Source organism: Rhinopithecus roxellana, chromosome 2 (genome assembly GCF_007565055.1).
Source record: "Rhinopithecus roxellana isolate Shanxi Qingling chromosome 2, ASM756505v1, whole genome shotgun sequence".
In the NCBI taxonomy this organism is placed as follows: Eukaryota; Metazoa; Chordata; class Mammalia; order Primates; family Cercopithecidae; genus Rhinopithecus; species Rhinopithecus roxellana.
Window position 1 is genome coordinate 127,088,830 of NC_044550.1, and position 72,089 is coordinate 127,160,918.

The following is a 72,089-nucleotide window of genomic DNA, read 5'->3' on the forward strand; positions in this document are numbered from 1 at the left end:
GCACTTGGTTTATAGCCACATGAAATCGAATTCTGCCAACAGCCTCAGTGAGTTTGGAAGTAGATTATTCCTTATCTCCAAATATGAGATGCACATCTTGATTGCAGCTGTCTAATGCCCTGAGCAGAGGTCTTAGCTACTCTATGACTAGATTCCTGACCCTCAGAATCTGTTAAGTAATAAATGTTTGCCGTTTAATGCTACTAAGCTTATGATTATTTGTTAAGAAGTAATTAAAAAAATCTTCTACAGTGGGTAAAATTGTCATTACTAACGTTACCTAGCTAGTGATACATCCCAAAACAAGGTTATCTCATCTTTTCATGAGTCACAACTCTGACATTGATCATTAGTCACTTTGAGATACTGATCATAAAGTGAATACTTCCAATATTTGCACTGAATAAGTTGTATATACTCTAAAATTTGGGAATCTAATTCAAAAGATTATTTTTCTTTAACAAATATCTACATATTGCTTCCTACTAATTGTTAGAGATAGCAAGAAATACTGGATCCAAAGATATATAAGTATAAAAAGTACATATGTATACTTAAGTATAAAAACTTACATATGTATACTTATATATATATACTTACATATCTTACTCATACATACAAAGATATATGAGTAAGAAAATATCTGTAAATTATGTATAGATGCCTCCTTACCACTGTCTGCTTCATCACCAAGAAGCTAAAAATAAGACTTTTATAACTGAAACAAAATATATTTGTGCAGATGTGATGTAAGCAGAACATATTTATCAAGTACTCCTCAATATGTCTATTTTCTAATAGTGAAATACACCAGTTATTTTCACTTTCAAATTCTGTTTTGTCATTCTACTCATGATTGGATTGTTATTCTTCTCAATTTTTGATATAAACATTCCAAAGCACATGGAGAAATAATTAAGAAATTAACTCCAGTGGTTATTTTCCTGCAAAGTGGGCTTGGAAGAACTGAAAGGAAATCTGTTAAGTCTTCTCCCGTTACTTGGGAATTCAGGGATCCTATGAGACCAAGTCCTTAACTCGAATGTTAAATGTACCCTCAACTGTCTTATTTCATTTTGGACTACTATAACAGAATACCACAGACTGGGTAATTAATAATGAACAGAAATTTATTTTATCATAGTTGTAAAGGTCAGGAATTCCAAGATCAAGGCACTAGCAACTGGCAAGGGCGTTTTGACTGTGTCATCACGTGACAGAAGACAGAAGAGCCAAAAGAGGAACTCTGTCCTCATATGGCAGAAAAGTGGAAGATCAAAGCATAAGAGAGTAAACCCATTCCCTCAAGCCCTTAATGGCATTAATCTACTCATGAGGGAGGAATCCTCATGAATCACACACCTCCCATTAGGCCCTACCTCTCAACAGTGTTGCATAAGGATTAGATTTCCAGCATATAAATTCTGGGTGAGACATTTAAACCATAGCACCAACCATCCAAAACCATGTGAGCCAGTTCTCTATCTGACTACTAAAATAAAAATTAAAATCCCAAACTCCTTTTCGTAAACAAACTATAATAAAACAAAAATTTAGATTATAATTGGAAATGCATTGCATATTTCCAATAGTCAAGGATAGATTTCCAATCATCTATTCACTGATCTGTTTTTGTTTTACAGTCTATCAATTCACATTCATTAACCCAGGGGACAGTGACTACTCCCTAGGAATGCAGCAACTAAAGAGATCAGAGTTTGAATCCCTGCTCATTAGGTAACATAGGGACCTTTTTTTCTCAATGGGGAAATATCAAAGATGCCTTTTGGTCAATCAGTTTCAATGCTTCTATTTAAGTACAGGTGAGGTCGTGAACAACGATAATGACAACAAAACATTCTCTTTTTTTGAGATAAGACCCCCTACCTACCAAGTCATGAAATGCCTTCCTGAATCACCTCCCCAATCCCCTTGTGATGGAATAGCAACTATATTTTGCTGGGAACACAACTATTCATATACCAGAGTAAGTGCTGGAAACTGGTTTGCTACTACTTTCTAATGATTCTTTCCATGGCTTTGTGTAGTTTCAACCCATAAATATACAAATAAATGCACAGCCCACTACTACAGATTCACTTTTCTGCAGATCTCTTTCTCTGTCTTCTCCTGTACCATGTTCTATATTCTAGCCACCTTGCTGTCCTGATACTCTAATTTCTATGTTCTCATCTCAGGGCAGCTACTGGGCTCTGAGATATCTCACCTTCCCTCCTTTTCTCTCTGTGGCACCCTAAAAACTGCCTTTAGGCAGTGAAGTAAGGCAATCATGAGCTAAGTTCACTTTTTACCCTTTTCTTGGAGAGCACGGATCTACACTGCCTGTTGTCTAATGTCTCAAAACAATTATTGCATAAATTTTGCCCAGTTTTCTGTCTGTATGGCAAAAAAAACGCAATTATAATAGTGGTTGATCTTCCTTGGGCAATAGCAATAGCCCTTTGACCTATTTATCACAAAATTCGGTACACCATGTGTGACTTGACATTATCATAGACAGCAACAATGTCACACAGCTTGTGAGCTCCAAAGAAGTTATATGCTGAAGAGAGACATATTCACTCTGGAGAAAGCAATTTGGAAGCTAATGGACATGGGCATACATCCTGGTTTTACATACTGGCTTACTATCTATTCGTTATGTGACCTTTTGCAAATCATTTAAATGTTCTCTGTCTCAGTTTTCTAAGATGTCAAATGTAAATAGCAATAATACCTCTCCTAAGAGTCTTATGAAGGTTAAATGATTTAATATGTGTGAAGCCCATGAAGAGTGCCTAGTTCATGTTAATTATTATGTTACCCAGAATAGTTATTACTGCTCAGCTTGTATACATCTGAAAAAAAATAAAGCTGAGAAAAATGGAGATATGACTGTGTGTGTGTGTGTTGTTGTTGTTGTTGTTGTTGTTGTTGCTTTGGTTGAAAAATAGAAGAAATAAAGAATTTCTTAAATACATGTGAACTACTGTATTACAGACATGGGCTCTGTGGTCCTAAAAGAAAAGGTGCTAAAAATTGCAATACATGCAATTCCAATCAGAAAAGAAAAAATTTCTTGATAAAAATGGTAATTGAGCCTGGCGCAGTGGCTCATGCCTGTAATCCCATCATTTTGGGAGGCTGAGGGGGTAGAATCACTTGAGACCGGGAATTCGAGACCAGCCCTGGACAACATAGGGTGACCCTATGTCTACAAATAATAATAACAACATTAATAATAATATGAAAACTAGCTAGACATGGTGGCATGCACCTGTAGTCCCAGCTACTTGGGGAGCTGAGATGGCATAACTGGAATGTAAGCTACCATCATACCACTCCAGCTGGAGGGACGGCAAGACCCTGTCTCTTAAAAAAAAAATGGTGATTGAACACAGAGTTGGAAAGTTTTTTGAAATGTTCTCTCTTTTTAAAGCTTTTAATTTCAGGGGTACACATGCAGGTTTGTTATATAGGTAAATTCTGTGTCACTTGGATTTAGTGTACAGATTATTTTATCAGCCAGGTCAGAAGTATAGTACCTGATAGGTAGTTTTCTGACCCTCTTCCTCCTTCTACCCTCAAGTAGGCCCCAGTGTCTGTTGTTTCCTTCATGTCCATATGTGCTTGGTGTTTAGCTCTCACTCATTAATAAGAACATACAGTATTTGGTTTTCTGTTCCTGTGTTATCTTGCTTAAGATGATTGCCTCCAGCTCCATCCATGTTGGCTGGAAAGGACATGATCTCATTCTTTTTAATGACTACATAGTATTCTGTGGTATATATGTACCACATTTTCTTTATCCAGTCTACCATTGATGGGTATTTAGGTTAGTTCTATATCATCATGATTTTGAATAGTACTGTGATGAATATATGCATGTGTGTGTCTTCATGGAAGAACAATTTATATTCCTTTGGTTATATGCTCAATGACAGGATTACTGGGTTGAATTATAACCCTGTGTTAAGTTCTTTCAGAAATGAAATTGCCAAACAGCTTTCCACAATGGCTAAACTAATTTACATTCCCACCAGCAGTGTGTAAGTCCTCCCTTTTCTTTACAACCTTGACAGCTGATGTTATTTTGTAATTTTTTTGTAATAGCCCCTCTGAATGGCGTGAGATTGTATCTCATTGTGGTTTTAATTTGCATTTGTCTAATGATCAGTGATACCGAGTTCTCTTTCATATGCTTGTTGGACATATGTATACCTTCTTTTGAAAAGTGTTTGTGTCCTTTGCCCACTCTTTAATGGGATTGTTTTTTTTCTTGTGAATTTGTTTAAGTTCCTTATGTATGTTAGATACTAGACGTTTGTCAAATGCATAGATTGCAAATATTTTCTCCCATTCTTTAGCTTGTCAGTTTACTCTGTCCATAGTTGCTTTTGCTGTGCAGAAGCTCTTTTAGTTCCATTAGGTACCATTTGCCAATTTTTGTTTTTGTTGCAATGGCTTTGGCATCTTGGTCATGAAGTCTTTGCCCAATCCTATATCTAGAATGGTATTTCATAGGTTATCTTCCAGGGTTTTTATAGCTTGCATTTTTTACATTTGTCTTTAATCCATCTTGAGTTGAATTCTTTATATGGTATGAGAAAGGAGTCCAGTTTCAATTTTCTGCATGTGGCTTGGCTAGCCAGTTATCCCAGCACTATTTACAGAATAGGGAGTTATTTCCCCATTGCTTGCTTTTGTTTCTTTTTGAAGATCAGGTTGTTTTACTTGTGTGGCATTATTTCTGGGGTCTCTATTCTGCTTCGTTGGTCTAAGTTTCTATTTTTGTACCAGTACTATGCCATTTTGTTTACCGTAGCCCTACAGCATAGTTTGAAGTTGGGTAGCATGATGCCTCCAGCTTTGTTCTTTTGCTTAGAATTTATGTGAGTATTCCACCTCTTCTTTGGTTCCATTTAAACTTTGAATTTTTTTTTCTAATTCTGTGAAGAATGTTATTGGTAGTTTGATAGGAATAGCATTTAATCTATAAACTGCATTGGGAACTATGACCATTTTGGCAATATTAGTTTTCCCAATCCATGAGCATGGAATGTTTTTCATTGTTTGATTCATCTTTGATTTCTTCGAACAGTGTTTTGTAATTCTCATAGTAGAGATCTTCCACTCCCAGGTTAGCTACATTTATAGATATTTTATTATATTTTTATCTATTGTGAGATTGTGTTCTTGATTTGGCTCTCAGCTTGGATGTTGTTGGTATGTAGAAATGCTGCTGATTTTTGTACATTGATTTTGTATCCAGAAACTTCACTGAAGTTGTTTATAAGATCAAGGAGCTTTTGGGCAGAGACTATAGGCTTTTCTAGATACAGAATTATATTTTCTGCAAATAAGGATAGTTTTACTACCTTTATCCGTATTTGGATGCCTTTCATTTCTTTCTCTTGCCTGATTGCTCTGGCCAGGACTTCCAGTACTATGTTAAATAGGAGTGGTGAAAGAGGGCATCCTTGTCTTGTTTAGGTTTTCAAGTTTTTACCCATTCAGTGTGATGTTGACAGTGAGTTCATTGTAGATAGGTCTTATTATTTTGAAGGACGTTCTTGCAATGCTAGTTTGTTGAAAGTTTTTAACATGAAGTGATGTTGAATTTTATCAAAAGCCTTTTCTGCATCTATTGAGATGATCATGTGCTTTTGGTTTTAGTTTTATTTATGTAATGAATCATATTTATTGATTTGTGTATGTTGAAACAAACTTGCACCCCAGGGATAAAGCTGACTTGATCGTGGTGGATTAGCTTTTTGATGTACTGCTGGGTTCTACTTGCTAGAAATTTGTTGAGAATTTTTGCATCTATGTTCATCAAAGTTCTTGGCCTACATTTTTCTTTTTTTGTTCTGACTCTGATAGATTTTCATATCAGGATGATGCTAGTCTCATAGAACAAATTAAGGAGGAGTACTTCCTTCTCAATTTTTTTGAGTAGTTCCAGTATGAATGGTATCAGCTCTTCTTTATACATTTGGTAGAATTCAACTGTAGTCCATCTGGCCCTGGACATTTTTTGGTTGGCAGGCTTTTTGCTACTGATTCAATTTCTGAACTTGTTATTGGTCTATTCAGGGGTTCAATTTCTTTCTGGTTCAGTCTTGGGAGGTTGCATGTGTTCAGGTAATTTACCTATTTCTTCTATGTTTTCTAGCTTGTGTGCATGGAAGTTTTTGTTATAGTCTCTGAAGGTTGTTGTTGTTGTTGTTGTTGTTATTGTTGTTATTTCTGTGGTGTCAGTGGTGTCCCCTTTCTCATTCCTGATTGTGTTTATTTGAATCTTCTCTCTTTTTGTCTTCATTAGTCTAGCTAGTGATCTATCAAACTTATGAATCTATTAAAAAATCCAACTCCGGAATTTATTGATCTTTTGTGTGTTCTTTTTGCATCATAATTTACTTCAGTTCTGCCTTTATTTTTGTTGTTTAGTTTCTTCTGCTAACTTTGGTGTTAGTTTGCTCTTGCTTCTCTAGTTCCTCTAGCTGTGATATTAGCCTGTTTACTTGAGATCTTTTAAACTTTTTGATGTGGACATTTAGTGCTATACATTTCAGTCTTTACCTTGCCTTAGATCTGTCCACAGAATCTAGTATCTTGTATCTTTTTTCTCATTATTTCAAATAATTTGTTGATTTCTGCCTTAATTTTTTCTTTACCCAAAAGTCATTCAGAAGCAGGTTGTTTAATTTCAATGTAACTATGTGGTTTTGAGCAATTTCTTAGTATGGATTTCTATTTGTGTTGCGCTGTGGTTTGAGAGTGTAGTTGGTAAGATTTGGGGTTTGTTTACATTTCCTGAAGATTGTTTTATGTCCGATAGTGTAGTTTATTTTAGAGTATGTGCCATGTGCAAATGAGAAGAATGTATATTCTGTTGTTCTGGGGTGAAGTGTTCTGTAGATGTTATTAGGTGCATTTGGTCAAGTGCTAAATTCAGGTCTTAAATATCTTTGTTAGTTTTATGCCTCGATGATCTATCTAATATTGTCAGTGGGGTGTTGAAGTCTCCCACTATTACTGTATGGAAGTCTAACTCTTTTAACTTGCTTGATAATTCTGGGTGCTCCTGTGTGGGTGCATATATATTTAGGATAGTTCAATGTTCTTGTTGAATTGAGCTCTTTACTATTATCCAAAGCCCTTCTTTGTCTTTTTAAATCATTGTTGTTTTAATGTTTATTTTGTATGAAATTAGAAGAACAACCCAGATTTTTCTGTTTTCCATTTACTTGGTAGATTTTTCTTTATCCCCTTACTTTGAGCCTGTGGGTGTCATTGCATGTGAGGTGGGTCACTTGAAGACCAAATACCACTGAGTATTATGAGGATCCCGGATCCACTGAGCACAAGGATAAAGTTTTAATTTGACCTGACATTAGGGCACTTCCCATTCACTCATGAGTCTGTTTTCTCATTCAGTAAAAAGCAATTAAGCATCTGCTATGTATTCTGTTTGAGGTCTTGTCTGATAAAAGATGAGTCATGGAGTCCCCGCCCTTGAGTAGATATCAATGTTGAGTAAAAGAAAAAAATAAGAGCACATAATTTCAAAGCAATGTAATTAGACTTCTAGTCAAAGTAAGAACAAAAGGTTGTAAAATAATAATGAAAAATTGTGTAAGACTACTTGCAGCCTTAAAGTTAAATGATACAGTGTTGATGGTTTATTATAAAAACTTCACCTCGGCCGGGCGCGGTGGCTCAAGCCTGTAATCCCAGCACTTTGGGAGGCCGAGACGGGCGGATCACAAGGTCAGGAGATCGAGACCATCCTGGCTAACCCGGTGAAACCCCGTCTCTACTAAAAATACAAAAAAACTAGCCGGGCAAGGTGGCGGGAGCCTGTAGTCCCAGCTACTCGGGAGGCTGAGGCAGGAGAATGGCGTAAACCCGGGAGGCGGAGCTTGCAGTGAGCTGAGATCCGGCCACTGCACTCCAGCCTGGGTGACAGAGCAAGACTCCGTCTCAAAAAAAAAAAAAAAAAAAAAATTCACCTCAAATTATTTTCCCATGGAAGTATCAAAGAGCAAAAAGTTTAAAATGTAAGAGATGTTTCAATATATTGAGATAATAAATGACTAAATATTATATGCCAATAAATATATTTAATACTCAGCTAAAATTATTTTCCAAGTACTTAAATATAAAATAAAAGCAAAGATAAGCATTGATTCTCTCCTTGCTTGTGTTCCTTAATAGATAAAACTAAACTGTGGTTAAAAAAATGATAATGATGACTAATGCTAGATACTCCCATAATGATATTCACCTTCACAAATCCATCTTATTTCATTCATTGACCTAATTTGGTTCATGAGAAACTTACAATAAGTATGTCAAGGCAATCGAGAATAAGAGATAAAAATGAATGAGCTATTACTTATAAATAATTATGCACCAGGAAATGCTATATGTACTCAAGATTATTTACTCCATTTAATTTTCACATTCTTTATCTGAAGTAGGTACTATTATTTTCCTTTATAGGTATGAGAAGACTGAGTCTCAAGGATGGCAAATGAGTAAAGGTCATGTGATTTGTAAACGGTAGACTAGGATTTAAAACGAGAGCCAATTGTCTCAAAATTCCTGGCTCTCCACCATAATATATGCTGCTGCTAGACCTCAGTGGTAAGCTTGGGTCAAATTGCTGCAATAAGCAATAAGAATTGAGACCTTCAGAGAGATATCTTCCCATCCCCAAAGCATTAAGTTAGAAGTGTAATGGAGTGGTTTAAAACAACAGTTCTTCAGGAGTTCTATTTAAATTTCCTATAAAAATTAGTTTCTTCCACTTTATTTCCTCACGTCATTTTTCTCCACTAAGAAGATTTAGTATTCATGTAGAGGAAAAAAAATCAAATTATTTCAAAAGACAAGATTGATGGGACCTTGGGGAAAAAAATAATGATTGAAATTCTCAACTGCTCTCCAAGGTGATTAAATCCTAATTGGGGGAAGGGCCTTGCTTGGAACCTGCAGGCTACAGCTGGATGGTTTTGTGGGCTCCAAGGGAAATACAGTGGGATCTACTGCATTCTGCAATTGCTTTAGGCAGCTCCATATCAAAGGCTTACAATTCAGTAATAGGAAGGGCTGACATTTTAATAATTTCTACCCTCCCCAATTATTCTGTGATGTTTGTTGATATGCATAAGCCCAGGTTCTGAAACGTCATTTAAGAAGGGATAGAGGATCTCTCATTTAGATGAATAGCACTCAATTTTAGGGGGAGTTGACATTCTATCCCTCTCCTGAAATGTACTGCCCATCCAACTTTTGAGCCTCATGACTTCAGAGTGTCATCATTATTTATCAATAGAAGATGACTTGTAAGGGTGAAGAACTGACAAAGTCTTATAATATTTAAGCAGCAATTTATAATTTAGACTATCTTCAGACACAAAATCTCAGAAAAGAAGTTCACATATTTTCAAGAAAGAAACTTTCCCATTTTTCCATTTTTGAGATTGAGAAAATGAGATAAACGCGTTATATGTTTTGTCAAAGATGACCTTTGCTATAAAGAGCAAATTTGTGAGTTTTTTCTTTGTTTTTGAATTGTGCTTTTCTGAGTTTTAAAAGAGCAGTAGTCTGTTTTTGTGTCAAACTCACTTAGCAATTTTTTCACATAATGGTTACCAAAAAGGTGATATATCCATAACTCATTTAATGGATCTGTTTTAGACATCTGCCATCTGCCAGTGCTGAATAAAACAAATGCTTTTCCTGTCTTCTGGGAGCTTATAATTGAGGAGTAAAGAAAAATTCTGAAAAAGCAATTGTAAGTAAGAGTCAGAAGACTGATTTGATTCTTGTAAACAATATGAGAAATTGAGAAAGAAGCACATTATTGTTTTTCAACAGATGTCATTTGAGTTTGGAGAAGGGGAAAGGAAAGAAGATAATCACTGGAGGACAACCTGAGAAAATAAAAAACAAAACAAAAAAAGGTTTTGTTAAATGCTCAACTTTACTCAACAGCTTGACTCCATTTTTTGTGTTTGATCTCTGACAGCTTTCAGGACCCACCTCTCTTTTATCCCCTGTTTCCACACATTAAAAAAGTCTGGTGCTCCCTTCCATGGCACTCATGGTAACATCAAACAAAGAAAACCCTGGCACCCCATGTGAGAACAGCTCTGGTAGTCCATTCATTAACCACAGTACAAACCAAAGCCATCGCCTCTCACTCAGCTCAAGACACTCTGGACCAACTTTGGTACCTGCATTCCCCATTACCCCAGAAAGCCCCATTTTGTGAGAAACAAACTTTTTGTATCTTCTTAATGCAGGTGTAGCTTTGTCTACCTTGACATCTGAACCAATTACTGATTCATGGGGCCAACACAAAATAGGTGGTGCTGTAAGCAGGATAATCAAGACCATCACCACCAGATGGAGTCTCAAGGATGGCAAATGAAGTTCATGTGGTTCGTGAATGGGAAGCTAAGATTTGAAACCAGAGCCCTTTTTCTCAAAATGTTTAGCTCTCAGCCACAATATGTGCTGCCATCTGCCGGTGCTGAAGAAAACAAATGCTTTTCTATTTTTCTGGGAGGAAATGGGAGTCTTCTCTTCCTTTTGACTTGCTACTGGCTCTGTTCCCTGCTGGTGAGCATACCCTTGGAGCTGATGCCTGCTGGCTAGAATGCACCTTGAGCTCTGCTGCTTCCTGCTGATAACCTTGATCTTTGAGCTATGTTGTACTGTGGTGCTGTGACCAAGTCCTATTAAATCTTCACTTAGATTTATTGTCCTGAGTTGCAAGTTTCAATAATTGGCATGTAGGGACAGAAGTATGAAATTGGGCCCCTTCTTAAAAAGTTGCTGGGTCATGTGTCTTAGCTTGCAACCATCCTTTTGTCTCAATAGTCAACAATAATATACTGTGTATTTAACAGTAACTAAGAGAACCTTATGTTTGATTCAAGTCTAAGTCATAATGAATATTATTCAGAGAAAGACTTTCACCCTGTGACCATTTGTTATGTGTTTCAATCAGGCACTGATCCCCATTCTATAGAACTCTTGGGAGACAGACTGATACATTATAAAAAATATGAGCTCATCAAGTAGCCATTAACGTGGAAGAAGAGGTCTACATTCCTAAAACCAAATGACTTACTGGAATCATAGGAGGCCTCACATGTTTTTGCTGCTACTGCTTATGCTTCTGTAAAACAAAATATTCATATCATTGGGGTTAGAAGAGAAAATATCCATGACACCCCATGGCAGAGAATACTTTACTTTCAGCCCTGTCAAAAAAATGGAAGACCACAATCTTAATGTATAAGTAAAATGGACTGACAAAGACTCCAGATCCAATTGAGTTTTATGGCTTATCAATATGTTAGGGGTTAATTAAAAATCAGTTTATGCCTAGGGTCCCTAAATCCCAAGAAAGCAACAATCACTTTAGGGAGGCTTCTAATGCAGACAATTTTTATCTGGGGCACTCTGGACCAAAAAAAAAAAAAAAAAACTTATAAATATAGGCAGAGTAGAGAGGACTTCATGAACTATATCTAATAATCACACACACACATATGCATATGCACACATACACACTCCTTGATACCAGGCGAAAAATAAAAATTGAAACAGAAGTCTGCTATTTGACTCAACTAAAAATCAAAAATTTACTATAGAGGAAATTTACTTTGAAATCATACTCCCAGATCACTGGAGGTTCAAGTTTATGTTATACTGCACCTTATTTTATTAGCACGTTGAGAAGGCAATTTTGAGATGACGGGCCTTGTGGTTCTTACTCTATAGCAGAGTATGGTTGCCTTTCTCTACTACAAACAACTACTTGTTTACACATAAAATTCTTGAATTTCTTACACAGTGTGCACATGAGTTTCTTTTTTGTATTTCGTTCAGTTAAATAGACCTTACCTTAAATATTAGCTAAGTATCTTTTCATTTTTCAAATACATGAAATATTCATTAAATTGAGAGATAACTTGAACTTCAGATTTTTTTCTAATAAATATAATGTTTGTGAAAATGGGGGAAAAATTCTGCTTTTCTCTAGGATGTTTCATGTTGAAGTAAAACAAAGTATTCATTAATCATCTAATATGTATTTATTGTCTGTCTACAGGTACCGTTTTGTAAGTATGTAACCATGAAAAACAAACTCTGAGTCTTTAAGTGTTTCCGATTTGCTGTATGCAAAGTAGCTATACCTAAGGTGCTACTACTCTTCCTTAGATATGACTAATGCAGCAAAGTGTGGTCTGTACACTCCACACACCCTGCCCTGGTTTGAAAGAGATGCAAATTAGGTAAACTTCATAAGTTGCATCTGTAGCCATCTCATGGTTGTTTCTTTGAGTCATAATTCATGCATCCATACACATGCTTTAATTTAAAATATTGATTGTTTTAATTTACAATAAAAGGCAAACAATTTCATTGAAAAGTGGGCCAGTGTCAAGAACAGACACTTTTCAAAAAAGGCATACATGCGGCCAACAAGCATAGGAAGAAAAGCTCAACATCACTGATCATTAAAGCAATGCAAATCAAAACCATGAGATACCGTCTCACACCAATCAGAATGACCATTATTAAAAATAACAGTTTAAAAAATGTATTTAAAAAGCCAACAAATAACCGGTGGTGGGGAGGTTGTAGAGAAAAAGGAACATTTTTACACTTTTGGTGACAGTGCAAATTAGTTCCACAATTACCACTGTGGAAAACAGTGTGGCAATTTCTCAAAGATCTTGTATTAGTCAGGGTTCTCTTAGAGGGACAAAACTAATAGGATAGATATTTACATGATCACAAGGTCCCACAATAGGCTGTCTGCAAGCTGAGGAGATCCAGCCTGGGTTCCAAAACTGAAGCACTTGGAGTCTGATGTTTGAGGATAGAAGCATCCAGCATGGGAGAAAGATGTAGGCTGGGAGGCTAAGCCTGGCATCTCCATTTTATGTTTTTCTACCTGCTTTATATTCACTGGAAGTTGATTAGATTGTGACCACCAGATTAAGGGTGGCTCTGCCTTCCCCAGCCCACTGACTCAAATGTTAATCTCTTTTGGCAACACCCACACAGACACACCCAGGATTACTTTGTATTCCTAAGTACAATCAAGTTGACGCTCAGTATTAACCATCACAGATCTAAAACAAAACTACCATTTGATCCAGCAATCCCATCACAGAGGGTATACCCAAAGGAATAAAAGTTATTCTGTCCTATGGCCATTGCAGCACTACTAACAATAACAAAAACATGGAATCAACCAAATGCCTATCAACAGTAGACTGGATAAAGAAAATGTGGTACATATACACCATGGAATACTATGTAGCCATGAAAAAGAATGAGAGCACATCCTTTGCAAGAACATTGATGGAGATGAAGGAACTATCCTTAACAAACTAACACAGGAACAGGAAACCAAATACTAGATGCTTTCACTTATAAGTGTTAGCTAAACATCAAGTACATATGGACACAAAGAAGGAAACGTTCCTGGTATGCTTTATGTATAGAGTCTTCTCTATGCTTGTTTCTATATATCACAGTACTAGTAAGTAGAGAACATGGAGAAAGTACAAATGACTTGAAATTAAAATGGTAACATTAAATTAAAACAAAGCAAATTGCTCAGATATGGATGTAATTGGCTCATCTCTGTTTATAGATAGCCTTCTTATATGCCAAGCATTACTTTAGGAAATAGCAGTTATATAAGCCAGCTGCCTTTCTTTTCATTTTACAGGTGAAACTGAGAATTGGAAATGTTAAAGCATGTAATGAATAACAAAACTGGAATTTTAATTCTGGTCTAACAAATGTGGCTAACGTCAAATTCTTTCTGATTCTCACACTTCAGTGACTTAGGGCTGCACTACACCATGATGCCTGCTAAACACCATCTAACTCACAAAGTTTCTTATTTAGAAATAAAAAAGCTTTTAGATTGGATTCCTAGTAGCTTAATCAAAAGATTTAATGGTTTCGAGTGAGATACTTTGATACAAAGGGAAAAATGATAACCATATAATTACCAACTGATTGTTCAGCATTAATTGGCTATTGTGCATGCATTTTTATTTTTAAGGTAAGGTCAACTAAACCCATATGGATTATAGAAGCAAGGTCTGTAAACAGGGCTACTCTTGGTTACATGAAATCTGATTTAAAAAAAACATCAAAAATAGCAATTAGATTAAGAACTTAGAGAAGAAATATATATATATATTTCTTAGGGAATAAATAAATATATATATATATATACACACACACACATATACACATTTCTCATTTTATGTTGAAGTTTGTTAAATGCTTTATACATGAGTGCTTTTCATTTGTTACTTCAAATCACTGCCATAGAGACTAAGAACTGGATTTTTGAAATATAATGAAATATGAACATGGACCTATATTCTTTATTACATTATGTTTTTGTTTTGAGAATGAAAAAACTCAACTAATTGGGAAACTTGCTTCAAAAAAGCAAGTCCTGTGAACTCTTTACCTATACCTCTTCTCATTCTTGTCTGCACTTATGTTTTGTTCTGTTTTTTTTTTTTTTTTTTTTTTTTTTTTTCAGTTAGGAAAATGATAAGTGGATATTGAGTTCAAAGAATTCATGCTGAGCTACTGGGTTTTAGCAGTGTTTTTATAAATTACTTAGAGAACTCTTATAACACCTATTAACCTGTACAAGAATATAAATTATTTGATTTTGCACAACAAAGTTGTACACATAAAAGAGATGCTTTTTTCTCATGTAACAACTTATAGAACTCTATGCTATGATAATAATATATAAACAGGTGACATTTGGGTGCCACAGAAAGATTTATCTAGCAATATATTAGGGATTAATGATCTTTTACTCTTACAAAGGAAAAAGTTACCTAGGAAACAGAGAATGAATTTTATGCTCATGATACAGTGTTTCTTTAGCATTCACAGAATAATCATACAAACAACAAAAAGGTATGATGTGTCTATTAGTCTGTTAGGTGCAATATATTGACAATGTTCTATGTTAGGTATTAAGTAAATTTTTGAAATCAATGCACTATTTTCTCTCAAGGAACTTACTTTGTAAGTTAAAGCTTAAAAATCATGCTGTCACTCACCCCTTTTGGCTCTTGACAGCCATGAGTTTTCAAAGACATTGTTTTCCCCTGAGCCCTAACTAAACCACCTAAACCCTCTCAGCACCTTAATTCTTGAGTCTCATATGAATCCAGGAGATGGCTTACAAATTGATACCTATTAGCCCTTCCTTGTGTTAAAGGTGAGAGTTATGTTAAAGGTGAGAGGAAAAGAAAAGGGGAATAATTTTGTGGGGTATCTTGTCTGGACAACACACAGGGTCTGGCTGAGTTTGCAAAAAGATAAAGGAATACATTCTAGATACTACCAACTCATACAGTTGGGACACAAGTAAAAAGAGGCAGAAAATACCTGGCTTAATTCAATGCCATCTTTTAGTTAGATAACAACCAAAGAAAAAACAGATATTGATAAATTTCCAATTCATTTTAGATAAGAAAGCCACCGTCTAGCATTTAACTCAGTTTTCTAAATGCAAAGTCCTCAATGGAATATTAGCACAGTGGAATGTTCTATAGTAACAGCTGTTAATCAATTAAATTAAGGAAACCATATTTATTATGTATTTGCTCATTCAGCTAACAAATATAGAGCCCTATTTTGTGCCAAGTACCTTTGCAGGTACTGGAGATCCAGCAGTAAAAAGTAAAAGTCCCTCATTGGAGTGTGTTGAAAATAACAAAAGAAAAACCCACATATAATATTTCAGATGATGACAAATGTTATGGGAAAGAAGCAGAGTGAGAGTGATGAGTTGAATTTCTATTTTACACAACACTTTTAAGAAAGACCTATTTCGGAAAGTGGTCGTTGAACATAGAATTGAAAGATATAGGTTGAGAGCAACACAGAGATAGCTAGGAAAGATATACTAGGTGATGAGAACAGGAAGAGAAAATCCCAGAGGTGAGCATGAGTTTGGTGTATTCAAAGCACCATAAGGACACCAGTGTGTCTGAAGTAGAGTGAATGATGAGGTCATTGAGACTGGGTTAGATGGGAGCTTTTAAGTCATTTTAGCGAATTTGACCTTACACTAAGCAATTTCTTACTGAAATTCACAGAAAAAGAAATACAAAGGGACACTGATATGGTTTGGCTGTCTGCCCACCCAAATCTCATATTAAATTGTAACTCCCATGATTCCCACATGTCACGGGAGAGACCTGATTGGAAGTAATTGAATGACGTGGGCGAGTCTTTCTCATGTCGTTTTCATGATAGTGAATAAGTCCCACAAGATCTGATGGTTTTATAAAGGGGACTTCCCCTGCACAATCTCTCTTGCCTGATGCCATGTAGGAAGTCCCTTTGCTCCTTCTTTGCCTTTTCCCATGATTATGAGGCCTCCCTAGCCATATGGAGCTGTGAGTCAATTAAACCTCCTTCCTTTATAAGTTACTCAGTCTCAAGTATGTCTTTATTAGGAGTGTGAGAATAGACTAATACCATAAATTGGTACCAGTAAAGTGGGGCGCTGCTGTAAAGATATCCAAAAATATGGAAGTGACTTTGGAACTTGGTAACAGGAAGAGGTTAGAACAGTTTGGAGGGCTCAGAAGAGGACAGGAAAATGTGGGAAAATTTGAAATTTCCTAGAGGCTTGTTGAATGACTTTGACTAAAATGCTGATAGTGATATGGACAAGAAGTCTAGGTTGAAGTGTTCTCAAATGGAGATGAGGAACTTGTTGGGAACTGAAACAAAGGTGACTCTTGGTATATTTTAGCAAAGAGACTGGCAGCATTTTGCCACTGCCGTAGAGATTTGTTTCTGATTTAGGGTATCTGGTGGAAGAAATTTCTAAGCAGCAAAGTGTTCAAGATGTGACTTGGGTACTATTAAAAGCATTCAATTTTATGTATTCACAAAAATATGGTTTGGAATTGGAACTTACGTATAAAAGGGAAGCAGAGGCCAGGTGTGGTGGCTCATGCCTGTAATCCTAGCACTCTGGGAGGCCAAGGTGGGAGGATTGTCTGAGCTCAGGAGTTCGAGATGAGCCTGAGCAACATGGTGAAACCCTGTCTCTACTAAAATACAGAAAATTAGCTGGGCATGGTGGCATGTGCCTCTAGTCTCAGCTACTAGGGAGGCTGGGGCAAAAGAATTGCTTGAACCCAGGAGGCAAAAGTTGCAGTGAACTAAAATCACACCACTGCACTCCAGCCTGGGTGTCAGAGCAGGACTCCATCTCAAAAAAAAAAAAAAAAAAAAAAAAATGTGGGGGACAAACCAGAGCATGAAAGTTTAGAAAATTTGCAGCCTGATGATGCAATAGAAAATAAAAACCTATTTTCTGAGAAGAGATTCAATTTAGCTGCGGAAACTTGCCTAAGTAATGAGGAGTCAAATGTTAATTGCCAAGACAATAAGAAAAATGTCTTCAGGGCATGTCAGAGACCTTCATAGCAGCCCCTCCCACTATAGACCTTGGGTCTTAGGAGGAAAAAATGGTTTCCTGGACTGAGCCCAGAGTACACCTGCTTTGTGCAGCCTCAGGACATGGTGCCCTGCATCCCAGCCGCCTTAGCTCTAGCAGTGGCTAAAAGGGGCCAAGGTACAGTTCAGGCCATGGCTTCCAAGGGTCCAAGCCCCATGCTTTGGCAGCTTTCACATGGTGTTGGGCATGTGGATGTACAGAAGTCAAGAATTGAGGTATGCAAACTTCACCTAGATTTCAGAAATGCCTGACTGTCTAGGCAGGGGTGTGCTACAGGAATGGAGCCCTCATGGAGAACCTCTGCTAGGTCAATGCAGAAGGGAAATGTCAGGTGGGATCCCCACACAGAGTCCTCACTGGGGAATTATCTAGTGGAGTTGTGAGACAGAAGTCACCATCCTCCACACCTCAGAATGGTAGATCCACCAACAGCTTGCACTGTTCACCTGGAAAACTGCAGAAACTCAATGTCAGCCCATGAAGGCAGCTAGGATTGGGAATGTACTCTGCAAAGCCACAGGGGTGGAGCTACCCAAGACCACCTTCTCGCATCAATGTGACCTGGATGTGAGAGGATGGGAGAAATAGAGTCAAAAGACATTATTTTGGGACTTTAAGGTTGAACAACTGCCCTATTGGATTTTGCACTGGTATGGGGCCTGTAGCCCCTTTGTTCTGGCCAATTTCTCCCTTTTGGAATGTGTGTATTTCCCCAATGTCTGTACCCCCATTGGATCTAGGAAGAAGTTAACTTGCTTTTGCTTTTACAGGCTCATAGGTGGAAGGGACTTGCCTTGTCTTATCTGAGACTTTGTACTGTGGACATTTGAGTTAATGCTGAAATGAGTTCAGACTTTGAGAGATTGTTGGTAAGGTATGATTGATTTCAAAATGTGAAGATATGAGATTTTGGAGGGGTCGGGGTGTAATGCTATGATTTAGCTGTATCACCACCCAAATCTTATCTTGGATTACATGTAATCAACGAATTCTCCTCTGCAAACAAGTAGTATTCAGTATGTTTAGCCAAAAACACTAAAACACTAAGGTCGTATGACCTTAAGTGATCTGATGGTTTACTAAAGGGGAGTTCCTCTGTACAAGCTCTCTTGCCTTCCACCATGTAAGAAGTCCCTTTGCTCTTCTTTGGCCTTCCACAATGATTTTGAGGCCTCCACAACCATATGGAACTGTGAATCAATTAAACGTCTTTTCTGTATAAATTACCCTGTCTTGGGTGTGTCTTTATTAGCAGCATGAGGATAGACTAATACAGACACTAACTTAAGAAGATGCTCCACCTTCACATAATATGAGGATTGCAAGTTAAAACTACATTAAAATATCCATATTCTTTTGGCAAGACTTTGAGAAAGCAATCATTCTTAGATACAGCTGTTTTGGTAATACCTAGCAAAATTAACATATGCAGACTATCTGCAATTTCACTTCCACGTATGTATCTAAAACACACACTGACAAACATGTGAAATGAGGTATGAACAAGGTATCATTTGTAAACCCCAAATTTTGAATAAAATATTATATGTTCACTTTATGGAATGCTGCACAGCTTTAAAAAGGAATGAGCACTATCTTTATGCACTACTGTGGGTGATGTCAGAGACACATTAAGTAAAAACAGAGAAGAAAAATGGGATTTATGACATACTGCTGTTTATTAAAAAAAAAGAAAGAAAAGAAAATATATTTGCACTCTATTCTGGACATAATTCCACTATAGTATAAAATAGAACACACACACATACACACTCGTGCACAGACACACACACACACCCAAGAATGCATGCTTATATATCCCCAAGAGAACTCATAGGGAGTTCCTAATGAAAATTATGTCCCTGTCTTTTCCAGAATCTTCCCTTTGGGAGATCCTGGAAGTTGTCTGGGAATGTAAAGGAAATAAGTGGGTCTGGAGTGGACATGCTCTATGATGAGAAAATGTATTCTTGCCCTTTCTATTTAATAATATTCAATTTAGAATTAAGAAACAGCATTAAGAAACAGATTTACTTTCTCAAAAGATCACTTCTCTTTGGATTTTCAATGTATGTTAGTTCATAGGTTTTTATTATCTTCAGCTTTTTAGGAACAAAAAAGGCTTAAAAGGGAGAACACTTTTTCCTCTCTTCAAATTTGCTTTGAGCAGCCTGTAAGGTCATTATTTTGCATTCTTAAGGAAATCTATTTTTTTGAAAATGATAATTATAACATCTGCATTAAGATAATGATTAGCCATATGCCATAATTTAGTGAAGGAATATTTCTTTATTTTATATTATTTTTTCTACTTCTTAAGTAATGCCTTGTTTACAGTTTTGATAGTAAAAGCCTAGTCAATCAACTAGAAATAAAATATCTAGTGTATATGTAAAAATAATGAAATCAGTCAAAACACAATCATATAAATAAAGTAAGTACTGCACTTTGGTCACCAATTATAAAAGATTTCCTCAGACATAGAAACAAGATGAAATGCCAGTGAAAAATTCTCTTACTTACTGAAAGTAAACTTTTATAGAACAATCTGGATTTCTGAGTTGCATGAGTTAAGTACCTTAGGCAATGGCATATGCCCTGAAACTCTCAGGGCACTAAGCATTTAACTCCATTACATGGATGGAAATGTACTTCAGTGATGTCTTTATAAATGTTAACTTTTGTGTCATAGGTATAAATAAAGCCTATGATTTATTTTTTCAAACTGTTGTAATTTCTATCCTAGTTGAAACCAGGTCAGACAGTCAATCAATACTTATTTAGTGTCTGTCTACTCTGGTGCCAGGCATGGTGACAATATAACAGTAAAGAAGGAAAACATGGTGTGTGTTCCTGTGGAGCTCAGTTTTTATACCAAATACTTTCTGGAATTGAGGCCCAGCTCTTAGGCTTCCTTTGGGTTAACTGTGTTTTCCTTCACTGTGCAAATGCTAGACTTGCTTTCCACCTGCTCTTCTGAGTGCTACCATTTCACAGGCCTTGGTAGTTTAATAGCCTTTCTTGTGTATACTGGTGCAGAATAGATTATTTACCTCCACTTTACACACACGTAGTTCCCTAGATTCTCAAGAATCTCACATTGGTTTATTTAGAAGTTGTGGTTCACATTAATAAAATAATCCAATTAAAGCATAGTCATTCTAGAAATAGCATCCTTGATTTTTTTTTTTTCAGTCACGTTAAGTGTAAACACTTTGAGTGTTTTCTAGTGAAAAACTCTAAGAATATTTCCTAAGGATTATGGAAAGAGAACAATCGATTCCCTCATCTAGGAAGCATGGAATAAAATTTTCAAGAATCATATGTCCTGTGGCAATGATGTCTACTTTTAGGACCATGACAGAATTGCCTAAATTGTGTATTAAATACATCAATACTGCTTACATATATATATATATATATGTTATGTAGAAAAAAGAAAACAATTTTTAAAATGTTTAATTATAAAATGGAAACTCAATACAGGACTGGACCAAGCTGCCCAGGTACTTCTGGTGTGAAACACAGTTCAAGAATCATGCGCTTAAAGCAGAGGTTGGTAAACTATGGTCTGTGGGTCAAATCTGACCCACTTCCTGATTTGGTGAGTAAAGTTTTATTAGACTACAGCCACACTTACTCATTTACTGTTATCTATGACTGTTTTTACTCTACAATGGCAGAAGTCGAGTACTTGAAACCGAAAACATATGGCCCACAAAGCCTAAAATATTTACATGCTGGCTCTACAGAGAGTTTGCCAACTCTTGGCTGAGAGCATGCCATGGAAGTGGACTCATCATATGGAGCCGATTAAATTAGTTTTTGCCAGCCCAGACAATGGGAAATTAAACCATTTTCAGAATGACTAGTTACATTAATTTTAGGAAAGCTACATCTCATGACCAGCTTCTTCCAAAAGGAAAAGAATAAGAAAAATCTCTTGAATATCTATTTCTCCTGATTTTTCAGGGAGATACAGAGTAAAACAAAAAGAGAGGTCAAAGCTCTTTTTTTTTTTTTTTTTTTTTTTTTTTTTTTTTTTTTTTTTTTTGAGACATAATCTCACTGTGTCACCAGGCTGGAGTGCAGTGGCAAGACCTTGGCTCACTGCAACCTCCACCTCCTGGGGTTCAGCGATTCTCCTGGTTCAGCCTCCGGAGTATCTGGAACTACAGGCACACACCACCACATCCAGCTAATTATTTTGGATTTTTAATAGAGATGGGGTTTAACCATGTTGGCCCGGATGGTCTTGGTCTCCTGACCTCGTGATCCACCTGCCTCGGCCTCTCAAAGTGCTGGAATTACAGGTGTGAGGCCACCGCGCCCTGCCACAGATCTACGTTTTTTTGGGTTTTTTGTTTTGTTTTGTTTTGTTTGTTTTTTAGCTTATTTATTTTTAAATTTCAATCATGCGGTAGCCATAAACTTTACTTTCATTAAGAATAAAGCAGCAATCATTGAAATCAAACATAGGTATGGGTGTTAATAATGAGAATTAGGTGCAAAGATTTTATTTTAACAGAGTTTGAATAAAGCTAGATGTTAATGTCATCAAAAGTGATTTTTAAAAATTATCCTAACTCTATAAAAAAAATTCCAGACTGATTCATTTCAAAATAATTATTTCATATAGCATTTATAGCATTCTCCTCTGCTTGGATGAAATTAGGAAATAGCAGTGGAACATAAAATAACAACTCTTGTGCCTTTATCTGCTCCACACATTTCATATGAACCTGAATGCTGCTTGGAAAGGCAGAATTCTGTGAGAGAAAGTATTGATTTTTATCAACCTGGAAAGTGAAACGAGAGGGAGAATGACATTGCTAGCCACAGGGAGTTTAGCTTAGATCAACAACCCCTAGGTTTTATGGGAATTGTTCAGAAATTACAAATGTTGTAGGGCTAAAGGACTCTGACATAGGGCTAGAAAACACATTTTGACATTGGGCAGTGTTCAGCTTCCATTCTGCCACTGTCACTGAAATCCAGAGCATATTAAGTACACCCACTGGTGGCATAGATGTTCAAATGAGCAGCTTCTTGGAATGGCATTTGGACTGGATGCAGAAAAACTTCGCACGAGAAGTTAATTCAAATGCCTGAAGTGCAGTGTAAATCAGTCACTTTGCTGCTGTTGCTCTGTTTCTGCTTGCACTTGTTCATGTTATCAAAGATATCATTATATCAGGACATAATGTGACAGGTCCCTACAGATGAAAATGTGAACCATCAGAGCATGGGAAATAGCTTTATAAGCAACCTTTTTATGTTCTGTCTTTAAATCTTTTGGTTTATTTGTTTGAGTTAAACATAATCTTACTGGGGAAATGATTAAGTTGCTGTGTTTTTGTTTTGTTTTGCTTGCGTTTTTCTTTTACAATTACAAGACAGCCTCTGCAATTGATTGCACAGAGGTAACTGTTGAGACATGTTGTTTTTACCCTTTTTGCTTGTGTTGTGTTTTTTGTCTCACAGTGTCACTGCAGTACTCTAACAATGTTAATATCTCTTCAATGCTTCTCTTTACATGCCTACACTAGAACAAATGAAAGTTAACATTCATTTTGAGAAAGCTTTTCATGTTAGTGGGCTTGTAGGGTGCCATGTGTTATATGATTAGCACCCTCTCAGTATCTCCCAGTTTGTGTGCTATCATCTCTGCTGATTAGTAGCACTTCCTTGCTTACTAGAAACCCACTAACTTATTAGACTGTATCGAGTTGACTTTACCAAAAAAATTTTAAAAACTAAACATGTAGTTAATAAAGATAAAATAATCAATGCATTTTGAGTATGCCTCCTTCTTTTAAAGGAATTTAAACAGAATTTTTAAATTCCCTGACAAATAAAGAATTTGAGTAAACAAAAATCATTATGTTAATGGAATGCATAACAAGGCTGGCTCAAGCAAAAATTCCAGAATTGAGATTTTTATTGGAACTTTTGTATCCATCCAGTAAAAAGGGTAGCAAGAGTTGATTATGAGAATTGGGACAGAGAATTGCTGATTTTTGACTCTAAGGTCACTCTTCCCCAAAGTATGTCAATGCCAAAAATATATTGTGTGATCCATTTCAGGGGCTTTAAAGATACTTTAAAATCTAACCTGAAGTTAAGAATTCTGCCTATATCATGTGTCTCATCAACATCACTCAATTAGTCAATACTATATTTGCATACTAGATAGTACATTAAGCAAAGTCTACTTTGGTAATAAATACAGAACAAGTGCCGACCTACTGGCAGGCAGTAAATCAGTCCAACCTGGAAAAGAAATATAATAATAATCTACACACATGCATTTGCTCACCCAGATCATAAAACAAGTGAAATGTCTTTATAGTAATGACAAAATTTTTAATTGAAAATATTATATGACTGTGTGTATTTTCTATTATATTTTACTGTATAGTTACATTTTTTGTTGTTTTGACAAGAATAACAATTTCAAGAATAGATCACAAAACTGAGAATTTATTTTTTCCTTTATTAAGTGTTTTGGAGAGTCCAAAATAAGTTGCTGAATAGAAATCAAGAACAGTTATTCTTATGTAATTGGAACCACACTTTCATAACTGTGTTAAATTCTCCTAATGAAATATTTCAGACTTAGGACTTTTTTCAAAAATCAGTAAAAATTTCCCACAAGAGAAGATAGCACACTAATTCAGATACATGAATAAATGATAAATAGATTAAAAGTAGAAGCAGAAAATACATCAAACAGAAAGAAAATTAGCAAATACATTACTTGTTGGAATTATTTATTGTGAAGAAAAAGCCTTTTTCAAAGGAAGCGATTCTAACTTGACCATTTACCATAATTTCAATTATGAAAAGCATTTAGTGATTCTGAGACCCTCAATAGTTGATTCATTTATATATTGAACAAATATTAATTGAAAACCTACTTGTGCCAGACACTGTAATAGATGCCAAGGATAAAAAGATTAAGGTAATAAAGTTGCTTCCTGAAAGAGCCCCTATTCCAGCACAGTAGACAACCATGTAGACAAATAATCTCATGCATTCAAGTGAGTGAGGTGATAGAGATGGTTTCTACACATAAAGAGAACCCGTCTGGACCAGTTTGATTTACCACAAATGTGACAGGTCAGGGGAAATGGCTCCAACTAAAACTTCACAAGGAAGTTCCTGCTGAGCAAAAGGAAAATGGATATTTTTATACACTTGTAGAAATCTAAGACTATTCTCTCTAATTGACAGGCCCCAAATATGTAATTAATTAAATATGCCTTGTTATTAATAAAAATAATTCAGTTGAAAACTGAACTATGAATATGACTTGTTTTGTACATTTTCTAATACTTTTATTTTCATTATTGAATATTTATGAGTATCAATCTTCAGCAGTAGTAATTTCAGTCCAGAAAGCATAGTTTAAAGCCAGGCTGTTTGAATTAAGCTTTAGTGTCATCATAAAAGTGCCATCAGTTTATAAACTAATTCAACATGTTTATTTATTGCATGTGCTCTAAGTGCCAAACACTGTGCCAGGCATTAGGGGTAACAGAAACAGCACAATAAATATAACCCTTGGTAGCAGAGATTTAACATCCTGGTTGGGAGAGAGACATTAATCAAATAATCAGTAAATGTGTAATTACAAACTAATAAGAAGAAACAGTAAAAGCGGTGTTTTGGGAAATATAAATGAGAGAGTTAATATAATTTTAGTTTCAAAGGAGCTTTCTCTGAAAAAGCGGCATTTGAAGTGAAAGCAGACGGGAGTTCAAGTTAACAAGGAGAACGAATGTGTGTGTTAGGGATGGGAGAGCAGAGTGTGGGAGGCCATTGTAAACTGAAGAGCAGCATCTGCAAAGGCCTGAAGCAAATAGATGATATAGATTACTCAGAGACTTCTAGGTCATTTTAAGAATCTCAGTATCCAAACTTAAACCTATAAGAAGCCATCAAGTGGTTGAAGGCAGGGAAAATAGCTCCTGCCTCAGGGAACTCGGAGTATGGCAGAAGGAACCTTCACAAATAATCAAATTCAGTTGCTGATAAAGAAGAGCTCAATGAGGACTCAAAGGATATAAAAGGGGGCCTTTGCTCAATCTGAGGATTCTGAAATGCCTCTCTGGGAAGTGTAGTGTCTGAATTGCGTCTTGAAGAATGAGTACAAATCGTCTAAAGAAAGGAAGATGGAGAGAAATTTCAGGCAAAGGAACAATCTGAATAACGCAATGAAAATGTAAAATAAATGGACTAAGTGGAAAACACAGAAGTTTCATTTTCATTATCAGAAAATAAAAAACAAGACAATGAGTGAGAAGACATAATACTGTACAAAATCTTCACACATGGGGCCATAAAATTATGATAGAATTTAGTAGTTCATTCAATAGGAAAGGGAAAGCCCTTAAAAGGTATTCAGCAGATTTTGTGATTATAGTGATTCACATCTTACATAAGCTGTTCTGAATGGAGTGGGAAGGAGAGATAATTTTAAGGTGGCCAAGAATGAATGCATGAAGACCATCTATGATAGTCTTAGGTACAATGGTGCTAGTGGGACCAGAGAGGAAGAGAAATCTGAAACATATCCAAGAGGTAAAATTGGCAGGAACTAGTCATTAATTTGATATAGAGGTAAAGAAAACCTAGAAAATCTTGGAAAACTTACACAGTTTATTGCTTGGTTATCTAGATATGGTAGAGTTAGTTAATTATATTAATAATATAGAAAGAAATGTTAAATAAAATATAATGAGATCAGAGTTTGGACTTTGGGAATAGCAGTGTGAGCATTTTGGGGAGGAAAACAGCTGGCTGTGATACCAATAATACAGATCAGTCAGAAGCTTAATGGTAAGATCAAGGAAAGAGATAGTCAAAGAGAGGCTGGCTAAAGCCAAAAGTTATTCCAGTGGTCAGGATGCTCTGGGCGTGCTCTCTGAGGAGCAACCATAGAGGGAGCTCCAATTTCTGAGCTGCAACTTCCTGACTACCATAGGGCAATCTTGAAAACTCCCTAAATCATGAAAACAGTCTCCAAACTACACAAAAAATTAATGGTAAAAGACAAAAACCTTAGTGGTTCAGAAGACTTATTCACACCTGACCAACAGTAGTTGACTACTAAACAGGACTGACCCTAAGGGTGACACCTAAGAATCCAGTTTTAAAGATAAATATAATGAAAATAATTGAGGTGAGACAACAGAAGCATTACTCTTCAAGAAAAGTAGATTTCACTGAACTGGTCTGGTCAACTTATTAAAAAAACAAACAAAAAATAACAACAACAATCAGTACCAGAGGTTGAGGGGAAAAGGAGTTCAGTATCCAGAATTTCTATACTATACTATCTAAATGTTCAATTTTCAATTAAAAAAATTATAAGACATTCAATGAACCACCAAGGTGTGATGAAGGAAGAGAAATAGCCTTTAAGAGGGCCCACATGTTGGACTTAACAGACAAAGATTCAAAATACTTTTGTAAATATATTTACAAAACTAAAAGAAGCCATTTTCAAAGAAATAATGATGTCTCATCAAATAGATTACTTCAAAAAGAAAAATAGATTGTAAAAAAGAATCAAATAAGAATTCTGAAGATGAAAATAAAATAAGCAAAATGAGAAATAAACTAGAGGGGCTCAAGAGCAGATTTGAGCTGGCAGAAGAAAGAATTACCCAATTTGAGTATAGATTCATAAAGGTAATGCAATAATAAAATCAGAAAAAAAAAGAAGAAAAACAATCAAAGGCTGAGACTTCTGAGATACCATTAGTGCACTAACATATGCATAATAAAAGAATCAGGGGAGGTAGGGAGAGAAAGCAATTGACACAACATTTGAAGATATAATAATTGAAAACTTCCAAAATTCATGTGCACATCCAAGAAGCTTACATATTTAAAGTGGTAATAAAAATTAAAAAAAAAAAAAAACTATCAACCAAGAATCTTACATAAGTAGGGAGGCTGCAATAACTGGAATCTCAAATATATAACATTAGTAGTTTGGTCAAGTCACTGAGGAAACTGACATAGCAGACAGTAAAGATTGTGACCATGTCAGGGAGCAACAAACATTTTGTAAAATTGTTGTTTGCAGTGGCTTGGAGGGCAGGTACATTCCTACTAAGGAGAGAGTAGCAAAAGAGAAAGCTAACCTTGCGTGTAGACTCTATGCTCCATTTGGTTAAGTCATTATAAGAAAAAAAAAACAAAATGGATAAAATCTGTCTGGCTTACAAGCATAAATAAGAGTGAATAGAGTCCAGAAATTAAGTTTTGTTTATATTTCCAGAAAATTTACTGTTTGGAGAGATATAATTAAAAGACTTTTGATTTAAAAAAACAAATAAAACTTCTGAATTGATTAAAGTGAGGAAATCTCAGATTTAGGATGTGGCTTTTCCAGTTATTTTTCTGAATGTCTTTAAGATAACCAATCTTAGGCTAAGAGAATAAAACATGAGAATTAAAAAACAAAGAAAGAAAATGTGGCAACTATGTCTTAAATAAGCACAAAAATGTGACTGGTTACTCAGCTAAAGGCCAGTGCTACCTAACATCCTTTTATTTGGGATTAGGAAACATTCTGATATCAGGCCATTTGAGAAGAAGAGTGAAGAACCTGATTCTTAAAAGTCCCAATTGCTCTGAAGTAGGGAGCAGGAAAGTAAAGTCCTCTGCTGAGAGATGAGGGAAAGTGAAGGGTTAGTGTTATGGGGAACTGAAGAAGTTAAGATTAAAAATGAGTAAAACAATTATCCTTTAGTGCTGTGGTCCCATCTGAGGTTGGAGAATATTATTTTGGTTGTAGCACCAATCTTGAGGGCTAACTTGTTTTATTCAAATTCTCTCAGCCCCAGGAAGTTGGTAGTATGAATCCAGGGTTGAAATTTTCCAGGAAAGATGAGAAAAAGGGAGGAATACAACATAGACAATGGTATGGATCAAGGACCATAAGGCATATCCTGAGAGTACCACTAATGAGACAAGAAAAAAAGCTGAACTACTGAAAGAAGATCATGGCATCAAGGAAATAGGAGTCTGTATGTGATTTAAAAAGTAGTTGGAGTTGAGGGCTAAGAAAGAAGCATTCAGGCTGTGTATTAGTTTGTTTTCATACTGCTAATAAAGATACACCAAAGACTGGGTAATTTATAAAATAAAGTGGTTTAATGGACTCACAGTTGCACATGGCTGGGGAGGTCTCACAATTATGACAGAAGGCAGAGGAGAAGCAAATGAAAATTTTACAAGGTGGCAGGCAAGAGATCTTGTGCAGGGGAGCTCCCATTTATAAAACCATCAGATCTCACGAGACTAATTCACTATCACGAGAACAGTATGGGGGAAACCATCCCCATGATTCAATTATCTCCACTGGGTCCCACCCTTGACAATTGGGGATTATTACAATTCAAGGTGAGATTTGGGTGGTGAAACAGAGCCAAATTATATTATTCTGCCATTGACCACTTCCAAATTTTGTGTCTTCACACTTCAAAACACAATCATGCCATTTCAACAGTCCCCCAAAGCCTTCACTCATTTCAGAATTAATTCAAAAGTACACACTCTGAAGTCTCATTGGAGACAAGCCAAATCCCTTCCCACTATGAGCCTGCAAAATCAAAATCAAGTTAGCTACTTCCTAGATACAATGTAGGTGCAGGTATTGGGTACATACATCCATTCCAAATGGGAGAAATGGGCAAAAATTAAGGAGCTACAGGCCCCAAGCAAGTCTAAAATCCAGCAGGGCAGTCACATCTTAAAGATCCAAAATGATCTCCTTTGACTCCATGTCTCATATCAGGTCATGCTGATGTAAGAAGTAGATTCCCATGTTCTTGGGCAGCTCTGTTCCTCTGACTTTGCAGAGTACAGCTCCCAACCTGGCTGATTTCATGGGCTGACATCGAGTGTTTGTGGATTTTTTGGGCTCGTGATGCAAGCTGTTATTGGATCTGCCATTGTGGGTGTGGAGGACAGTGGTCCTCTTCTCACAACTCCACTAGGCAGTGCCCCAGTGGGGACTCTGTGTGGGGGCTCCCACCCCACATTTGCCTTCTGCACTGCCCTAGCAGAGGTTCTCCATGAGGACTCCACTGCTGTAGCTCACCTCTGTCTGGACATCCAGGCATTTCCATACATCCTCTGAAATCTAGGTGGAGATTTCCAAACCTCAAATGCAGAGTTGTGTCCCTGCACTCCAAACCCGCTGAGTCATGCTGCACCTGAAGGCTGCCTCAGCCCACACCTAACTAAAGCACAGCCATCTCCCTTACACACATTTTTGGGTATCTTTACAGCAGCATCCCACTCCCATTACCAATTTACTGTATTAGTCTCTTCTTATGCTGTTAATAAAGATATATCCAAGATTGGGCAATTTACAAAGGAAAGAGGTTTAATGGACTCACAGTTCCACATGGCTGGGGAGGCCTCACAATCATGACAGAAGGCAAAGGAGGAGTAAAGTCACATCCTACATGTCAGCAGGCAAAAGAGCTTGTGTAGGGGAAGTCCCATTTATAAAACCACCAGATCTCATGAGACTTATTCACTGTCATGAAAACAGTATAGGGGAAACTGCCCTCATGATTCAATTATCTCCTCCTGGCCCTGCCCTTGATATGTGGGGATTATTAAAATTCAAGGTGAGATTTTGGTGAGAACACAGAGCCAAACCGTATCAGTCTGTAAACAGAAAGTAACGTATTGGAGTTTGGTGTTTCTGATTATAATAATAACAAAAGCCACAGAGTGACTAAGTGGGTTGGTGATTGAGATAGGATAGAAAGAAATCTTCATCCGAATCTTGAATGTCAAGGAGCAGAAAGAACTAAGGTTTGGGGTTCATTATCATCATCAACACTGAAATCATCCACACTGATACTTGGAATTATGTGGTAAAGAAAAAATGTCAAAGACTTCACAAAATATGAAGAATCAACTAAAATGTCATCTAGTGATTGCAATTAGAAAGAATGGGTGTGGCATAGACATATGGTAGTTAATCACAAAGGATAAAGACTTTACCCCATAGGGTAGAAGAATAATGCTAAAAACATGGCAAAAAAAGGGATAGAAGAATGCTTACCTCACTTCCAGACGTTTAACCATGGTTGTTGGATGGAACAGAACATATACTTCTATACAAACAAACAAAATAAGTATAGACTTTACCCTTATCAAATCTATAAGTCTTTATGAAAGCAGGAGATAGTTAGATGGTTCAATGGAGAGGCTGAAGATTTAGGAAGACTAGTTATCTTGGAATTAGGTGCCGGGATTAAAAATGAAAGGTTTCAGAACAATGCAGAAACATGCATAAAGGAGATTGAGGGCTTTATGCTTTAGATGGATGCTGAAGGGAAATAACTTGAGACCTAGAGGGTTTGGTTAGTCATAGTCACCTCGATATAACTGTAGTACCATAGCAAGGGAGGCTTAGTGGAGGTGGGAGTGGGAGTGGTATGTGACCTCAGTATGAGTCTCAGTGTTATCATCTTCCTGGAATATGGCCAGAAAATCTGCAATCGTGTGTTCTAGAATTGCATTTGCAACAATTTATGTCATTAATACTCTATGTAACATATTTAGAGATAATTTTATCAAATATCTCCCTGACTTTAGATATATGGAGAAAAAATCTATTGAAGTGTTTATTTCAGGAAGAGTAATGGCAAGGGGTGTGGAGGAGAAGATGAAGGGAAAGGAAGAGAACTTCTGATAAGCAAGGAGAAAAAAAAAAGAGGGAGAAATATCATTATCTTAGTAGTAACATGTGAACAGTAAAGGAGACAAAAACAGCCAAGGAATCAACCAGTTTGCAGAAGGAATTTTTCATTGTTTTCCTGTCAATATTGACAACCTCTGAAAATAAAAGATAATATTGCAGCTATTCTCTTCAAATATCTGCCCAGTTGTTGTAGAACAGACACTTGGATTGAAGAGTCCCCAAGTACTGATTTTGCTAATAGTAAGTTATTCAGTATACTATAAATTAGGACATTTACACCTTGAAGCTTACTTTATGTTAGAACATAAACTCCTTATGGTCTATCACTGTTACTATTTAGGAAAGTGTTTTGTATAAAGGAATGCATGAAAACACCTTTAATAAATGTATATGTTAGCTTCGTGAAATATCAGAGCAGCCAGAGTCATTTCATTCCCTAAGTCACTATATCCTAGGTAAATCAATATTCAATTCTAGATTATAGTATACAAAATCTTCTTTCTGTTGCCCTAGTATCAAGTAATTAATTGCTCAACAGCACACACACATACATGCACCTCAAATAACTACACACAGATGCACATGCATGCATGCCCATACAACAACACAATAAATATGCCTGTGTAACTATGTGTGTAAATGTGTATATACATATAAGCCATATTTCTGCAGTTAAACTAGAAGTTACCATGCATTCTTTCATAGCTATTATATTTTAAACTCAGTGAAATGTAATGCCACTATATTAGAGCCAAAGCACTGTTTTCAATACCAAATAAAGCCACATTTTAAGATAATTAACAAGGGTGACAGATTTTCTCCCACAAGTCTACAACACTACATCAAAAAATTATGTATATATATATACACACACACACATACATAAAATGTGTGTGTGTGTATATATATATATGTTTATTTAACTAGATTCTGTGGGATTAAAGGTTCATTTTAATAATACTTTGGAAGGTGTATTAATTTCTTAGGGCAATGTTGTTTTCCTTAGCTGCTTCATACTGAAGCATGTTTATATATGTACTATTGCTTATGCCCAATACAGGATTATTTTTCTTTTCAGAAAGGCTGTTGATTTCTCTTTTCAATCTTGCAACAAACATTCTGTAATTATTGATAAGATATTCAACTGAAGAAAAACACAGCTAGACATATTATCATCACAATTCATGTCTGATAACCTCTTTCTGGGTATCATAGTCAATAATTCAAATTCCCTGTAGCTTTTGTTTCTGTCCTTGCTATATTTAAAACTTGCAGAACCCTGTTGATCCTGACATAGATTTACACATTTTGTTTTTAGTATATCATTGTTTCATCTCTCTCACATTCTGTACATTTGTATACAATCATCCACTGTTGAGAAAAAATCTCCTTATTTAGTCTAGAGTTGGGATAAGAAAGTATTCACTTTTGTGCTATTTGCTACTGAGTGAATATCTACAGTCTATTTGCATCAGGCTTAAATTCTTCAATTAAGTGACTCTCCAGAGAACATCCATTTCGTATTATAAATGTGACTTGACAAGAAAGGAAAAAGAGAGGACAAACTTGTCCAAGTCTTTGCAAGTGACCTGATTTCATTCTTACAGATAGTGGTTATTCAGGTTCTCTGAATGTCAACTTCATGATAAAGATTTGAGTACTGGAGGTTTATTGAGGATTAACATGGAAAAACTTGAGAAAGGGAGATGGAAGCCTGATTGAGATTAAGATGAGACTGACCTTTGATCAGTTGCAGCAGAGACATTTGCCAGTCTTCCAGGCAGTTCTAGAGCTGAGACGGCGCTTTGGACTCATTTCAAAATTGAAGCCAGGGGTTATGCATTTGTACTCTTGTGTAATCCAGTTCCTGGATGCAAGATTCCTCTGAGGGGGATAGAACATTTGTTGAGGCGCCACTTGCAAAGAGGGCACACCTAGAAAGCGATGCATGTGTAGGCTCTCAGTCAGTTAGGAGAGATAACAGCCTCAATCCTGAAGGGAGAATCTAGCTAATGCACCATAGTATCCACTACAGATAGCAAAAGTATAATTGTTGTTTTACTCCTCAATCTTCTCTGTTTTAAAACTTAAACAAGGATACTTCTTCAGAAATCACCTGATGGGCCCTTGTATTTTTCTTATCTGTATTAACTCATAGAACTAACAGTCTTTTTTTATGTACTGATTAGATTTCTGTGATGTTTTCTATCAAAACCTCAAAATGCAATTCAGAGAAAATTTAAAGCATAGCAATTTAAACAGTGCGGCTATTTCTTGCACTTGAAAGAAGAAGAAAAGAAGGAAGCAAGAACAACATAAGAAAACCCTACTTAGACAAAATTTTTTGTAAGGATTCTACTAATGGACATTTGATTAATGGTGAGATAATTTTCTGAAAAGAATGAAATATGCAACATTAATCTTATAAGAAAACAAACTGCAAAATAAAATGGATCAGAAAAAATATTTTTGTATAAATAGCTATATTATACACAGAATATGGGCACAACACTTAATATTTAATATATTTTGGAGATGCCTTAAAGCCCCATTTAATTGGTAATCATTAAGATAATAAGACATTAGGATGATTCCAAGTTATTGCAAGATTTAAAAGAAAATAGAAACACCTACATGTCTCCACTTAGCTGACATCTGCCCATGCATTTATTCGAGAGAAATTGTGTCGCACACAGTGAACTAAATATAGAAATCAATACCAAGAAGATCTCTCAAAACCACAAAATTACATGCAAATTAAACAACCTAATCCTGGATGACTTTTGGGTAAAGAATAAAATTAAGGCAGAAATTTTTAAAAATCCTTTAAAACTAGTGAAAACAAACATACAACATACCAAAACCTCTGGGACATGGCTAAGGCAGTGTTAAGAGGAAAGTTTTTAGTGCTAAGTGCCTACATTAAGAAGTTAAAAAGATCTTAAATTAACAACCTAACATCACATCCAGAGGAAGTAGAAAACAAAAGTAAACCAACCCAAAAGCTAGCAGCAAAAAATAAGTAAACAAAATCAGAGTTGAGGTGAACAAAATTGACATGAAAATTCATACAAAAGATCAACAAAATGAAAAAATTTTTGAAAGAATAAATAAGATTGATAGACTACTGGATAGAATAATAGAGAACAAAAGAGAAAAGACCCAAATAAACACAATCAGAAACGACAAGGTAACATTACCACCAACCCCACAAAAATGTATTTTAAAAAACCTTAGAGACTCTCATGAACACCTCTGTGCACACAAACTGGAAAACTTAGAAAAAAATAGATTAACTCCTGGAAACATGCAACCTCCAAGAATGAACCAGCAAGAAACTGAAATCCTGAACAGACAAATAGTTTCAAAACTGAATCAGTAATAAAAAGCCTACCAACCAGAAAAAGCCACGGAACAAACAGATTCACAGCCAAGTTCTACCAGATATGTAAACAGCTGGTACCCAGCCTACTGAAATTATTCCAAAGAATTGAGGAGAAAGGATTCCTTCCTAACTCATTCTATGAGACCAGCATCATTGTAATATCAAAACCTGGCAGAGACAGAACAAACAAAAAAACAAAAATAACTTTGGGCCAATGTCCCCAATGAATGTACATGCAAAAATCCTCAACAAAATATTAGCAAATGAAATACAGCAACACATCAAAAACTGATTCACCATGACCAAGTAGTTCTTGGGATGCAAAGTTGGTAATGCAATCAATGCATGTGATTCATCACATAAATGAGACTAAAAGCAAAAACCACACCGTCATCTTAATAGACACAGAAAAGGCTTTCAGTAAAATTCAGCCTCTCTTCATGTTAAAAACCCTCAACAAACTAGTTACATACCTCAAAATGTTAACAGCCATCTATGACAAACAGCCAACATTATGCTAAATGCAGAAAAGCTGGAAGCATTGTGAGAACCAGAATAAAACCAGGCTGCCCACTCTCACTACTCCTATTCAACACAGTATTGGATGTCCCAGCCAAAAAATAAGGCAAGATAAAGAAATAAAAAGCATTCAAATAGAAAGAGACAAGATCAAACTATGTTGGTCTGCAGATGAAATGATTCTGTACCCATAAAACTCCATAGTCTCTGCCCAAATGTCCCTAGAACTGATAAACAACTTCAGTAAAGTTTCAGGGTACAAAATCAATATACAAAAATCAGTAGCATTTTTATACAGCAAGAGCATCAAGCCAAGAGCTAAATCAAGAACACAATCTCCTTCACAATAGTCTCAAAAGGAATAGAATGTGTAGAAATACAACTAATCAGGGAGGTAAGAGATCTGTATAATGAGAATTACAAAACACAACTGAAAGAAATCAGAGATGACACAAACAAATGGGAAAATATTTCATACTTATGATTTAAAAGAATCGATATTGTTAATATGGTCATACCACTCATAGCAATATATATAGAAAATTCAATACCTATCTACTATCATCATTTTCAGAGAATTAATAAAAAATATTCTAAAATTTATATGGAACCAAAAAAAGAATCCAACTTGCCAAGCAATCCTAAACAAAGAGAAAAAGCCTGAAGCATAAAAGGAGCTCACTTCAAACCACACTACAAGGCTACAGTAACTCAAACAGTATGGTGCTAAAACAAAATTAAACCATAGGCCAATGGAACAAGTTAGAGAATCTATAAGTAAAGCCACATACCTAAAATCAATCTTTGACAAAGTCAAAAAAAAAAAAAAAAAAGGCAATGGGGAAAGGACTCTTTATTCAATAAATGATGCTGAGATAACTGGTTAGACATATGCAGAAGATTGAAATTAGATGCCTTCCTTATACCATATACAAAAATCAACTGAAGATGGATTAAAAGCTTAAATGTAAGACGTAAAGCAACCAAAATCCTAGAAAACAACCTGTGACATACCATTCTTGATACAGGTCTTGCCAAGGATTTTATGATAAAGTCTCCAAAAGCATTTGTGACAAAAATAGACAAATGATACCAAATTAAACTGAAGAACTTTTGCACAGCAAAAGGACCTTCAACAGAGTGAACAGGCAAACAACAGAATTGGGGAAAATGTTCACAAACAATGCATCCAACAAAGGTCTAATATCCATAATCTATAAGGAAATATCAAACAATCCCATTAAAAATTGGCAAAGAATAAGAACAGACACTTCTCAATGAGACACATGCTGTCAACAAACATATGAAAAAATGCTCAACACTACTAATCATTAGAGAAAAGCAAATCAAAACTACAATAAGATACCATCTCACAGTGGTCAGAATGGCTACTATTAAAAAGCTAGAAAATAACAGACATTAGCAAGGATGCAGCTTATATACTGCTGGTGAGAATGCAAATTAGGTCAGTCACTGTAGAAAGCAATTTGGAGATTTTTTTTTTTTTTTATTATTATACTTTAAGTTCTAGGGTTCATGTGCATAACGTGCAGGTTTCTTACATATGTATACTTGTGCCATGTTGGTGTGCTGCACCCATCAACTCGTCAGCACCCATCAATTCATCATTTATATCATGTATAACTCCCAATGCAATCCCTCCCCCTCCCCCCTCCCCATGATAGGCCCCAGTGTGTGATGTTACCCTTCCCGAGTCCAAGTGATCTCATTGTTCAGTTCCCACCTATGAGTGAGAACATGCGGTGTTTGGTTTTCTGTTCTTGTGGTAGTTTGCTAAGAATGATGGTTTCCAGCTGTGTCCATGTCCCTACAAAGGACGCAAACTCATCCTTTTTTATGGCTGCATAGTATTCCATGGTGTATATGTGCCACATTTTCTTAATCCAGTCTGTCACAGATGGACATTCGGGTTGATTCCAAGTCTTTGCTATTGTGAATAGTGCCGCAATAAACATACGTGTGCATGTGTCTTTGTAGTAGAGTAATTTATAATCCTTTGGGTATATACCTAGTATTGGGATGGCTGGGTCATATGGTACATCTAGTTCTAGATCCTTGAGGAATTGCCATACTGTTTTCCATAATGGTTGAACTAGTTTACAATCCCAACAACCGTGTAAAAGTGTTCCTATTCCTCCACATACTCTCCAACACCTGTTGTTTCCTGACTTTTTAATGATTGCCATTCTAACTGGTGTGAGATGGTATCTCACTGTGGTTTTGATTTGCATTTCTCTGATGGCGAGTGATGATGAGCATTTTTTCATGTGTCTGTTGGTTGTATGAATGTCTTCTTTTGAGAAATGTCTGTTCATATCCTTTGCCCACTTTTTGATGGGGTTGTTTGTTTTTTTCTCGTATATTTGTTTGAGTTCTTTGTAGATTCTGGATATTAGCCCTTTGTCAGATGAGTAGATTGCAAAAATTTTCTCCCATTCTGTAGGTTGCCTGTTCACTCTAATGGTAGTTTCTTTTGCTGTGCAGAAGCTCTTTAGTTTAATTAGATCCCATTTGTCAATTTTGGCTTTTGCTGCCGTTGCTTTTGGTGTTTTAGACATGAAGTCCTTGCCCATGCCTATGTCCCGAATGGTATTACGTAGGTTTTCTTCTAGGGTTTTTATAGTATTAGGTCTAACATTTAAGTCTCTAATCCACCTTGAATTAATCTTTGTATAAGGAGTAAGGAAAGGATCCAATTTCAGCTTTCTACTTACAGCTAGCCAATTTTCCCAGCACCATTTATTAAATAGGGAATCCTTTCCCCATTTCTTGTTTCTCTCAGGTTTGTCAAAGATCAGATGGCTGTAGATGTGTGGTATTATTTCTGAGGACTCTGTTCTGTTCCATTGGTCTCTATCTCTCTTTTGGTACCAGTACCATGCTGTTTTGGTTACTGTGGCCTTGTAGTATAGTTTGAAGTCAGGTAGGGTGATGCCTCCAGCTTTGTCCTTTTGACTTAGGATTGTCTTGGCAATGCGGGCTCTTTCTTGGCTCCACATGAACTTTAAAGCAGTTTTTTCCAATTCTGTGAAGAAACTCATTGGTAGCTTGATGGGGATGGCATTGAATCGATAAATAACCTTGGGCAGTATGGCCATTTTCACAATATTGATTCTTCCTCTCCATGAGCATGGTATGTTCTTCCATTTGTTTGTGTCCTCTTTGATTTCACTGAGCAGTGGTTTGTAGTTCTGCTTGAAGAGGTCCTTTACATCCCTTGTAAGTTGGATTCCTTGGTATTTTATTCTCTTTGAAGCAATTGTGAATGGAAGTTCATTCCTGATTTGGCTCTCTGTTTGTCTGTTACTGGTGTATAAGAACGCTTGTGATTTTTGCACATTAATTTTGTATCCTGAGACTTTGCTGAAGTTGCTTATCAGCTTAAGGAGATTTTGGGCTGAGACAATGGGGTTTTCTAAATATACAATCATGTCATCTGCAAACAGGGACAATTTGACTTCTTCTTTTCCTAACTGAATACCCTTGATTTCTTTCTCTTGCCTGATTGTCCTAGCCAGAACTTCCAACACTATGTTGAATAGGAATGGTGAGAGAGGGCATCCCTGTCTTGTGCCAGTTTCCAATTTCAAAGGGAATTTTTCCAGTTTTTGCCCATTCAGTATGATATTGGCTGTGGGTTTGTCATAAATAGCTCTTATTATTTTGAGTTACGTTCCATCAATACCGAATTTATTGAGTGTTTTTAGCATGAAGGGCTGTTGGATTTTGTAAAAAGCCTTTTCTGCATCTCTTGAGATAATCATGTGGTTCTTGTCTTTGGTTCTGTTTATATGCTGGATTACGTTTATTGATTTGCGAATGTTGAACCAGCCTTGCATCCCAGGGATGAAGCCCACTTGATCATGGTGGATAAGCTTTTTGATGTGCTGCTGAATTCGGTTTGCCAGTATTTTATTGAGAATTTTTGCATCGATGTTCATCAGGGATATTGGTCTAAAATTCTCTTTTTTTGTTGTGTCTCTGCCAGTCTTTGGTATCAGGATGATGTTGGCCTCATCAAATGAGTTAGGGAGGATTCCCTCTTTTTCTATTGATTGGAATAGTTTCAGAAGGAATGGTACCAGCTCCTCCTTGTACCTCTGGTAGAATTCAGCTGTGAATCCATCTGGTCCTGGACTTTTTTTGGTGGGTAGGCTATTAATTATTGCCTCAATTTCAGAGCCTGCTATTGGTCTATTCAGGGATTCAACTTCTTCCTGGTTTAGTCTTGGGAGAGTGTAACTGTCCAGGAAATTATCCATTTCTTCTAGATTTTCTAGTTGATTTGCGTAGAGGTGTTTATAGTATTCTCTGATGGTAGTTTGTATTTCTGTGGGGTAGGAGACCCATCTCACATGCAGAGACATACATAGGCTCAAAATAAAGGGATGGAGGAAGATCTACCAAGCAAATGGAGAACGAAAAAAAGCAGGGGTTGCAATCCTAGTCTCTGATAAAACAGACTTTAAACCATCAAAGATCAAAAGAGACAAAGAAGGCCATTACATAATGGTAAAGGGATCAATTCAACAGGAAGAGCTATCCTAAATATATATGCACCCAATACAGGAGCACCCAGATTCATAAAGCAAGTCCTTAGAGACTTACAAAGAGACTTAGACTCCCATACAATAATAATGGGAGACTTCAACACTCCACTGTCAACATTAGACAGATCAACGAGACAGAAAGTTAACAAGGATATCCAGGAATTGAACTCATCTCTGCACCAAGCAGACCTAATAGACATCTATAGAACTCTCCACCCCAAATCAACAGAATATACATTCTTCTCAGCACCACATCACACTTATTCCAAAATTGACCACATAATTGGAAGTAATGCACTCCTCAGCAAATGTACAAGAACAGAAATTATAACAAACTGTCTCTCAGACCACAGTGCAATCAAACTAGAACTCAGGTCTAAGAAACTCAATCAAAACCGCTCAACTACATGGAAACTGAACAACCTGCTCCAGAATGACTACTGGGTACATAACGAAATGAAAGCAGAAATAAAGATGTTCTTTGAAACCAATGAGAACAAAGATACAACATACCAGAATCTCTGGGACACATTTAAAGCAGTGTGTAGAGGGAAATTTATAGCACTAAATGCCCACAAGAGAAAGCAGGAAAGATCTAAAATTGACACTCTAACATCATAATTAAAAGAACTAGAGAGGCAAGAGCAAACACATTGAAAAGCTAGCAGAAGGCAAGAAATAACTAAGATCAGAGCAGAACTGAAGGAGATAGAGACACACAAAACCCTCCAAAAAATCAATGAATCCAGGAGTTGGTTTTTTGAAAAGATCAACAAAATTGACAGACCACTAGCAAGACTAATAAAGAAGAAAAGAGAGAGGAATCAAATAGACGCAATAAAAAATGATAATGGAGATTTTTTTTAAAGAACTTAAAATAGAACTAGCATCCAACTCAGCAATCCCGTTACTGAGTATATACCCGAGAAAAGAAAAAAATATGTAACCAAAACACGTATGCCCTTGTATATTCACTACAGCACTATTCACAATAGGAAAAACATGAAATCAACCTAGATGCCTGGAAGTGGTGGACTGGACAAAGAAAATGTGGCACATATACACCATGGAATACTATGTAGCCATAAAAAAGAATTAAATTGTGGCCTTTGTAGCAACATGGATGCAGCTGGAGGCCATTATCTAAGAGAATTAATGCACAGACAGAACTGCATACCTCATGTTCTTGCTTGTAATTGAGAGCAAAAAAAAAAAAAAAAAAATGAGTACACGAGGAGGGGAACAATAGACATTGGACCTAGTTGAGGGTGGGAAGAGTATGAGGACCAAAAAGCTAGCTATTGAGTACCACGCTCACCTACCACCAGGATGACAAATTTGTACACCAAACCCCAGTGATACTCAGTTTACCCATGTAACAAACCTGCAAGTATACCTGTGAACCTGAGATAAAAGTTGAAAATGAAAAAAGAATTAAAAAAAATAGATAAATCTAAGAGATGACAACAAATTATTGACTACCTACTGAGTCAATTATTGTTGTAGGATCCAGGGATAGAAAAGAGAACAAAACATACTGTTGTCGAGTTCCTGGTCTTAACTTTCTCCCCTTTCTGTTATCACATTCATTGAAAATGTTAAAGTGCCCCTCCATTGTGTATGGATAATATATCCTTAGCTCTTGATTTAGGAAATGGCCATGTCCTTTCATTGGATGACAGAAGGCAGCAGGAAAGGGTGATGGCATGTAAATTGCAAATCTAGGACTCAAGAGACCTTTCTCTTTTTGCTTGCTTTCTTTCACCCCTGGTCGACAAAATGAGAAGAATGGATCTGTATTAATTTTCTGATTCCAGTAAAAGAATGAGAGACACATAGAGAAAAAGTACCCCATGCTGAACTCATATTAGATCAGCTGACCTCTAGCCAACTCACAGTTTTAGAAATCAATAAATGTTTATTTTTGTATACCACCAAATATTGGAACTTTTCCTATGAATTTTTTTTAATAGTGGCTAACAAAAAATACATCTTCAGATATTTTACAAATAAATGTGATAGAAAAGCATATGGACATAACATGCAACACACTTTGGTAAATCACATAATAGAGATAGGATCTGAATCCTGAAAGAAATAAGGGTGAAAAATAACAGCCTGAAATAATCAAGCATGTGAGCAGAAAATTGTGATATTGTGAGAACAAGCAATACATGAGAAAACATTAAAGAGAATGTAGATCCACAGATTAGTTTTAATATAAAAATCACAAACCTGGCACTAATTCAGGATATAAAAAGGGATAGACAACTACTCACATCTCTAATTCTAATTCTGCTAAAAGCCTATCATTTGATAAGCAAAAGAAAAAAAACAGCATTAATCTCTCAGCCAAGTTCATTTCAACAGATTGAGAAGGTCGGTGAGAAAAACTGGTTACTTTGGATTTATTTTTAACTAGCAAAGAATAGCATGTTAGTGAACTCAACCATAGGATATAATACCCGTAACTTGGAATCTAATATTTTAGATAAATTTCATATTTTGTAAAATTTTAGAATAGTTTTAGATGTATGGAAAAGTTGCAAAAACAATAGAGAAAGCTCACAAATAGCCTACACTCAGTTCCCCTATTCTTTTGTTTTGTTTTGTTTTGTTTTGTTTTGTTTTGTTTTGTTTTGTTTTGTTTTGTTTTGTTTTGTTTGAGATGGAGTCTCGCTCTGTCGCCCAGGCTGGAATGCAGTGGCATGGTCTTGGCTCACTGCAACCTCTCCCTTGCAAGTTCCAGTGATTCTCCTGCCTCAGCCTCCCAAGTAGCCAGGATTGCAGGCATGCATCACCACGCCCGGCTACTTCTTTTGTATTTTTACTAAAGACAGGGTTTCACCATGTTGGCCAGGCTGGTCTCGAACTCCTGACCTCAGGTGATCTGCCCACCTTGGCCTCTCAAAGTGCTGGGATTACAGTCATGAGTCAATGTGCCTGGCCAGTTCCCCATTGTTAATATATTACATTACTATGATACATTTGTCACAATTAATAAACAAATAGTTATACATTATTATTTATGAAAATTCATATTTTTTCATATTTACCTAATTTTTACCTTATGACATTTTTTGTTACAGTAAATCACATGACATTTACTTGTCAAATCTTAACTTGCTCATGGCTGTGATAGTTTCTGAGATATTTCCCATTTTGATAACTTCAACATTTTGAGGAGTGCTAGTCAGGTATTCTGTAAAATGCCCCTTAATTGAGATTTGTCTGATGTTATCCTCATGATTAGATGTGTGGAGGAAACCGATAAAGTGACATTCTCATCACATCATACCAAGGATATGTACTATCAACATGACTTATTCCTGTTGATGTTGACTTTGTTCACCTGACTCTGCCTGAGGTAGAATATGTCAGGTTTTTCCACTGCAAAGTGACTTTTTCTTCCCTTTCTATAATGTACTCTTGAGAAGAAAATCACTATGCACAGCCCACACTTGAGGAGTAGGATTCACATTCCATCTCCTTGAGAGCAGAGTATTAACATAAATTATTTGGAATTTTTCTACATGGAAGATTAGTCGACTGTCCCATACTTATTTATTTAATAATTTATGTCAGTATAGACTCATAGATATTTATTTTGTATAATACTTTGGGTTATAATTTGATATTACTTTTTAAATATTAATGCACAAATTGTTTCAGTTTTGACAATAGGATGCTCTTTCAGTTAGCTCCTATATTCTTGTGCATACCCCACTTGCATGTGTATGCGTGTATGTGTGTGTGCATTTTCTTATTTTCAGGCACTACATTGAAGAATGAAAACCAAGCTGTAGATGCTATGTGTCCACATTGTTACTGGCGTATCATTGATTCTAGGGCCTCTCAGCTGAAAGAGCAAGTATATATACATGGGTCTATCAACTTGTGTATATACATGTACCTATGAATATTTCTATAATCATCTGTATCTACACTAAATCAAGACTTTCATTCAAACTGATATCTCCAACTGTAATTCACTCCCTTATGGATCATTCAAAAGCTCCACCATTTTCTTATTTGTTATCTTCCATTCCCATAGTGGAAACCTGGTTCTCACCACCCATTTATTTGTTAAATTACTAACATATACACCCATGGGAAACAATGGTATCAACTATAGCACATTGTCTTTGGTTTTCCAAACTCAATTTATTTCTAAAATTATGTAGCTCAGCACCTTTTCCACTATCACATTCAGTGCGTTGTTTCATACATTTGTACTACAGGTGGATTCCTTTGTTTCATTCTGCGTCCCATGATAAGATTCACTGACCCCCTAAACATCTCTTTAAAATTTTTCAAACCTTAATATTCATTCTTTGGGCAGTAAAGTTGTATTGGTTTTGACAAATGTGGAGTTTCATGTTTTCACTCTTCCCGTTTCATACAGGACAGTTTCATTACCGTAAATAATTACCTGTGCTTCACATTTTCAGCATCTCCCCATAGCACTCTCAAACTTTTTACCATCTCTGTAGTTTTGTCTTTTACAGCATGTCATATAAGTGGAATGATACAGTATGTAGCATTTTTGAATTAGATTCTTTCTAATTTGAAATAATTCTTAGCCATGTGAATGAAAGATTTATCTATGTTTTTGTTTGGCTTGATAACTCATTCCTTTTTATCACGAAGTAGGATTCCATTGTATGAATATACCATAGTGTGCTTATATTGAAGAATATTGTGGTTGCTTCTAGTTTTTGGCAATTATGAACAAAGATGCTATTCATATTTGCATGTGGGTTTTTATGCAGACATAAGATTTTAGATTAGTTGGATAAATACCCAAGAGTATGATTGCTGGATTGTATGGCAAGACTATGTTTAACTTTTTAAGAAACTACTATATCAAGTTTTATTCACACTAGCAAAAAAAAAATAGGATCACTTGTTGCTCCACACCTTCACAAAAAAAATTGGTATTAACAGATTTTTAAACTTTAGCCATTCTTATAGTTGTGTGGTACTATATCATGATCTTTAATTTGCTTTCATTTTTCTAATAAAAAATTAAGTTGAACACATTTTCATATACATATTTGGTGTCTGTATAGCACATTTGGTGAGATGTCTGTTCAGATCTTTTGCCTGTTTTTAAATCGGAGTTTTTTTCTGATTGTTGCATATTAAAAGCTCTTTCTATATTTTGGATACAAATCTTCTACCAAATATCTGCTTTGCAAGTATCTTCTCCCAATATGTGGCTTATCTTTTCATTCTTTCAAAGCTGTATTTTATGAAGCAGAAGTTTTCAATTTGAGTAAAGTCTAATGTATCAGTTCTTTCTTTCATGAATCATTGTTCTGGGTCGTCTCTAACAATTCAGTCCCAAACTTAAGGTCTTGCCAATTTCCTCTTGTTTTCATCTATGCATTTTATAGTATTGCATTTTAAATTTAGGTCTACAATCAATCTTGAGTTGATTTATGTGAAACGTGTAAGGTTTCTATCTAAGCTCGTTTGTTTTTTTTGTTTTGTTTTGTTTTGTTTTGTTTTTTTTTGGTCACGTGGACATCCAATTGTGCTGGCACAATGTGTTAATAAGCAAATTATCTCTTCATGTTATTACCTTTGCACCCTTGTCAAAACTAGTTGACTCTATCTGTGTGAGTCTAGTTCTTTGCTATCTATTCCATTTCATTGATCTATGCATCCATGGTTTACCAATATCATGATATATTTATTACTGTAGCATTGTAGTGTTTGTGATAATTAATCTTATATGAAACTTGGCTAGACCACTGTATCCAGATTTTGGTCAAACATTATTTAAAATGTTTAAGTGAAACTGTTTTTAAAAACGAGATTACACTTTAAATCAACAGACAGGGTAATGAAGATTACCCTCAATAACCTGTGTGGGCCTCATCATATCTCCTGAAGACACTAATAGAAAAAGTCTCATCTCTTTTGAAGAAAAATGAATTCTGCCAACAGACTGCCTTTGGACTTGAACTACAACATCAATTCTTCTCTGAATCTTCAATCTACTGTTCTACTCTGAAGATTTTGGACTGACCTGTCTTCACAATCATGTGAGCCAATTTCTAAAAATAAATCTCTCTCTTTGTCTCTGTCTCTTGTCTCTGTTTCTGTGTGTATATACATGTATATATGTATAATATATACATAACATATATGTAGTCTCATATATATACCACATACATACACATGCATATGTATACATGTAACATATACAAGGAACACATGCATGTATGCATATACATATCACACATGTACATATACATATACCCATGTATACACATATGTACACATAGTTCTAAAATTCAATGATCTCAGTTTTCCAACTTTATTCTTCTTCAGTATTGTGTCAGTTATTTTATGTCTCTTGCCAGTCTGCATAAATTTTGGAAGCGGTTTGTCAATACCTACAAAATAGCTTTCTGGAATTTTGATTAAGATTGCATTGAATCTATGATCAAGTTGAGAAGAATTGACATCTTAACAATATTAAGTCTTCCAATCCATGAACACAGAATATCTCTTTATTTAAATATGCTTTGATTTTTTACTTCAGTATTTTGTATTTTTCTAAATATGAATTCTGTGTATGTTTTTATTAAGTACTCTTGCTCCAATTTTGATGTTTGATTGCTGTCTTTCAAATCTCAGCTTGCCTTATTTCCACTCCACATATAGGCAAGCTGATAAACATACCTGAGTACTTCCTTCTTTGTTGCCGGTGGTGAATTCAAACCATATAAGTCCAGCCCACAAACAGGAGTGGTCAGCCCAGCCATCCCAATCTTCTTTTCCTGTATTCTCATGACATTTTTAAACTTGATTTTGACACCTGTCCTGCTCTCCACAAAATAGATTTGGTCAAGCTCAGGATGTAGTGGCTTCACTGTCATTGAGTAACAGTATTTAACAGGAGAGGAAAAAGCATGTGATTGTAAACATTGTAGAGATGCTTTATATATTAGATACAGAATTCAGCTAGAAAGTATTTAGAGGATTTGCCAACCCAGATTCCAGGATTCTCTTAATTATAGTGAGGTAGAGCAAGCTTACCCAAATGAACAAACTTCCCAATGGTATGTTTATCAATATGGGAATGCCTTAGAGCAAGAGTTTTTAGTTGCAAATTCCCAAACTGAATTCAAGGTGTGGATGATTCTTCTGAAGCTGTATGGAAAATTATGTATGCAAGAGTGTCTGTGCCTTCTCTCCCATTAAGAAACTTAATATATAGTTTTCAGCAGATTCTAAAAGAGGTTCATATTTTCAAAGTATTTGGAATTAATTTTTTTGGTATTTTTGCCTATATCTAGCACTGTTCAGTAAGCAGAAGATATGAATGTTTTATTGCATTATATTATATTATATTATATTATATTATATTATATTATATTATATTCAGCAATTAGGCATTAAGTATAGATTATCAGGCATTAGCGATTGGGTGCAGGATATTTTGCCCTAGTGAGTGAGAGAACTGAGTAAGCAAGTGATTATGCCTTTTGGAGAAAAGATTCAATCAGTTCAAAAGTCCATAGATGACAGAAAAGGTGACATGTCCATTAAACCACAGACAGTTCAATGTGTAGAGGTAAAGTGTGTGCTCATTTTGTGAATGAAAGGAGACGTGGGTGGAAATGTAGGCAGGGGTCAGTTCATGAAAGACCTTGTCTAACATGCTAAGGATTTAAGCATTCTGAAATCTATTGACTCTATTGAAGTAATTGGAGGACATTTTTGTCTGAGAAGAGGCATTGTCCATTTTCATTATAGAAAATTTACTCTGGCACTTATAATGAGAACTATCTCTGGGTGGTAATGTAAGATGTTCAAGCAAAATTATATTCAGGAAAACTGGTCATATGGGTTCTGAAATAACCCAAGTAAAAAATGAAGACCTAAACTACGGAGACAAGAATAGGATGGAAAGAAATAATAAGAAATCTAGAGGCATTGAGATAAGTACTGGATGTGGTGAGGAGAGAGAGAAGTAGAAATACAAGATGACTTTTCTTGTTATTGGCTTGGACAAATTGTGTCCCCACAATAATAATAATTAGGCATTTATCTCTTGAATTAATTTTTCAAATAAAATAACACAACTGTATTCTGAATTTTTAAAGATACTTCATAGACTATAATCAAATATCAGGTATGTACTTACATATACAGCAAGGGTTTGTTGATTGGATTTGCATTTATAGATGCAACTGTAAATGGTGCCCTTGGGGCATTTTTGCACCTTTCTGTTAGACTGTTTTTCTAAACATGGGTTACAGGAAAAAGATCTGGGAAATATTAAATCTATTTCACCCTACAGTTAAAAAAGGAAGACCTGTTTCCCTCTGGTTGTTGCTTCTCTAGATTATTTGAAGTGATGGCTAAATCATTGAATATGCTGCTCACTGATGCCATGTTGTGAAATATTGATGATGTATTACTGTGAAGCAATTTGGAGCACTGATATGAAAGGTGCTATTCAAATTGAAGTTGGAATTCATTTATAGGCAACACATGGCAAAGCTTACCAGTATTTGTGAACAGCTAATCTCAGGTTCAATTATACTGAAATTGAAAAAGAGAGACCTGCTTTCACCATCAGAGGCCAAAGTAAAAATAAAATAAAAATTTTAAAAAGAGGTCACTGTTGAGCTTAATGAAATATTAAACATGAAAAACTAAAAGCCATTAGGATCAAGTTTATCACCTTGTAGCACATTTACAACAAAGAATTTTTCTATGCAATGAGGACAACTTCCAGAGCATAAGATATTGGCTAAGGTAGTGACAACAGAAAAGTAAAATTTTCCTGAACAAATGACTCTTCAGTGAATGTTTGTTCTTTCATAACAGTTACCAGGTTCATGCTGCAGTGTCTTTTATATTATAAATAGGTATTGGTTCCCTATACAAATGTGTAATGCTCTGGTAGAGACGCTATGAAATAGAATGCAGAAAGTGTTTTACTACTTCTTGCTGCTTTTTAACTTTGGACTTACACAATTAGTAAGTCAGCAATGAAGATAAGGTACATTTCTTCCTTTTTGGTCCTTTAAGTTAAACTGTCCTTAAAATGTCACAAAAAGTTGATTGTTAGAAAATAAATTTTCAGGACCTCGGAAAACATGTCTGGTAACCCAACTGTAAAGGGAAAGTCGAAACATAAAAGAAGATACTTCAGTTACTGATAAAATAGGCTGAAAACAGTATACATCAGGTGCAATAGAGGTACTGTACACACATTACAACCTCCTGTCTCATTTCTCTTTCTAATACCTCACATAAGCTGCCCTATTTACCTCATTTAATTGCTTACATTAAAAAGTCTTCGATTTTTTAAAGATTTTAGATGGTAGGGGTTAAGATGAATGCAATGATTTGCTGTAGGCTATCTTGTCAATAGATTATTTAGCAGGGAGAATTTTAGAATCTAAATAAGTTGTAATTTAGCAGTTAAGAGGGGTCCTACAGATGTTTGTACTTTCCATCCATTTCTTCCTCCCACAAAATATGTTAGAAAACAAAATCTCAGAAACCTTGGCTCTTTGTAAACAAAACTTCTGGAGGCCACCTTCGCCAACAGAAGACAAAGAACCAGTCTTAAAAGAAATCCACTTCCAGGAAAGAACCCATTTATACTTGCATAAATGAAAGAATGAGGGAAATTTTCCCAAGAATGCTTATGGTGTGTGATGTTTTCTCTTTTTGCCGAAATACCAAATTTAAACCATGTGGAAATATCCAGGTCACGTGTTTAAGAAGTTTAATTGACATTCTACTCAAATTCAATCTAATACAGCAAAATTTAAATTAGCACCTACTGTATATCAGATGCTTTTCTAAATCAACATGTGTGAATAGGACATGACCTTTGGTGTCAAACCCCCAATAGCAGATTGGTATAAAGACAATCACTGTACAACACTCTGTGTGTTCCATGACAAAGAAATGCTCTAAATCCTTAGACGACACAAAGAGAGGAGTGTCTTTCTGTGCATTGAGAATGCAAGGAAGGCAACACAAATGGTATTTAAACAGCATTTTGAAGGTTATATTCATCAGACCAGGAAATAAAAAGCCACGCAGGGAGTAATGATATGTGCAAAGGTCCTATACAAGAAAGAACAGCAGAATGATGAACTTAAAGTGGTATAGTGTGTCCAACACACTTGGCACATGCCCTCTAGAAGACCTGACCGGTTGGACTGTATCTAGTTAATAATGGGACGTGCATGCCAAAGAATGAGTATAGACTTTATTCTGAAGGTAGTTTTTATGCATGGAGTGGTAAAGTCAGAAATTGAACAGACTGGGAATAGGAAGACTGACTGAAATAAGAAAGACATCAAAGAAAGAGAAACTCTTAGTACCCTTTTCTAGCTAAAGAAAAATCCTTCCGTTCTCCAAAGTGAAAAATAAATTAATAAGGAAACTATTATAAAATTGATTATTGTTTATAACAAAAACTTAAAACTAGGCTTGAAATTCAGTGATCAAAGGTATAAATATAAGAATAACAAAGCAAATAAATGTGCTTTTTCATTCCCACAAAGTGATTGTGGGAACCGTCCTCTCATTACCACAGTGCAATTCTAACTTCAAAGGCATTAAATGAAATTCTGACTTTAAATACTTTAAAGAGCAATGCAGGATTTTACTGAATTCTTTTGCAAGGGTGGTAGAGAACCAGAAAGAAAGGCAAGGAATTATACTGCAAAAGCACAGCAAAATTTCCTAAAACTTCTCCACAGAAATCTTTCTTCTAGGGTAAGAAGAATCTTCTAGCATTAAGTTGCTTGGGAAATTATCTCTTTTCCATTTCTACCCTCCCAATCTCCTCTCCATAATTTTACCCACCCCTTATTTCAGGCTTTCCAATATTCCTTCCTTCCACAAGTAACTCTAGGCCATTCCTAACGGACATGTTGGTCAAATACTTTGTTTGTTTCTTCCAGGTTTCCTCCAACCTAATTAGCAAAAGCCTGGCAGACTATCCGTACAACAAATATTAAGTCTTTAGAAAGCAGAACATAGGGACAAGCACTATCAATTTCTGGACTGTAACATTTTATCCTGTTACTAAAGGACAAAAGGCAGCAGAAAGAAGTGGACTTTTGTGTTGCTGCTGCTAATTGGGTGTGCAAGGGCAACATGGCTGCATCTGTTCTCATTCATGCTGCCCTTTGTGTATGGAAGCTGAATTAACAGTTATTGAAAAGCAAACTTATGTGGAAGACAGGAGATTCAAATCCTGTTTCTATTAAATTGTTGTGATTTTAACTATCTTTGCCTCAATTTCCTCACCTATCACTTGAAGATCATTGCAGAACATTCTTCAAGGGTTCTCCCTGGCAAGTCTACAATTTACTCATTGACTTTGGAGTCAGAAGACCTATTTTTGAACTCCTATTTCACCATTATTAATTAGCTGTGTAGCATTCACCAGGTCTCTTAATTGCTTAGGGTGTATTTAGTCCACTGAAAAATTGAGAGATAAGCATTCGTCTCAAAAAGAAAACAAAATAGTGATTTAAAGCACTATCTACACAACCTATGATATTTTTCTATGCACCAGTTGTCTAGGATTTTGGGTTACCCCCAAAAAAATTTTTTACACAATATCCTCTGACTCCATCCCCCTAGCTACACACACACTTTGACTTAAATGTTCTGGAGAGATGAAAAATCTTTCTTATTTATGTTGAAGTGTAACTGAAAAAATATGCCTATCTTTTTCAATAATATAGTCGATTAATGTTTAAATCTATATCATCTTTTTCTGTGCCTACTTGTGATGGAGAACCACCAGTCATCATGTAGAGAAGTTAGTAATTTATTCTCTACATAATAACCTTTCATAAGATATACTTAATATAAATTACATTTTTATTATTATTACTAAGCTGCTGCTGTTCTATTCATGGTACTTAAAACAACCGTTATTCATGATTCTCTTATCCCTCCGTACAGAGCCCATTTACTGCACTGCCTCCCTTCACTGCTGATTACTGCAAAGGGATGAAGAGAGCACAGGGAGGCTATGTTCCTTGTTACGATTAAATAATTAATTGAGTAAATAAAATCAAGGCCAGGAAGAAAGGAACTAACTGCTTCTTATAAATGTTTACTTGGTTTGCCTTAATGTCCGTGGGTGATAGTTCTTTATCAAAACCTGGATACTATTTATGAGACAGGAAGATATTAAATGGTAAAAGAAAAACAAGCACACAACACACTGATTTCATTAGATTTGGTTAGGAGAGAGACCATTTCTTAGCATCCTCTGCTGACCACAAACAAATCTGAGAGATTTTCTAAAGTCTCTGGATTTTAGTATTATTTGCATACTTTCATATGTTATGCCTTAGTTTGTAGTGCATTACTTGAATCCTTTTCCTGATTGTCTATGCCTTACCCCATTTTCAAAAGATTTACTAGACTATTCTAGTTTACATTGACTTCAACCAATCTAGCAATTTCCATCATGTCTAACAATAAAGTGTCTATTTACAGAATACAGTTCATCACCCTTTGTCCCACACACATGAAAGTTTTGTTTTTATAAACTTGATTAAAAATTCTTGATTCAGGAAAGCAGATATAACACTTGTTTTTATATCCTCCAAACTATGGGGAACCAAGCCCAGGACTGGCTACATACCCGAGGTTCTATGGATGTCTCTACTGGTTGCTTTCAACCAGGCAATGATTTTGCCCAATTCCAAGGGGCGACATTCATATAGCATTCAATATGAATAATGTTAGCATTGTGGAGATAGTAGTGGCCAAAATAATTAAATGAAATAGAATACAATGTTGATGATGCACCTGGAGTTGTTCATTTTGTTGACACTATTAAGGATTATTTGATATGACAGCTGAACGATGAATAAACAATCATGGTTTTAAAGAAGATAACAATAAAGCAATCAGTTCCTTTTTTTTTTTTTTTTTTTTTTACAGAAAATATAGCACTTCTGCCATGATTCCAATTTCCCAGAAACTAAAAGTACATTTATAAAATTTATAAAATTAGAAGCCAGCTCAAAATTCACTTAATCTAGGAGTATGTCTCTGACAACCTTTCCATAGCAAAAACAAAGGGCTGTTTCTCTGTGTTCCCTTAGTAGTCATAAATCCTTCCACTATATTATTTCATCATCACCCATTCTAAATTATATTTGCTCACCTTATCAGTCAGAACTTGAACTTGTCACAATTGCAACATGTTTAAGCCCATTGAGAGCTGAGTTTCATGGTTCAGTAAGAAAAAGGTATAAGGCAGGGTCTTGTCCGAGCAAGTCTGAGAAACTGACTCAAATCCAAATCTAACCTCTAAGAGGAAAACAGCAAACAATGGCTTGGGTTGCTCAGGCTTGGCTGCAGCTTACAGCAGTGTGCCAGAAAACATCATTATTTCAGTTCAAGGCACAACAGAGTAGCAGCAATTAGTGGCACCATATTCCCATGATGGCCAATATTTTTGCAGTGGAATTCTCAGAGAAGAGGTTTACAAGAGGTATATATGAAGCCAACATTATTCAAGTAGGCTACAATCTAAGTGGAGCTTCCATCCTGCCAGAAACTAGAAAGCTGATCAGAAGCAGCGAGGCTGAGGGATAGTCATGCATCAGAAGGAATTCCACCAAGTGTTCAAAGAAAAGGTGCAGATGTGGTGACAACACACATGGGTTCAAAGCTTGGCTTTGCCACGTGTCTATGTAGACTTGAAAAGACTTCCCTAACATCTGAAGCCTTCTTTTCCTCCCCTGAATATTGAAATCATATCTGTCCTATAGATTTATAGTGAGGACTAATGCTTAATGCTTAGTACTTACAAGGCATTCCATAAAGAGTTGTTGTTATTAGTATTGATAATATTTGCATATTATTCAAACTATTATTCAAAATATTTACTTAGGTCCACTCTCTGCAAGGTAGTGAGGTGCTATGGATGCAGTGATATATAAGATACAGTCCTGTACTTGAAGCTACCAGTTTTTTCACCTGAAATAAAACAGACCATAAGAAAATGTCACAGATATTATATAAATGTATATGCAGGGTGCTATGGCAACATAGAGGAGGCACATCTAACCAAAATGTGTAGCTCATGGAACAAAGGGGTTAATAGAGAACTCCAGGAAGAAGCAGTACCTACAAAATTCTGAAGGAAGTAAGACAGGCTAAAGTTGAGAGGACAATCATTCCAGACAGACAGCAGCATAAAGACAAAAGAGGCAGAAGACAGTGTGTATGTAAAGAAGGAACTACATGTACTCCAGAAACATGAAGAGTAAATTTTGGGTTATGAACTACTAAGAAAAGAAACTAAAGATTAGAAGGACAGATTATCATGGAATATGCATACCATGTTATGAGCCTTAAACATTGCCTTACGGGCAAAGGAAATTATCTGAGCAATTAGATAAAGAGTGATTTATATCCTGGCTTATCTGAGAGTTACAGGGCAAAGAAGATGCATTTTCTGCAGGAAATGGAGTTTCAGTTATCTACCAGGTAGAAAGATTTTGAACTCCAGAAATTGGGGAAAGAATAAAACAAAGGGAGATTCTTTGTGCCAGGAAATATATTTGTGAATATCACTTTATAGGTGGCAGGTGTAATTATGAAACTAGATAAGATTATTACAAAGATAGGGTAGCAATAGCTTTTGAAGTATACTGTGTATATAAATCATCATGGGAGTTTAAATGCAGAGTCCTAGGCCCCAACCCTGGATATTCTGATTCAGTGTTTAGGGTAAGAACATGACATTCATGGACTTAACAATATCTTCAGTTAATTCTGTTGTGTAAAAAAGGTTAAGAACCAATGTTTTCAAGGGTGGATAAAAAAGAATGTGCTAAGAAGACAGAAATGGCAAAGTCAAAATATCAATGGGACAAGAAGAGTGTGGTGCTCCAAATCACAAGGTGATGGAGAGTTTTTTAAAAATCCAGGTTCAGATCTCTCTTGCCACTTCCCAACAGTGTGACTGTGTAGTTGACTAATCTCTCTGATTCCCAGTATCCTTGTCAATAAAATGAGAATAACAATAGTAAGTCTCTCATACAGTCACTCTGGGGATTGAATGAAATAACAAATATAAGATGCATAATATAATCAAAGCATATCAGAAAATGCAAGTGAATGTAAGTTCTTGTTAATATGAGCGTTATCCTAGATATTGTGACTGAAACTCTGAAATATGAGAGCTATCTTTTGAACCTAGAAGTTAGTAAATCATTGAGGATTTGAAGAAGACAATTTTAGAAGTGTGCTAAGAACAAGAACCAAGTTATGATGGATTGGAGAGTGAAGGAAAAGATAGAAATGCCTGTTAACAACCTTTTCCAAATGTTTGGATGATACAGGGAAAAAGGAATTAAATGATAACTAACAAAGGCAATAGATTATATAAGCAGAGTTTTCTGAGGGATGGGAAACACTTGAATATGTTTACAAACAAAGAGGAGCCAGGAGAGAGCAGCCAGGAAAGATACAAGAGACAGAGGAACTGTTTTCTTTCTAGCTCCAGAAGTTGCTGGATTTAAAATGATAAAGATCTCAAGTCTGCCATATCTGAAATTATAGAAGAAGGTAAAAATAGGTGTTTCTATATTTGTAGATAGTGGAGGATATGGAAAAGCAAAAAAGAGCACCCCTAAAGACATTTTTAAAAGCATTTTACATTACTAATTTTCATACACTTTTATTTACCTATTTTTTAAATGTTCTCATAGGCTTTATAAAAATACTAATAGGGCGTGTATATGTCTTTGTCTCCCAGCAGTAGGTTAAAAGCTGTTATGTGTGCTAGACCCAGCTGCATTTCTAAGGCATTCTGGTTGCACTGAGTGCAAATTGTCACATGGAGCATGACTGAAGTGTATGGTGAAAGTTAGTATCTGGTTAAGAAAAATGATAAAAGTCCTGAACAGTGCATGTAAATGACACATGGTCTGAGCTTGGTTCAGTTGAAGCTGAAAGATAAATATTTAGTGGCAATAGTCCACAAAGTCATGGTGTGTGTTTGCTTGTTTTGTAACATCTGACAAAAATTCAGGTGTAGAAACAGAAAAAAAAAAAAAAAAAAAAAAAAGAAGAAGAAGAATTACAGCCCTGCTGACCTAGGGACAAGGGAATTGATAACGTTAGTAAAAGTGCAGTTGAAAAGATTCACCATTAAATTCAAAATAGACAACGAAAAAAGAGAAACCAGAAAGTGGTTGATAGATTCAATAGAAAAAGGAGCACCCAAACAACTCTAAGACCAAGGAGTAGATATAGAGGCCACGCTAACCAAGAAAGGCAACTTTGATCAATGTTTAGTATCCCACCCCAGATGTATTAGGCATCGTGTCAAAAACAAGAAGAAAAACCGTAGGCCCATTGAGTGCTGAGATAAAGGTACCATCTAAAGGACAGGAGGTGGCTACTTCACTATTTCATTGTAGATTTTGGTTTCCCAAGGAGGCTTCTCAGGGACAGGGGGAAGTGAGACTTCTCCAGTTCTTCTTTTATTCCCTCACATGGAAACAGTATTTACTTTTCAGGAGATCAGAATTCCAAAGTATTTTTGCCTAAAAGTACTTCCACTAACATGACTAATTTATAAGCTTTAAACATCAACATTTAGAGTTCCAAACATTATAACTTAAAAAAAAAAAAAAAGAAAAGAAAACTCTCTAGAAAAGATCCCCTCAGTCAAAACACTTAGGGATTTTTGGAGCCTCCTGCTGGAAGCTACCTTAAATCCAAGGTAACACTAGAGACTTCGAATTATTTGGGTGTAATGAAATGACAAAGTAGCATATATATTTATTTGTTCAATAGCTGAAGAGACTTTACCTCAATCATTAATCCTCTTGTAAAATAATAAAATGGAATAATAAATCACCAGTACAGATATGGTGAATTTGATCAATGTTTCTCTTCAGAAGGAGTAAATAATAGAGCAACACCAACTCTGCGATATTTATGCCCCACAACATTCTGTCACCCAGGCATAGGGATTGATATGGACTGCTGAGAGGAACCAAGACCTCCTCTCCCCTACAGAACTGCTAAAGCAACAAGTCATCATTTACGGGGCAAATAACGCTTCACCCAAGAGCAGTGCAATACGTTCTCAGGAAAGAACTGCCCTAATCCTCAGCCTCTTCCTCCCATGAGGAAATGAACAGTGGCTTATTTCATTAATCATTCTAACTGGCAAGTGAAAGGAAACAGCATTTAGAGAGAAACAATTCCATATTGAGTTTTTTACATATGTTTTCTGATGTAATCCTTCAAATACAATTGTGAAATTGCAGAACCTATTTTCAAAGAGAAAAACTCTAGTTTAACAGCTCAGTGTAAATTCTAACACCACTCAGAAACCAAACTTGGTCTGGATGTTGATTCTTCTACTGAATATTTAGCCCCAAAAGCCATCTACCTGCCATCTGCTACACTGTGTTTTAGGAGAAAGAAACATTTGATTCAAAGATCCTTATTTCAAAGACAAAGGGAATTGGATATCTTTAGCAAATGTTTCTTTAGACAAAATACTCATGTCTGGTAATAATAAAAAAATGCCTAAATATGTTTATGGCCATGCACCCTCAAGAGAATATCAGAACCTTCAGGAATGAGTGTGCCTATTAGAAGATCCAGGAACAGGATAAGTATAAAAATCTCCTCCAGGTGATTTGTGATTGTATTAGTGACCCCTCTTCCTCTCTAGTCCACATCACTCTTCAGATGTGTTAGGCAGAGTACTGTGTTAGAGTAATGTGTTAGATGAGTATAGTTAATTGTGTTAGGTAAAGCATTGTGTTAAGTAGAGTAATGTGTCAAGGACAGTATGGTTAAATGTGAGTATTCTGTTAGATCAAATATTGTTAAAATGGTTTTCTCCTCTCCAGGCAGGGTAGCAAGTGGGGTAAGGCTTCACTTCATGATGCAGCTGATAGGTTAAAAAAGATAAGAATTGAAGCACACTAAGTTGTGTTGTTTGAAGAGCATAAGCCTACAAGGTCATCAAAAATGCAGTCAATATCATTACAAATATGAGAATGGTAGGACATTCTTTATCCTTATCAGACCTCAGGCTCCTCAACTGTAAAGTAAGGAATTGGATCAGATGAACTCAAAGCCCTTTCTCGTTGATAAGAATTTATAAAGAATTATGCCAAAGTTTTTTTATGGTTTAGCAAGTTAGCAAATTCTACAGACTGCTTCTCTTCCTCATTTTTTCCAAGTATATTTATCTTCTTCCGCTCTAGAGAAACATCTATGAATATCTACATGAACTAATTATTTGAAGAACACAGTTGAGAAAAAGCTAGCCTAGGAAATAATAATAGACATAAATAATACAAAAAATACGTAAATCCATTTTAGGTATTAGTAATTAGATTGATGAGACTACAACGTTGGTAATGTAAATGGCAATTTCATGAGTGATGGTGGCACTGAGTAGCAAGTTTTGGGTCCAAGTTGGAAATTCAAATGTCTAGAGGTCCTGGAGTATATGTACATAAATAAAAAAGTATATAAGATGGTAAATAGGAACTGACTCTCCAATTGAGACATACAGAGAGATGAGGAAATAGTGAAAATTATGGTGTGGTGGATGATGTAACACTTCACTTAAGAGGATGGCTACTACAAGTCTCAAGCAGTTTTCACTACAGAAAAATATGGATGTTCTCTTACCAGGCTACTAACTTTAAAGAGAAGCTGGAAATTCTTTTCAAATGAAAATTAAATGGAAATTCTTTTTTTTATCCTTCAACTTAATTTTTTTATTATTATTATTATACTTCAACTTCTAGGGTACATGTGCACAATGTGCAGGTTTGTTACATATGTATACATGTGCCATGTTGGTGTGCTGCACCCATTAACTTGTCATTTACATTAGGTTTATCTCCTAATGCAATCCCTCCCCCCTCCTCCACCCACTGACAGACCCCGGTGTGTGATGCTCCCTTCAGGGGTCCAAGTGTTCTCATTCTTCAATTCCCACCTATGAGTGAGAACATGCGGTGTTTGGTTTTCTGTCCTTGTAATAGTTTGCTGAGAATGATGGTTTCCAGCTTCATCCATGTCCCTACAGAGGACATGAACTCATCCTTTTTTTGGCTGCATAGTATTCCATGGTGTATATGTGCCACATTTTCTGAATGCAGTCTATCACTGATGGACATTTGGGTTAGTTGCAAGTCTTTGCTATTGTGAATAGTGCCACAATAAACATGTGTTTGCATGTTTCTTTATAGTAGCATGATTTGTAATCCTTTGGGTATATACCCAGCAATGGGATGGTTGGGTCAAATGGTATTTCTAGTTCTAGATCCTTGAGGAATCACCACACCGTCTTTCACAATGGTTGAACCAGTTTACACCCCCACCAACAGTGTAAAAGTGTTCCTATTTCTCCACATCCTCTCCAGTATCTGTTGTTTCCTGATCTTTTAATGATCACAATTCTAACTGGTGTGAGATGGTATCCCATTGTGGTTTTGTTTTGCATTTCTCTGATGGTGAGTGATGATGAGCATTTTTTCATGTGCCTGTTGGCTGCATAAATGTCTTCTTTTGAGAAGTGTCTGTTCATATCCTTCGCCTACTTTTTGATGTTTTTTTTTTTTTTTTTTTTTTTTTCTCATAAATTTGATTGAGTTCTTTGTAGATTCTGGATACTAGCCCTTTGTCAGATGAGTAGATTGTGAAAGTTTTCTCCCATTCTGTAGGTTGCCTGTTCACTCTGATGATAGTATATTTGCTGTGCAGAAGCTATTTAGTTCAATTAGATCCCATTTGTCTATTTTGGCTTTTGTTGCCATTGCTTTTAGTGTTTTAGTCATGAAGTGTTTGCCCATGCCTATGTCCTAAATGGTATTGCCTATGTTTTCTTCTAGAGATTTTATGGTTTTAGGTCTAACATTTAAGTCTTCAATCCATCTTGAATTAATTTTTGTATAAGGTGTAAGGAGGGGATCCAGTTTCAATTTCAGCTTTCTACATATGGCTAGCCAGTTTTCCCAGCACCATTTATTAAATAGGGAATCCTTTCCCTATTTCTTGTTTTTGTCAGGTTTGTCAAAGATCACATGGTTGCAGATGTGTGGTATTATTTCTGAGGACTCTGTTCTGTTCCATTGGTCTACATCTCTGTTTTGGTACCAGTACCATGCTGTTTTGGTTACTGTAGCCTTGTAGTATAGTTTGAAGTCAGGTAGCATGATACCTCCAGCTTTTTTCTTTTTGCTTAAGATTGTCTTGGCAATGCAGGCTCTTTTTTGTTCCATATGAACTTTAATGCTTTTTCACTTCTGTGAAGAAACTCAAGCTTGATGGGGATAGTATTGAATCTTTAAATTACCTTGGGCAGTGTGGCCATTCTCACAACATTGATTCTTCCTATCTATGAGCATGGAATGTTGTTCCATTTGTTTGTGTCCTCTTTTATTTCATTGAGCAGTGGTTTGTAGTTCTCCTTGAAGAGGCCCTTCACATCTCTTGTAAGTTAGATTCCTAGGCATTATATTTTCTTTGAAGCAATTGTGAATAGGAGTTCACTCATGATTTGGCTCTCTGTTTGTCTGTTTTTGGTGTATAAGAACGCTTGTGATTTTTGCACATTGATTTTTTATCCTGAGACTTTGCTGAAGTTGCTTATCAGCCTAAGGAGATTTGGGATTGGATGTTGGGGTTTTCTAAATATACAATCATGTCATCCACAAACAGGGACAATTTGACCTCCACTTTTCCTAATTGAATACACTTTATTTCTTTCACTTTCCTGATTGCCTTGGTCAGAACTTCCAACACTATATTGAATAAGAGTGGTGAGAGAGGGCATCCCTGTCTTGTACCAGTTTTCAAAGGGAATGTTTCCAATTTTTTACCCATTGAGTATAATATTGACTGTGGTTTTGGCATAAATAGCTCTTATTATTTTGAGATATGTTCCATGAATACCTAGTTTAGTGAGAGTTTTTAGCGTGAAAGGCTGTTGAATTGTGTCTAAGTTGTTTTCTGCGTCTATTGAGATAATCAAGTGGTTTTTGTCTTTAGTTCTGTTTATGTGGTGGATTACGTTTATTGATTTGTGTATGTTAAACCAGCCTTGCATTCCAGGGAGGATACTGTCTTGATCTTGATGGATAAGCTTTTTGATGTGCTGCTGGATTTGGTCTGCCTGTGTTTCACTGAGGACTTTTGCATCAATGTTCATCAGGGATATTGGTATAAAATTATTCGTGTGTGTGTGTCTCTGACAGGCTTTCATATCAGTATAATGCTGGCCTCATAAAATGAGTTAGGGAGGATTCCCTTTTTTCTATTGATTGAAATAGTTTCAGAAGGGATGGCACCAGCTCCTCTTTGTATCTCTGGTAGAATTTGGCTGTGAATCCGTGAAGTCCTGGAACTTTTTTGGTTGGTAGGTTATTAATTATTGCCTCAATTTCGGAGCCTGTTATTGGTCTATTCAGGGATTCAACTTCTTCCTGGTTTAGTCTTGGGAGGGTGTATGTGTCCAGGAATTTGTCCATTTCTTCCAGATTTTCTAGTTTATTTGCATAGAGGTGTTTATAGTATTCTCTGATGGTAGTTTGTATTTCCTTGGGATTGGTAGTGCCCTTTTTCATTTTTTATTGCACCATTTGATTCTTCTCTCTTTTCTTCTTTATTAGTCTTGCTAGCAGTCTATCAATTTTGTTGATCTTTTCAAAAAACCACCTCCTGCATTCACTGATTTTTTGAAGGGTTTTTGTATCTCTATCTCCTTCAGTTCTGCTCTGATCTTAGTTATTTCTTGCCTTCGGCTACCTTTTAAATTTGTTTGCTCTTGCTTCTCTAGTTCTTTTCACTGTGATGTTAGGGTGTCAATTTTAGATCTTTCCTGCTTTGTCTTATGGGTATTTAGTGCTATAAATTTCCCTCTACACACTGCTTTAAATGTGTCTCAGAGATTCTGGTATGTTGTGTCTTTGTTCTCATTGGTTTCAAAGAACATCTTTATTTCTGTGTTCATTACCCAGTAGTCATTTTTTATTTACCCAGTAGTCATTCAGGAACAGATTGTTCAGTTTCCATGTAGTTGTGTGGTTTTGAGTGAGTTTCTTAATGCTGAGTTCTAATAAGATTGCATTGTGGTCTGAAAGACACTTTGTTGTGATTTGTGTTCTTTTACATTTGCTGAGGAGTGCTTTACTTCCAACTATGTGGTCAATTTTGGAATAAGTGTGATGTGGTGCTAAGAAGAATGTATATTCTGTTGATTTGGGGTGGAGAGTTCTGTAGATGTCTCTTAGGTCTGCTTGGTGCAGAGTTGAGTTCAAGTCCCGGATATCCTTGTTAACCTTCTGTCTTGTTGATCTGTCTGACATTGGCAGTGGGGTGTTAAAGTCTCCCATTGTTCATATCCAGCCAAATTAAGTTTCATAAGTGAAGGAGAAATAAAATCCTTTATAGACAAGCAAATGTTGAGAGATTTTGGATTTTGTCACCATGAGGCTTGCCTTACAAGAGCTCCTGAAGGAAGCACTAAACATAGAAAGGAACAACCAGTACAAGCCACTGCGAAAACATGCTAAATTGTAAAGACCATTGAACCTCAGAAGTAACTGCATCAACTAATGGGCAAAATAAGCAGCTAACATCATAATGACAGAATCAAATTCACACATAAAAATATTAACCTTAAATGCAAATTGGCTAAATGCCACCAGTTGAAAGACACAGACTGGCAGTTGGATAAAGAGTCAAGACCCAGGGGGGCGGAGCAAGATGGCTGAATAGGAACAGCTCCAGTCTCCAACTCCCAGCGCGAGCGACACAGAAGACCGGTGATTTCTGCATTTTCAACTGAGGTACTGGGGTCATCTCACTAGGGAGTGCCGGACAATCGGTGCTGGTCAGCTGCTGCAGCCTGACCAGCGAGAGCTGAAGCAGGGCAAGGCATCGCCTCACCTGGAAGCGCAAGGGGGAAGGGGATCCGTTTTCCTAGCCAGGGGAACTGAGACACACAACACCTGGAAAATCGGGTAACTCCCACCCCAATACTGCGCTGCAAGCATACAGGCACACCAGGAGAATATATCCCACACCTGGCCGGGAGGGTCCCATGCCCACGAAGCCTCCCTCACTGCTAACACAGCAGTCTGCCGCGATCTATCCGCAAGGCAGCAGCGAGGCTGGGGGAGGGGCGCCCGCCATTGCTGAGGCTTAAGTAGGTAAACAAAGCCTCTGGGAAGCTCGAACTGGGTGGAGCTCACAGCAGCTCAAGGAAACCTGCCTGTCTCTGTAGTCTCCACCTCTGGGGACAGCGCACAGCTGAAGACCAACAGGGGAAGTAGCGGGAGCCGGTGCAGACGCGAACGACTATGTCTGACAGCTTTGGGGAGAGCCGCGGATCTCCCAACGCGGAGGTTGAGATCTGAGAACAGACAGACTGCCTGCTCAGGTGTGTCCCTGACCCCTGAGTAGCCTAGCTGGGAGAAATCCCCCACTAGGGGCAGTCTGACACCCCACACCTCACAGGGTGGAGTACACCCCTGAGAGGAAACTTCCAAAGGAAGAATCAGACAGGTACACTCGCTGTTCAGCAATATTCCATCTTCGGCAACCTCTGCTGCTGATACCCAGGCAAACAGGGTCTGGAGTGGACCTCAAGCAATCTCCAACAGACCAACAGACAGTCCTTCTGACTGTCAGAAGGAAAACTATCAAACAGGAAGGACACCCATACCAAAACCCCATCAGTACGTCACCACCATCAAAGACCAGAGACAGATAAAACCACAAAGATGGGGAAGAAGCAGGGCAGAAAAGTTGGAAATTCAAAAAATAAGAGCCCATCTCCCCCTGCAAAGGAGCGCAGCCCATCGCCAGCAACGGATCAAAGCTGGTCAGAGAATGACTTGGACGAGAGGAGAGAAGAAGTCTTCAGTCCATCAAACTTCTCAGAGCTAAAGGAGGAATTACGTACCCAGCGCAAAGAAACTAAAAATCTTGAAAAAAGAGTGGAAGAATTGACAGCTAGACTCATTAATGCAGAGAAGATCATAAACGAAATGACAGAGATGAAAACCATGACACGAGAAATATGTGACAAATGCACAAGCTTCAGTAACCAACTCGATCAACTGGAAGAAAGAGTATCAGCGATTGAAGATCAAATGAATGAAATGAAGCGAGAAGAGAAACCAAAAGAAAAAAGAAGAAAAAAAAAATGAGCAAAGCCTGCAAGAAGTATGGGATTAAGTAAAAAGACCAAATCTACGTCTGATTGGGGTGCCTGAAAGTGAGGGGGAAAATGGAACCAAGTTGGAAAACACTCTTCAGGATATCATCCAGGAGAACTTCCCCAACCTAGTAGGGCAGGCCAACATTCAAATTCAGGAAATACAGAGAACGCCACAAAGATACTCCTCCAGAAGAGCAACTCCAAGACACATAATTGCCAGATTCACCAAAGTTGAAATGAAGGAAAAAATCTTAAGGGCAGCCAGAGAGAAAGGTCGGGTTACCCACAAAGGGAAGCCCATCAGACTAACAGCAGATCTCTCAGCAGAAACTCTACAAGCCAGAAGAGAGTGGGGGCCAATATTCAACGTTCTTAAAGAAAAGAATTTTAAACCCAGAATTTCATATCCAGCCAAACTAAGTTTCATAAGTGAAGGAGAAATAAAATCCTTTACAGATAAGCAAATGCTTAGAGATTTTGTCACCACCAGGCCTGCCTTACAAGAGACCCTGAAGGAAGCCCTAAACATGGAAAGGAACAACCGGTACCAGCCATCGCAAAAACATGGCAAAATGTAAAGACCATCGAGGCTAGGAAGAAACTGCATCAACTAACGAGCAAAATAACCAGTTAATATCATAATGGCAGGATCAAGTTCACACATAACAATATTAACCTTAAATGTTAATGGACTAAATGCTCCAATTAAAAGACACAGACTGGCAAACTGGATAAAGAGTCAAGACCCATCAGTCTGCTGTATTCAGGAGACCCATCTCACATGCAGAGACATACATAGGCTCAAAATAAAGGGATGGAGGAAGATCTACCAAGCAAATGGAGAACAAAAAAAAGCAGGGGTTGCAATCCTAGTCTCTGATAAAACAGACTTTAAACCATCAAAGATCAAAAGAGACAAAGAAGGCCATTACATAATGGTGAAGGGATCAATTCAACAGGAAGAGCTAACTCTCCTAAATATATATGCACCCAATACAGGAGCACCCAGATTCATAAAGCAAGTCCTTAGAGACTTACAAAGAGACTTAGACTCCCATACAATAATAATGGGAGACTTCAACACTCCGCTGTCAACATTAGACAGATCAACGAGACAGAAAGTTAACAAGGATATCCAGGAATTGAACTCATCTCTGCACCAAGCGGACCTAATAGACATCTATAGAACTCTCCACCAGAAATCAACAGAATATACATTCTTCTCAGCACCACATCGCACTTATTCCAAAATTGACCACATAATTGGAAGTAAAGCACTCCTCAGCAAATGTAAAAGAACAGAAATTATAACAAACTGTCTCTCAGACCACAGTGCAATCAAACTAGAACTCAGGACTAAGAAACTCAATCAAAACCGCTCAACTACATGGAAACTGAACAACCTGCTCCTGAATGACTACTGGGTACATAACGAAATGAAAGCGGAAATAAAGATGTTCTTTGAAACCAATGAGAACAAAGATACAACATACCAGAATCTCTGGGACACATTTAAAGCAGTGTGTAGAGGGAAATTTATAGCACTAAATGCCCACAAGAGAAAGCAGGAAAGATCTAAAATTGACACTCTAACATCATAATTAAAAGAACTTGAGAGGCAAGAGCAATCACATTCAAAAGCTAACAGAAGGCAAGAAATAACTAAGATCAGAGCCGAACTGAAGGAGATAGAGACAAAAAAAACCCTCCAAAAAATCAGTGAATCCAGGAGTTGGTTTTTTGAAAAGATCAACAAAATTGACAGACCGCTAGCAAGCCTAATAAAGAAGAAAAGAGAGAGGAATCAAATAGATGCAATAAAAAATGATAAAGGGGATATCACCACTGACCCCACAGAAATAGAAACTACCATCAGAGAATACTATAAACGCCTCTACGCAAATCAACTAGAAAATCTAGAAGAAATGGATAATTTCCTGGATACTTACAGTCTCCCAAGGCTAAACCAGGAAGAAGTTGAATCCCTGAAGAGACCAATAGCAGGCTCTGAAATTGAGGCAACAATTAATAGCCTACCCACCAAAAAAAGTCCAGGACCAGATGGATTCACAGCTGAATTCTACCAGAGGTACAAGGAGGAGCTGGTACCATTCCTTCTGAAACTATTCCAATCAATAAAAAAGAGGGAATCCTCCCGAACTCATTTTATGAGGCCAACATCATCCTGATACCAAAGCCTGGCAGAGACACAACAAAAAAAGAGAATTTTAGACCAATATCCCTGATGAACATTGATGCAAAAATCCTCAATAAAATACTGGCAAACCGGATTCAGCAGCACATCAAAAAGCTTATCCACCATGACCAAGTGGGCTTCATCCCTGGGATGCAAGGCTGGTTCAACATTCGCAAATCAATAAATGTAATCCAGCATATAAACAGAACCAAAGACAAGAACCACATGATTGTCTCAATAGATGCAGAAAAGGCTTTTGACAAAATTCAACAGCCCTTCATGCTAAAAACGCTCAAGAAATTCGGTATTGATGGAACGTACCTCAAAATAATAAGAGCTATTTATGACAAACCCACAGCTAATATCATACTGAATGGGCAAAAACTGGAAAAATTCCCTTTGAAAACTGGCACAAGACAGGGATGCCCTCTCTCACCACTCCTATTCAACATAGTGTTGGAAGTTCTTGCTAGGGCAATCAGGCAAGAGAAAGAAATCAAGGGTATCCAGTTAGGAAAAGAAGAAGTCAAATTGTCCCTGTTTGCAGATGACATGATTGTATATTTAGAAAACCCCATTGTCTCAGCCCAAAATCTCCTTAAGCTGATAAGCAACTTCAGCAAAGTCTCAGGATACAAAATTAATGTGCAAAAATCACAAGCATTCTTATACACCAGTAACAGACAAGCAGAGAGCCAAATCAGGAATGAACTTCCATTCACAATTGCTTCAAAGAGAATAAAATACCTAGGAATCCAGCTTACAAGGGATGTAAAGGACCTCTTCAAAGAGAACTACAAACCACTGCTCAGTGAAATCAAAGAGGACACAAACAAATGGAAGAACATACCATGCTCATGGATAGGAAGAATCAATATCGTGAAAATGGCCATACTCCCCAAGGTTATTTATAGATTCAATGCCATCCCCATCAAGCTACCAATGAGTTTCTTCACAGAATTGGAAAAAACTGCTTTAAAGTTCATATGGAACCAAAAAAGAGCCCGCATTGCCAAGACAATCCTAAGTCAAAAGGACAAAGCTGGAGGCGTCACGCTACCTGACTTCAAACTATACTACAAGGCTACAGTAACCAAAACAGCATGGTACTGGTACCAAAACAGAGATATAGACCAATGGAACAGAACAGAGTCCTCAGAAATAATACCACACATCTACAGCCATCTGATCTTTGACAAACCTGAGAGAAACAAGAAATGGGGAAAGGATTCCCTATTTAATAAATGGTGCTGGGAAAATTGGCTAGCCATAAGTAGAAAGCTGAAACTGGATCCTTTCCTTACCCCTTATACGAAGATTAATTCAAGATGGATTAGAGACTTAAATGTTAGACCTAATACCATAAAAACCCTAGAAGAAAATCTAGGTAGTACCATTCAGGACATAGGCATGGGCAAGGACTTCATGTCTAAAACACCAAAAGCAACGGCAGCAAAAGCAAAAATTGACAAATGGGATCTAATTAAACTAAAGAGCTTTTGCACAGCAAAAGAAACTACCATCAGAGTGAACAGGCAACCTACAGAATGGGAGAAAATTTTTGCAACCTACTCATCTGACAAAGGGCTAATATCCAGAATCTACAAATAACTCAAACAAATTTACAAGAAAAAAACAAACAACCCCATCAAAAAGTGGGGAAAGGATATGAACAGACATTTCTCAAAAGAAGATATTCATACAGCCAACAGACACATGAAAAAATGCTCATCATCACTCGCCATCAGAGAAATGCAAATCAAAACCACAATGAGATACCATCTCACACCAGTTAGAATGGCAATCATTAAGAAGTCAGGAAACAACAGGTGTTGGAGAGGATGTGGAGAAATAGGAACACTTTTACACTGTTGGTGGGATTGTAAACTAGTTCAACCATTATGGAAAACAGTATGGCAATTCCTCAAGGATCTAGATGTACCATATGACCCAGCCATCCCACTACTGGGTATATACCCAAAGGATTATAAATTATTCTACTACAAAGACACATGCACACGTATGTTTATTGCGGCACTATTCACAATAGCAAAGACTTGGAATCAACCCAAATGTCCATCTGTGACAGACTGGATTAAGAAAATGTGGCACATATACACCATGGAATACTATGCAGCCATAAAAAAGGATGAGTTTGCGTCCTTTGTAGGGACATGGATGCAGCTGGAAACCATCATTCTTAGCAAACTATCACAAGAACAGAAAACCAAACACCGCATGTTCTCACTCACAGGTGGGAACTGAACAATGAGATCACTTGGACTCGGGAAGGGGAACATCACGCACTGGGGCCTATCATGGGGAGGGGGGAGGGGGGAGGAGGGAGGGATTTCATTGGGGAGTTATAAATGATATAAATGATGAATTGATGGGTGCTGATGAGTTGATGGGTGCAGCACACCAACATGGCATAAGTATACATATGTAACAAACCTGCACGTTATGCACATGTACCCTTGAACTTAAAGTATAATTAAAAAAAAAAAAAAAAAAGAGTCAAGACTCATCAGTATGCTGTATTCATGAGACCCATCTCACATGCAGAGACACACATAGGCTCAAAATAAAGGGGTGAAGGAAGATCTACCAAGCAAATAGAAAGAAAAAAAAAAAAAAAAAAAAAAAAAAAAAAAAAGCAGGGATTGCAATCCCAGTCTCTGATAAAACAGATTTTAAACCAACAAAGATCAAAAGAGGCAAAAAGGCCATTACATAATAATAAAGTGATCAGTTCAACAAGAAGAGCTAACTATCCTAAATATATATGAATCCAATACAGGAGCACCCAGATTCATAAAGCAAGTCCTTAGAGACCTGCAAAGAGACTTAGACTCCCAAAAAATAATAATGGGAGACTTTAACACCCCACTGTCAACATTAGACAGATGAACGAGACAGAAAGTTAACAACGATATCCAGGAATTGAACTCAGCTCTGCACCAAGTCAACCTAATAGACATCTACAAAACTCTCCACCTCAAATCAACAGAATATATTCTTCTCAGCACCACATCACACTTATTCCAAAGTTGACCACATAGTTGGAAGTAAAGCACCCCTAAGCAAATATAAAGAACAGAAATTATAATAAACTGTCTCTCAGACCACAGTGCAATCAAACTAGAACTCAGGATTAAGAAACTCACTCCAAACCGCTCAACTACAGGAAAACTGAACAACCTGTTCCTGAATGAGTACTGGGTACATAATTAAATGAAGGCAGAAATAAAGATGTTCTTTGAAACCAATGAGAACAAAGAGACAACATACCAGAATCTCTGAGACACATTTAAAGCAGTGTGTAGAGGGAAATTTATAGCACTAAATGCCCATAAGACAAAGCAGGAAAGATCTAAAATTGACACCCTAACATTACAATGAAAAGAATAAGAGAAACAAGAGCAAACATGTTCAAAAGGTAGCAGAAGGCAAAAAAAAATAACTAAGAACAGAGCAAAACTGAAGGAGACAGAGACACAAAAAACTCTTCAAAAAATCAATGAATGCAGGAGTTTATTTTTTGAAAAGATCAACAAAATTGATAGACCGCTAGCAAGACTAATAAAGAAAAAACGAGAGAAGAATCAAATAGATGTAATAAAAAAATGGTAAAGTGGATATCACCACCAATCCCACAGAAATACAAACTATCATCATAGAACATTATAAACACCTCTACGCAAATAAACTAGAAAATCTGGAAGAAATGGACAAATTCCTGGACACATACACCCTCCCAAGACTAAACCAGGAAGAAGTTGAAATCCTGAATAGACCAATGACAGGCTCTGAAATTGAAGCAACAATTAATAGCCTGACAACCAAAAAAAAGTCCAGAACCAGATGGATTCACACCCGAGTTCTACCAGAGGTACAAGGAGGAGCTGGTACCATTTCTTGTGAAACTATTCCAATCAATAGAAAAAGAGGGAATCCTCCCTAACTCATTTTATGAGGCTAGCATCATCCTGATACCAAAGGCTGGCAGACACAAAACAAAAAAAGAGAATTTTAGACCAATATCCCTGATGAACATTGATGCAAAAATCCTCAATAAAATCCTGGCAAACTGAATCCAGCAGCACATCAAAAAGCTTATCCACCGTGATCAAGTGGGCTTCATCCCTGGGTTGCAAGTCTGGTTCAACATATGCAAATCAATAAATGTAATCCAGCATACAAACAGAACCAAAGACAAAAACAACACTATTATCTCAATAGATGCAGAAAAGGCCTTTGACAAAATTCAACAGCCCTTTATGCTAAAAACTCTCACTAAATTATGTATTGATGGGACATATCTCAAAATAATAACAGTTATCTATGACAAATGCACAGCCAATATTATACTCAATGTGCAAAAACTGGAAGAATTCCCTTTGAAATCTGGCACAAGACAGGGGATGCCCTCTCTCACCACTCCTATTCAACACAGTATTGGAAGTTCTGGCCAGGGCAATCAGGCAGGAGAAAGAAATAAAGGGTATTCATTTAGGAAAGGAGGAAGTCAAATTGTCCCTGCTTTTTACAAATTTACAAGAAAAACTCATCCCCTTCAAAAAAGCGGGCAAAGGATATGAACAGATACTTCTCAAAAGAAGACATTTATGCAGCCAACAGGCACATGAAAAAATGCTCATCACTCACCATCAGAGAAATGCAAATCAAAACCACAATGGATACCATTTCACACCAGTTAGAATGGCAATCATTAAAAATCAGGAAACAGCAGATGTTGGAGAGGATGTAGAGAAATAGGAACACTTTTACACTGTTGGTGGGAGTGTAAACTAGTTCAGCCATTGTGGAAGACAGTGTGGTGATTCCTCAAGGATCTAGAACTAGAAATACCAATTGGCCCTGCCATCCCATTTCTGAGTGTATACCCAAAGGGTTTCAAATCATGCTACTATAAAGAAACATGCACATGTATGTTTATTGCAGCACTATTCACAATAGCAAAGACTTGGAACCAACCCAAATGTCCATCAATGATAGACTGCATTGAGACAATGTGGCACATATACACCATGGAATACTATGCAGCCATAAAAATGTATGAGTTCATGTCCTCTGTAGGGACATGGATGAAGCTGGAAACCATCATTCTCAGCAAACTATCGCAAGGACAGAAAACCAATCACCACATATTCTCACTCATAGGTGGGAATTGAACAATGAGAACACATGGACATGGCGTGGTGGATCATCGCACACCAGGGCCTGTTGTGGGGTTGGGGGATGGGAGTGGGATAGCATTAGGTGAAGTGTTCATTGTAAATGATGAGTTAATGGGTGCAGCAAACCAACATGGCACATGTATACATATGTAACAAACCTGCACATTGTGCACATGTACCCTAGAACTTAAAGAATAATAACAGTAAATAAATTAAAATTAAAAAATAAATCAATGAGATCATGTCATCTGCAAAAAGAGATAAATTTGCTTTTTCCTTTCCAACTTGACTGCCTTTTTTTTTTTTAGTGCCTAATTGCTCTGGCTAAGATTTCTATTACTATGTTGAATAGAAGTTATAAAAATGGGCATCTTTCTCTTGTTACTTATTGATCCTAAGTAAATACTGTAAGTTTTCACCATCATAATGTGAACTATGGGCTTTTCTATTTATTATGTTAAGATCATTATTTTTTTCTATTGCTATTTTGTTGTGTGTTTTTTTATCATGAAAGGATGAATAATTTTGTCAAGATTTTTTCCATTTCAATCGAGATCATCACATGTTATGTTTTTCTTTGTATTGTCAATGTTGTGTATTATGTCAATTGGTTCTTGTACCTTGAACCATCCTTGCATTCCAGGAAAAAAATCCTA